Here is a 72,089-nt window from a genome sequence, read left to right on the forward strand (position 1 = left end):
CCCCCCTGACTGCTGGGACCCACCAGCTACATCTTCACAGGCAAGGAAGTGCCTGACAGTCGGGACCCACCTGGTCGAAGCGTACGTAGCGTTGTCATTCTGGTCGCGAACGTGTACGTACATATATACTAGTGGATGTAGAGGCGCGCACGTGTCGTAGTAGAGGCGGCCAGGGTGCAAGAAAGAAAATACGGCCACGTATGTGTACATACGGGCGGGGTCTCGAACGCCTACTCGCGCATTTGTATGGCGAGGGCTCGTGTACATGGCTGGGTCGGAACGGAGAAACAGCGTCGTCGTCGTGTTCATGGGGAGGCAACGGAATGCGTGGTCGTGTTCATCGGGAGGGCTTGGACGGAAGAGGCGATGGAAACGAGGCCTGGCATACCGCACAACGGAGGAAACGGACCTCCTACGGTCGAAACGGGGGTCCTGTTGATCGGGAGGGGTGTGGCGTACCGCAAAATGGAGGAAATGGACCTCCTACGGTCGAAACGGGGGTCCTGTTGATCGGGAGGGGTGTGGCGTACCACAAAACGGAGGAAACGGACTTGTGTTGGAGCGCTACGGTCGAAACGGGGGTCCTGTTCATCGGGAGGGGTGTGGCGTACCGCAAAACGGGACTCCATGGGATGCCGTTCATCTCCACCGTCGACCCCCTCCAGCCTCCACGGGCTACTGTTCATCCACCGTCGACCTCCTCTAGCCTCCATGGGCTCCTGTTCATCCAGCCTCCACCGCGCGCTACTCCACCGGCTACTGTTCAACCACCCCTCCACCATCTACTGTTCATTCAGCCCTCCACACCACGGGGTCCTGTTCAACCACCCCTCCACGGGCACCCCTCCATCGTCTACTGTTCATCCTGCCCTCCACACCACGGGGTCCTGTTCATCCACCCCTCCACGGGCACCCCTCCACCGTCTACTGTTCATCCAGCCCTCCACCACACCACGGTGTCCTATTCATCCAGAGGCAACGCCACCGCTCACTGTTCATCCAACCCCCCCCCCCCCCCCCCCGCAATGCTCACTGTTCATCCCATCGATCAGCTTCAGTTAGCAGCAGTAGCCAAGGAATCGCTCGATCGGGTTCAGTTAACAACCATCGATCGATCGCTCGGGTTCAGTAACGCGTAGCCTGCAGTGCAATCGCTCGGGTTCAGTTAGAGCCCAATGCCTCGCTCGGGTTCAGTTAGAGCCAACGCCTCGCACACACGTGCGTATGTGTATGAGAGAAACGCGCATCGCTCGGCCCCCGACCTCCCACCGTAACCGGGAACTCCCCAAAATTTTCCTCCCCCTTGCTTCTACCACGGTTTTTTCCGTCATGGATGGCCCAAAGAATGTCATGCAGCTGCGTCTCCGGCCCGCCCAGGACGAAAAGCCCATTTTCTGTCATGATTTTTTGTCATAGAAGTAGGATCCCACCACATCTATGATGATACCGGGTTTTGTCACAATTATCGTAATAGAAGTGTCATATGTATGACAGAAAAAAATTTCGTTCGGCCAAAAATGTCACGGATGTGTCTTTTTTTTGTAGTGTACATAACACTTCACCATTATTTGGGCCTAGAGGAAGGCATTGGGAAGTAATAAGTAGAGGATCGGTTGCTAGAGTGACAGAAGCTTAAACCCTAGTTTCTGCGTTGCTTCGTAAGGGGCTGATTTGGATCCATATGTTTCATGCTATGGTTAGGTTTACCTTAATACTTTTGTTGTAGTTGCGGATTCTTGCAATAGAGGTTAATCATAAGTGGGATGCTTGTCCAAGTAAGAACAACACCCAAGCACCGGTCCACCTACATATCAAATTATCAAAGTATTGAACGCGAATCATATGAATGCAATGAAAACTAGCTTGACGATATTCCCATGTGTCCTCGGGAGCGCTTTTACTTATATAAGAGTTTGTTCCGGCTTGTCCTTTGCTACAAAAAGGATTGGGCCACCTTGCTGCACTTTATTTACTTTTGTTACTTGTTGCTCGTTACAATTTATCTTATCACAAAACTATCTGTTACCACTTATTTCAATACTTGCAGAGAATACCTTGCTGAAAACCGCTTATCATTTCCTTCTACTCCTCATTGGGTTCGACACTCTTACTTATCAAAAGGACTACGATAGATCCCCTATACTTGTGGGTCATCAGCTTGCTTTCAACCTCCGCGGCCACCATGGCGACACCGACTGCTTTCCTGCATCCTTGTGATGAAGCAAGGGCGGTCATGGGCAGTGGCGGAGACAGGGGGACCAGCAGGGGCCCTGCCCCCCTAACATCACTGATTTGGTACTAATATAACAATGAACAGTGCAGAATTTAGAGAATAATACATGCATTAGTGTAGTTTGGCCCCTGCAATGCAAAGTTTGTGTCATTTGGCCCCCCTAATCTTTAATTCCTGGCTCCTCCACTGGTCGTGGGATGCGTTGTCTGGTGAGGTAGAATGGGACTGCACTGTCCAGTGAGGTGCAGCAAGCTCGCGGTGGCCCGCGAAGTAGAGGAGGGGCATTATGGCTAGCTAGAGGGACTTGCGTGGGTTCAGCCATGGACGGCACACACAGTGCATGCAAGCTATTTGATGAAATGGCTCAATGAGCCAATGTGAGAAGGAAGAAGACAGGAGAGAGAAATAATTCCAAGACTGGCCAAAACCATGCTGAGTCAGCAGTGATAGCGGGTATGTCTAGACAAGGGACTGAACTTGCCGGTTTCAAGAATTGAGGGTGCAATTTGTCCGGTTTTGAAGTTGAGGGACTAAATTTAGACTTCGTTAAGAGTTGAGAGATGAAAATATACTTTTCTACATTTTTGACGGGGGACGACGTTGACCATCAGAGCCGCTCGATGACCACCGTGGTGGCCACAATGGTGGCATTCGTAGATGCGATCCCTCGGACAAGACAACCGGAAGATCGCGGCGGCCCTAATGAGCCGACACATCACATCGGAGGAGCCGTCAACTACGTCACCGTCGCAGAGGCCCCGCAGGTGACCCCATCGGCGCTGGCGGCAGGGCTGGCCGCCGACAACGTGATCTGCGCGTTCTACTTCACCATGTGCATTTCATTTGCATACATGTTCGTCTCATGCATCCAAGCGTTTTCCCCGTTGTCTGTTTTGCAATCCGGCGCTCCTATGTCATCCGGTGTCCCTTTCTACCTCTTTTCGTGTGCGGGTGTTAAACGTTTTCGGATTGGACCGAGACTTGTCATGTGGCCTTGGTTTACTACCGGTAGACCGCCTGTCAAGTTTTGTGCCATTTGGACTTCGTTTAATACTCCAACGGTTAACCGAGGAACCGAAAAGGCCTCGTGTGTGTTGTAGCCCAACGCCCCTCCAAAGTGGCCCAAAAACCCACCTAAACCCCTTCCATCATCTAGGTCGTTCGATCACGATCGCGTGGCTGCAAACCGCACCTCATTTGGACTCTCCTAGCTCCCTCTACCTATAAATATGTGTCCCTCCCAGAATTTTCACGCAGATGAACCCTATCTTCTTCCTTCCCTCCGCGCCGCCAGACATGTCCGCCCGCCGGCGGACGCGTCCATCCCGCCGCCACCTCACTCCGGCGAATGAGGCGCCGACACGTCACCGCTGCACCGCCCCTCAGCGAACCGGAGCCCGCCACCTATCCCACCAGATCGCCTCCGCCGCCGCGGGCCCGCGCGGCCCAGCGCCGGCCCTCGGAGCCCATCCGGTCTGCCGCCACCAACCGCGCTCGACCCCGCCGCCCGCAAGCTTCGGCCGGAGCGCGCCGCCGCCCCTGCAATGCTGGCCACCGGCGTCGCCCCGCGCCGCCCGAGGCCATTCGCCGGCCACCGCCGCCATCAGCGCCGCCACCGCACCACGCCGCCCTCTCCGGCGAGCTCCCGGATCCGGCCTCTCTTCTTCCCCGACGACGCCCCGCGACGAACTCCGACCACCGCGACCTCCCGTCGCCGGCGAACCTCGAAGTCCGCGCCCGGCGAGATCCCGATCGGATCTCAGATCTGGAAAACCCTAATCACCTCAGTTGACTTTCTCCTCTCTCTCCATAATTTTTATGCGATCTTCATCATGCCATAACTCTGCATCCATGGCTCCGATTCGTGCGTGTAGCATATCGAAATGTTCATCTCAAAGAGTACTCCATTTCATCTCATTGCATCATTTTCATTTAAGCTCATCTTGATGCCCGAAATGCTGTTGGAAGAGGGCTATGTGATGTTAGTTTCAGATCTGTTATCAACAAATGCACTTTTGTCATTTTTGCCATGATTAATGTGTGCATGCTATGATCTTGAGTTCTACATGTGTTTTGAAGTATGTCATGCCATCTTTACAGGGGTGTATGCCATGTATTTTTGTGATCTCTGTGGTGACTAGCACAAGCATGAAAGTAGCTTTCTTAATGTTGCTGATTTCAGGGACTTAGAAATATTCTAAGTCCTTGTCCTGTTATTATTTTTATGCTATGTGTTCATGTTGCTACCGAGTGATGCGTGCCTCTTTTGGGCATGATCAGTAAGGATGTTTTGTAGATATTGTGGTGATCTATCCATCCATGTCTTTGTTTGCAATTAAGGAGCACCCTAGCTTGAGTCAATCGAGCTCTACTTTTGCTATAAAATGTTCCTGGTAGATTATTAACATGTTTAGCAATTTTGCCGAGCTTATTGTTGTTGATCCGTGCATGCTATGTTGTTGTTCTTGCCATGTCTACTTGATGGGTGTATGCTTCGTTTGTCATGCAATGCCTTGTGGTGAGTGCATCGAGCTCGTAAACATGCCTACTTGATATCTGTTTTGAATGCTCCAGTTTTTCACCAAGTCTGAATCTGTTTTCGTTAATTGCTATGTTCACATGGTTGCCATTGTATTTTCTGATCCCTTTTGGCTTATGGTCAGTAAGGGACTTTTGTTGTATGCTTTGAGTAGCTTCATGCCATGCCTTGCCTTGCCAGGATATGTTCCTGTAGCATGTAGTTATCGTGCTCTAAACATTGCTTCCTGATGTTAAATTCCTGACATGCTGTAAATTTCACCAAGTCTGAAACCTCATATCTTTTGCACTTTTGCCATGCTTGTTTGAGCTTGCTATTGAGTGAATTAGCCGTAGCTCAATGTTCATCTTTTGTCAAGCATCTTGAGTGGATGCCTGTCATGTATTTTGCTGCTATGTTTGAGTGTAGTAGCTTATTTATCTTGATGCATTTAGATGGCCACGTGCTGTTAATCGCAGACGGTTGCCATATTCGTTTTGCGTGTCATTTCCAAACCGTGCATCCGATTCCGGCGATCTTTATATCGGTTTCGACCCAAATAAACTCCTCTTTCCAGTGGCACTCTTGGTTTTCCAAGTTGAGGCCAGGTTCAATCATTCCTTTCCAAATCATGCATATGCATCACATATCGCATCCCGCATATCATGCCATGTTTTGCATCATGTTGCTTGTGCATTTCACGTTGTTGATTGTGTCTCCCTTTGCTTGTTGTTCTTGCTTGGGTAGAGTCGGGAGATGAGTTCGTGTTCGAGGAGCCCGTTGAGTACGTGTACGAGGTTCAAGCCTTCGTCTTCTTGGAGAACTTTGTAGGCAAGATGACCATACCCTCGAAATCACTTCTATCTTTGCTTACTAGATGCTCGCTCTTTTGCTATGCCTATGCTGTGATACCTAACATTTTCTTATCATGCCTCCCATATTGCCATGTCTAACCTTTAACCCACCTTGTCCTAGCAAACCATTGTTTGGCTATGTTACCGCTTTGCTCAGCCCCTCTTATAGCGTTGTTAGTTGCAGGTGAAGATTGGAGTTTGTTCCATGTTGGAACATGGATTGTTGTTGGGACATCACAATATCTCTTATTATATTAATGCATCTATATACTTGGTAAAGGGTGGAAGGCTCAGCCTTATGCCTGGTGTTTTGTTCCACTCTTGCCGCCCTAGTTTTCGTCATATCGGTGTTATGTTCCCGGATTTTGCGTTCCTTACACGGTTGGGTTATAATGGGAACCCCTTGACAGTTCGCCTTGAATAAAACTCTTCGAGCAAGGCCCAACATTGGTTTTACCATTCGCCACCTAGCCTTTTCTTTCCCTTGGGTAGGCCTGCCCAAGGGTCATCTTTATTTAAACCCCTGGGCCAGTGCTCCTCTAAGTGTTGGTCCAAACTGAGCGATGTCCGGAGCTACCAGGGGCAACTCTGGGCTGGCCCACCCGACGTCTGGCTCATCCGGTGTGCCCTGAGAACGAGATATGTGCAGCTCCTATCGGGATTTGTCGGCACATCTGGGTGGCTTTGCTGGTCTTGTTTTACCATTGTCGAAATGTCTTGTAACCGGGATGCCGAGTCTGATCGGATTGTCTTGGGAGAAGGAATATCCTTCGTTGACCGTGAGAGCTTGTGATGGGCTAAGTTGGGACACCCCTGCAGGGATTTGAACTTTCGAAAGCCGTGCCCGCAGTTATGGGCAGATGGGAATTTGTTAATGTCCGGTTGTATAAAACCTGAATCTTATCTTAATTAAAATGCATCAACCGCATGTGTAACCATCATGGTCTCTTTCCGGCGGAGTCCGGGAATTGAACACGGTGTTGGAGTTATGCTTGACGTAGGTTGTTCTAGGATCACTTCTTGATCATAGTTCATCGAGCGTGCCTTTGCCTCCTCTTCTCGCTCTCATTTGCGTATGTTAGCCACCATATATGTTAGTGCTTGCTGCAGCTCCACCTCTCATACCTTTCCCTACCTATAAGCTTAAATAGTCTTGATCGCGAGGGTGTGAGATTGCTGAGTCCCCGTGACTCACAGATTACTTCCAAAACCAGTTTGCAGGTGCTCGATGATACCGTACAGGTGACGCAACCGAGCTCAAGGAAGAGCTCGATGAAGATCTTGTCCATTGTGTTGTTTCCGTTTCCAGTTGATCAATAGTGGAGCCCAGTTGGGGCGATCGGGGATCTGTAGCATTAGGGGTGGTCTTTTTTTATTTTGGTTCCGTAGTCAGACCTTGATTGTATCTGGATGTTGTAATGCTTTATTCATGTAATTGTGTGAAGTGGCGATTGTAAGCCAACTTTGTATCCCTTTCCCTTATGTATTACATGGGTTGTGTGAAGATTACCTCACTTGCGACATTGCTTTCAATGCGGTTATGCCTCTAAGTCATGCTTCGACACGTGGGAGACATAGCTGCATCGAGGGCATTACAAGTGGGTAATCAGAGCCTTCCCCGACTTAGGAGCCCCCTGCTTGATCGAATCGCTGGCGTTGTTGAGTCTAGAAAAATGTTTTGAGTCTTTTAGGATTATATATATCGGAGAGTAGGATTCTTTTTACTCCTCAGTCCCTTCGTCGCTCTGGTGAGGCATCCTGACGTAGAGTTTTGACTCTTCTCTCCACAAATTTCATGGAATTTTTTTTAGGATCACGCGGGTATCTTGGAATCGTTCTGATGGTTTTGTGACGAGAACATTGTTCTTGGTGCCTCCTGACATTTAGGGGTTGTGGCAGTGTCCCGGAGAGTTGAGCTCCGAGGTGTTGTCGTCACAATTTTATTGTTGCAGTTCTGGAATACCTGAGTTTCGCCGACATCGAAAATCTCTTTTATGCAGTTGTTGGTGAGATAACCTCGACGCCACCCAGTACTGGGGCGGGAGTTTGGAAGTATTGCCATAACTCGTATAATGGATGCTTTTCGAAGGTTGAGGTAAATGATTTCCAAAGGTTTCTTGGTTATGTGTTGAAGGATGGATACAACTGGATGTAGGATTTGCTAGTTTTGGGTGAGATATTATGCTTCCCCTGTATCCCCAACACCTGATTGCATAACCGGAAAGTTTCAGGAGTTTATAAGTGGGAATTCAAGTAGTTCTTAGGATATCTTTCCGACAGATGTATGATATGAAATTGGGGTTCGACGTCTAGTGGTCCGCCTATCCACGGTTGGTTTTACAGTGGTCTTGTTGTGTCTTAAAGAGTCCTTGGCTATGCTGACTCGGGGACGCTTCGTATGTCATGTGCACTGCCTTGTACATGATGGTGCTGTACGATCGAGCCCATGTGGGCCCCACCACGAAAACTTCGGACGAAATCTCTGTCATATGTTTGTTCTGGCTTATTCTGCAAGCTAATCCTTTGTTTTGTTTTGAATTGTGGTATTCGAGTTGCTTCGAAGACAAGTGTTGATTCCATACCTTTCCTAAGAGGCGTTCTCATACTCCTATGTGAATACTAATCCTCTTCGATCATCGAGATTGTCATGCCAATCCTTTTCAACCGGCGTGTTTCTCTTCAAGTGGATCCGATCATTTCAGCATCAGCAAGATCATTTATCAATTCTTCTCAATGGTGTTTGCTTCATTCGTCCCAAGTTACCTTTGTTTTTCTCGCCCTCCCACCCTTTTCCCTCAAGGACTCAGATGTCTTAATCAAGTATCCTTTTTATTGATGGGAAGTCTCTCCATTCTTTTCTTTCAATGTTCGTATCCGGGGATTCTCATGAATATTCTAATGGAGCTTCAAGCTCATCATTCTTCGTTTCTTTTATCTTCTCCGGTGGATTTAATTCAAGCTTTGTTGATCATATCCTTCTTCCTCGTTTCAAATACCTGCTCATGCCGGTGCACCTCACATTCAGTCACTACTCATTATTCAATTTTTCCGGAGTGCTGAAGATTTCTCAGAAGATTTGTGTCTCCGTTATCATTCCGTCCAAGATATTTTGAGGATGTTACCTCATTCAAGCCATTTATTTCAACTGGCGCAATCTCTCTTTTAAATTGTTCAACGGTGTTTCTTTTGAGTGGGCCCTAACCCACAGGTCTTTCCCAGGATCATACCTGACTCTTCTAATTATACTGGAGCTAGCCTAAATTCTTTCAAAGTTTGACGTAAGAATGAATTATCATCAGTCGTATGTCTTTCTCCAAGATCCTTCATATGCTTTCATCGTTGGTTCAACCTTTCTAATATTCATTCCGGAGTGCCTCAACAATTCATGGTGGTGTTTCTCATCGTCATTCTCAGATTTTGAAGACCGAAGAAGACTTTACCTCCATATCTTGCTCCATTATCTTCAAGATTAGTGATGCTAGCTTGATGCCATCCTCTCATAATTGTTTTCGATTATGACAATTCTTTTCATCCTTTCGAAGCAATTCAGGAGTCTTTTCAGTTTGATCATCTGGAGCCCATCATCTCAGATTTATACACTCCAGCTTTCAGCTCTCGTTCTCCAAATCTTACCGGTGCATCGATCAAATATCCTATAATTAGTTCATGATCTCTTCGTTCTCTTGTATCTAAACTCTCTCTTGTATCTTCATTCATTTGCTAATCCTTCCGGTGTTTCTTCATCTTTTACTTGTTCATTTTCAATTCTTACGGTGGTTCGTTCAAGAGTTCACTTCCTTGGTTATCATATCAATTTATTCGTTCTTCCAAATCCTAACGGTGGTTCATGGAAGACATTCTCAAGTTTATGTTATATATCTCTTAATCTTTTCTACGAGAATAAGTAATATGTCAAATCCATTGATTGTCATCAATTTAATTGGTGAAGGATAAGCATAACATAATTCCTATTCTTGTTTCACCCAAATGATTAATTCCTTATTCCGGAGTCTCATCAAATTCTCGGTTTCATTTCTTTAATCCTTTCTTTTCCCGGAGTTCCAAGATCTCTCAACTATATCACCATGAAGGTTCATCTAAATCTTTGCAAGGATTCACATTGTGTTCTCAACTTCTCTTTCTTTTCGTTATCCTTTTGTTACCGGAGTTTCTTCATGTAGGCTCTACATGTTGGTTCATCAAGAATTTAATTCCTTCTCGAAGTGTTCATCAACAATTTTTTCAGAGAAGCTCAAGCATCCTTCATCTTGCAATCCGGAGCGCAATTCTTTTTTACCTCATATTTTGAGATGGTGTTATGTCACTCTTGACAATTTGAGTTTCTGTTTCATGATTCCCATGTTTGTCAAGATTGAGATATTTTAAATCCATCAACCTCTTCGGTGGAGTTATCTTGGGTTATATTTCACCTAAAGCCTTCCCTAAGGATTATTTCTATTTATGGTGCTCATAAAAGACCCAAGTTCTTCTTTTATCCTTCCGGTGAATAAGTTTCTCGTCTCCTTCTTGATATCAAGCCAAAATATTGTTTCGTCAGTGACAGGATTTCACCTCATAATTTTGAGATGTCTTACATAAGCCCACATCAAGCTTATTCTTTTCGTTGTTGGTTTTCAAACAACTTCATTTGACCCTTCTCCTAAAGAGGCCTTTTCAAGCTCATTTGATGCAGAAGATGCTGTTTTCTCCTCCGTTCCTTTTTATTCCATTCTTTCATCTGTTCTGGAGGCATTGTGTTGTTGCTCTCATCAACCCATCATCTTGTTTATCAAGTTCATAGTCTTTACCTTCCATTCCCAACCGGGGTGTTGTGTCCTCTGCTCTATTTATTTCCATCTTATCAAGTTTCATATCACTTTTCAAACGGAGTGCTGTCCGAATTTGTTCTTCCTTGTTCCTCTTCCCTACCGGAGTGTTTTCAACTTTGTTCTTCTTCGTTGCATTCTTTCTTTCTATTTGTTCAACCTCTCAAGGTTCTTTGGTCTCACTCATTGGTCAGAGAAGCAACTTAGTTTATCCTCTTATCTTTCTCTTCCGTTTTCCCTCCGGTGCCATTCTAGATCTCGGGACGAGATCCTCTCGTAGTGGTGGAGTGTTGTAATGCCTCGAGACCGATGTGCCAGGTGTCTTCGAGTTTTTCGCTGTTGTTTCCTTGTCATTGCTGGCGTGTCATGCATTTCATATCATGTCATCATGTGCATTTCATTTGCATACATGTTCATCTCATGCATCGGAGCATTTTCCCCGTTGTCCATTTTGCAATCCGGCGCTCCTATGTCATCCGGTGTCCCTTTCTACCTCTTTTTGTGTGCGGGTGTTAAACGTTTTCATATTGGACCGAGACTTGTCATGCGGCCTTGGTTTACTAACGGTAGACCACATGTCAAGTTTCGTGCCATTTGGACTTCGTTTGATACTCCAATGGTTAACCGAGGAACCGAAAAGGCCTCGTGTGTGTTGCAGCCCAACGCCCCTCCAAAGTGGCCCAAAAACCCACCTAAACCCCTTCCATCATTTAGGTCGTTCGATCATGATCGCGTGGCTGCAAACCGCACCTCATTTGGACTCTCCTAGCTCCCTCTACCTATAAATATGTGTCCCTCCCGGAATTTTCGCGCAGATGAACCCAATCTTCTTCCTTCCCTCCGCGCCGCCGGACATGTCCGCCCGCCGGCGGACGCGTCCATCCCGCCGCCACCTCACTCCGGCGAATGAGGCGCCGACACGTCACCGCCGCACCGCCCCTCAGCGAACCGGAGCCCGCCACCTATCCCGCCGGATCGCCTCCGCCGCCGCGGGCCCGCGCGGCCCAGCGCCGGCCCTTGGAGCCCATCCGGTCCGCCGCCACCAACCGTGCTTGACCCCACCGCCCGCAAGCTTCGGCCGGAGCGCGCCGCCGCCTCCACTCATCTCCGGCGCCGCCGCCCCTGCAACGCCGGCCACCGGCGTCGCCCCGCGCCGCCCGAGGCCATTTGCCGGCCACCGCCGCCATCAGCGCCGCCACTGCACCACGCCGCCCTCTCCGGCGAGCTCCCGGATCCGGCCTCTCTTCTTCCCCGATGACGCCCCGCGACGAACTCCGGCCATCACGAGCTCCCGTCGCCGGCGAACCTCGAAGTCCGCGCCTGGCGAGATCCCAATCGGATCTCAGATCTGGAAAACCCTAATCACCTCGGTTGACTTTCTCCTCTCTCCATAATTTTTATGCGACCTTCATCATGCCATAACTCTGCATCCATGGCTCCGATTCGTGCGTGTAGAATATCGAAATGTTCGTCTCGAAGAGTACTCCATTTCATCTCATTGCATCATTTTCATTTGAGCTCATCTTGATGCCCGAAATGCTGTTGGAAGAGGGCTATGTGATGTTAGTTTCAGATCTGTTATCAGCAAATGCACTTTTGTCATTTTTGCCATGATTAATGTGTGCATGCTATGATCTTGAGTTCTACATGTGTTTTGAAGTATGCCATGCCATCTTTATAGCGGTGTATGCCATGTATTTTTGTGATCTCTGTGGTGACTAGCACAAGCATGCAAAGTAGCTTACTTAATGTTGCTGATTTCAGGGACTTAGAAATATTCTAAGTCCTTGTCCTGTTATTATTTTTATGCCATGTGTTCATGTTGCTACCGAATGATCCGTGCCTCTTTTGGGCATGATCAGTAAGGATGTTTTGTAGATATTGTGGTGCTCTATCCATCCATGTCTTTGTTTGCAATTAAGGAGCACCCTAGCTTGAGTCAATCGAGCTCTACTTTTGCTATAAAATATTCCTGGCAGATTGTTAACATGTTTAACAATTTTGCCGAGCTTATTGTTGTTGATTCGTGCATGCTATGTTGTTATTCTTGCCATGTCTAGCTTCTATGACATGTCTACTTGATGGGTGTATGCTTAGTTTGTCATGCAATGCCTCGTGGTGAGTGCATCGAGCTCGTAAACATGCCTACTTGATATCTGTTTTGCATGCTCCAGTTTTTCACTAAGTCTGAATCTGTTTTCGTTAATTGCTATGTTCACATGGTTGCCATTGTATTTTCTGATCCCTTTTGGCTTATGGTCAGTAAGGGATTTTTGTTTTATGCTTTGAGTAGCTTCATGCCATGCCTTGCCTTGCCAGGATATGTTCCTGTAGCATGTAGTTATCATGCTCTAAACATTGCTTCCTGATATTAAATTCCTGACATGCTGTTAATTTCACTAAGTCTGAAAACCTGATATCTTTTGTACTTTAGCCATGCTTGTTTGAGCTTGCTATTGAGTGAATTAGCCATAGCTCAATGTTCATCTTTTGTCAAGCATCTTGAGTGGATGCCTGTCATGTATTTTGCTGCTATGTTTGAGTGTAGTAGCTTATTTATCTTGATGCATTTAGATGGCCACGTGCTGTTAATCGCAGACGGTTGCCATATTCGTTTTGCATGTCATTTCCAAACCGTGCATCCGATTCCGGCGATCTTTATATCGGTTTCGACCCAAATAAACTCCTCTTTCCAGTGGCACTCTTGGTTTTCCAAGTTGAGGCCAGGTTCAATCATTCCTTTCCAAATCATGCATATGCATCACATATCGCATCCCGCATATCATGCCATGTTTTGCATCATGTTGCTTGTGCATTTCACGTTGTTGATTGTGTCTCCCTTTGCTTGTTGTTCTTGCTTGGGTAGAGTCGGGAGATGAGTTCGTGTTCGAGGAGCCCGTTGAGTACGTGTACGAGGTTCAAGCCTTCGTCTTCTTGGAGAACTTTGTAGGCAAGATGACCATACCCTCGAAATCACTTCTATCTTTGCTTACTAGATGCTCGCTCTTTTGCTATGCCTATGCTGTGATACCTAACATTTTCTTATCATGCCTCCCATATTGCCATGTCTAACCTTTAACCCACCTTGTCCTAGCAAACCATTGTTTGGCTATGTTACCGCTTTGCTCAGCCCCTCTTATAGCGTTGTTAGTTGCAGGTGAAGATTGGAGTTTGTTCCATGTTGGAACATGGATTGTTGTTGGGACATCACAATATCTCTTATTATATTAATGCATCTATATACTTGGTAAAGGGTGGAAGGCTCAGCCTTATGCCTGGTGTTTTGTTCCACTCTTGCCGCCCTAGTTTTCGTCATATCGGTGTTATGTTCCCGGATTTTGCGTTCCTTACACGGTTGGGTTATAATGGGAACCCCTTGACAGTTCGCCTTGAATAAAACTCTTCGAGCAAGGCCCAACATTGGTTTTACCATTCTCCACCTAGCCTTTTCTTTCCCTTGGGTAGGCCTGCCCAAGGGTCATCTTTATTTAAACCCCTGGGCCAGTGCTCCTCTAAGTGTTGGTCCAAACTGAGCGATGTCCGGAGCTACCAGGGGCAACTCTGGGCTGGCCCACCCGACGTCTGGCTCATCCGGTGTGCCCTGAGAACGAGATATGTGCAGCTCCTATCGGGATTTGTCGGCACATCTGGGTGGCTTTGCTGGTCTTGTTTTACCATTGTCGAAATGTCTTGTAACCGGGATGCCGAGTCTGATCGGATTGTCTTGGGAGAAGGAATATCCTTCGTTGACCGTGAGAGCTTGTGATGGGCTAAGTTGGGACACCCCTGCAGGGATTTGAACTTTCGAAAGCCGTGCCCGCAGTTATGGGCAGATGGGAATTTGTTAATGTCCGGTTGTATAAAACCTGAATCTTATCTTAATTAAAATGCATCAACCGCATGTGTAACCATCATGGTCTCTTTCCGGCGGAGTCCGGGAATTGAACACGGTGTTGGAGTTATGCTTGACGTAGGTTGTTCTAGGATCACTTCTTGATCATAGTTCATTGACCGTGCCTTTGCCTCCTCTTCTCGCTCTCATTTGCGTATGTTAGCCACCATATATGCTAGTGCTTGCTGCAGCTCCACCTCTCATACCTTTCCGTACCTATAAGCTTAAATAGTATTGATCGCGAGGGTGTGAGATTGTTGAGTCCCCGTGACTCACAGATTACTTCCAAAACCAGTTTGCAGGTGCTCGATGATACCGTACAGGTGACGCAACCGAGCTCAAGGAGGAGCTCGATGAAGATCTTGTCCATTGTGTTGTTTCCGTTTCCAGTTGATCAATAGTGGAGCCCAGTTGGGGCGATCGGGGATCTGTAGCATTAGGGGTGGTCTTCTTTTATTTTGGTTCCGTAGTCGGACCTTGATTGTATCTGGATGTTGTAATGCTTTATTCATGTAATTGTGTGAAGTGGCGATTGTAAGCCAACTTTGTATCTCTTTCCCTTATGTATTACATGGGTTGTGTGAAGATTACCTCACTTGTGACATTGCTTTCAATGCGGTTATGCCTCTAAGTCGTGCTTCGACACGTGAGAGATATAGCCGCATCGAGGGCGTTACACTCAGCCCTCAGGAGCAACCTTGTGTATGTCTAACAGGAAAGGTGATCTCACATAGTATATGGTGCGATTTCTGATTCAATTCAATCTCCTGCCAAAGCGAGCACGAAGCATGATCTCGCCTTTTAAATGGGATTTGGTTTTTCAATGGAAGGGGGAAATCCAGTAGGAGGGGGTGGTGGGAGGTGAGACAAAAAAATTGGACAAAAATAAACCGTACCGGGCTGCCAACTCCCCCTTTAGGAATAGAGACTATGAACCAGAGATTGATTTTCTAGTGTCTTTTTTTATCGCTCACTATAGAATCATTTAGTTTGTGAAGTTGCTTTGGTGACTGATGCTTTATTTTGTTCCACGTGTATTTGAATCTCTGACTTGGAAGTTTTGTTCCCATGACACTCATGGTTACGTGCAATGAAATGGATGGATGATGGTGAGCGACCAACGATATACGCCTCGCCGGTCTATAGAATGTTGGGGGGGGGGGGCTTGGAAGCAGGCGGTGGAGGCGCCTATATGTGTGTGTGAGGAGGTGGCCTTATTAGTTGAAGGCAGGGGAGAACTGACTCGACTTGTCTTGTTTGTTGCAATTTATTGCATGTGCAGTAGTTGCTTGAAAGAGAAGTAGTGTGGTGTATGTAATGTCCCCCCTAGATGAAGTAATGTAGACAGATGGGCTTTAGTAAAAACTGGAGCACACACAAACCTTGCTTTTCTTCATCGAAACGGTTGTGCACATGAAACAGTGTGCACGATGGCCCTATATAGCGGTGAGTGGCTGTCTATTGCCATTCATGGATAGCTTGATTGGTTTGTCGTCCAGAATTCGTGGGCACAATGTCATCCCTGGTGTTATAGGATGGAGTAATAATCAGGAAATATAGTGTATAATATGGTTAGTGTCCCACGTAAATATGAAAAAGAAACGACCTGCCGTTATTTTGGAGAAAGCTTAACAAATTAGAGATGGAGATAGAGAGATCACCTCCCCACAATTAACGAATCAGAGATAGATACCACGCGACATATGTGATAAGCAATCTAAACAATTTTAAAAAATAAACAAATATTGCTAATCCAGAGTACTCAAATACTATTTAACTTTTGATAGTCTGAAATACTAAAAGAATTAAACAAGTATTGCTAATCCAGAGTACTCAAATGCCATCATTTTCCCTAATTCATGCAGTAATATTTTTACAGAACATTTCTCGAATCACATTGAGCTGGAGAAGAAGATATTCATCCCCGTTACAACACACGGGCAATTGCCCAGTAAGCTAAACAACGTCAACCCTATAGGTTCGAATTATGCATCATGGTACTAGTGGATGACAAGTGGAGTAATAATACCAAGAGTTAATTTGGGAAAAGTAGTGCCATGCACCACAGCTTAGTGATGCTATCTTATTTAGGAGATATAAATTACTTGGAAGATCTTAACCAGCCCTTGATCTTAAATAGACCGAATTGTGATGAACTCCCTTGAGCCGCCGAACAAGACATTGACAAAGAATTACTCTGCTCAGAACCGAGAGCACAAGAATGAATGAACTAAAAAAACGCCGGAATCATGAAGAAAAAGAAGAGGAAAAGTAGAAAAGATGCCTGCGCTTCTGCAAGGAGAACAACCGAATTACCTCAAACACACCCCTCCTTGCTTGTCCAATCAACCCCACACTACTCGTAAAGGAGATAAGATTTCAAGAAGAAACCAGCAACGAAGGTCAGGCCATGGCTCCCCGCAAGACCTAGCGCCGCCTGCTAGTCCTAGAACTCCTCCGTCCTGCCCCGACGGTGGTGAGAAGCACTGGGCGGGTCATACGGACGACAAGGCCCAAGGCCCAGTATGCCGGTTCGTATGATGATAGGCCGGTTTAAGATGAAAGGTATAAGGACTATTCTCCTACAAAGGAAGCAAGACTAGGACTCCATTTGTAATAGAGTAATCATAATCCTACTAGGACTAGTCATGTAACTCGCCTCTTCAACATATATAAGGAGGGGCAGGGCACTCCAAGAGGGACAGAAAATAATCGCTAAGGCTAGACACAAGGGGGGCCGGCTTGTGCGGCGACTCCCTCATGAGCATAATGAGACCTAGTCACAAACAGCATGTAGGGCTATTACCAGATGATGTTTCCCGGGGCCCGAAGCTGTCTAAATCCTTGTCTTATGTGTTGACCTGCCTCGCGTCTCTCGTCCCGCTCAATCCCTCTCAAGCTACCACATATATTTTTTTACAAAAGAGAGCATACTCTCCGATTTCCATTAAAAGAAATCACCATGTCTTACAGGGCAAAGCAAAATAAAACTACAAATGCAACATAAACTCCACCCCCCAAACACAGTCTTTCACCACCCCTACTGAGGGGGGGGGAGGAAAGCCACCCCCCCCCATTTATCCTCGAGGCAGCAACCTACAGGGATGAACCAAAGCATAGGCTCAAAACAAGAACCCAGCCCTGGTAGGGAAACATGTCTTCTAGAGGCATACATCATTATTAAAGTTTTAACATCAAAGATCAAAGGCAGACTGAAAAAAAAACAAGGAGAGCAAGCTTTTTGCAGCAGAAGCAGTTGTTCTTCGCAGCATCAGAATTTTGTCTCGAAGCAGGTTAGTATTGATCACCCCATAATTCTTCCAGTCTTCAGGAACCGTCCATGAGCTTCTTTGAACATTTCTTCCGCCACCTCACTCACTTGTTTCACTCCAGCCTCCATCATCTTACTTCTTACGGGGTTTGTCTGCAAAACATTCGAATCATTCAAATTTCTAAGAAGCAGGTTAACAGGTATACAAGGGTCATTCACCCTGTTATTATAAAAAAATAATGCTATTTCTCAGTTTCTAAATGGTCAAGCAAATTGCTGATATGCCTATCATGACCAAACCCTTCTCATCTTTACCGAAAGTCTTTACCCAGGTTCTCATTATTGTATCAAGATTTTCTAGAATGTTTCTCAAATTAAAAGCACATTTCAGACTGTTCCATAACAATCTAGCAACTGAACAAGAGAGGAAGAGGTGATTAATATTTTCTCTATGTCCACAAAAAGGACATCTATCATCCCCCTTCCACCCCATATGGAGCAAGTTGTCTTTGGTAAGTATGCTATTCTTAAGAGCCAGGCACATGAACACCTTGATTCTGGGTGGCATTTTAATTTTCCACATGTAGAGGTGTGGGTATTTGATCCCATTCTCAACCAAGTGTCTGTAGAAGGATTTTATAGTATATACCCCTTTTTTGGTCAATGTCCACTTCACCTCATCTTTATCATCATTTAAAGTCACCGAACTGCAGGCTTCTTTAATATGTTCCCAGAGCTCTCTAGCATCTCCTATCAAAGTTCTTCTGAAACGAACATTATCTAAACTGTTTTCTAACACCTACTTAATTGTTTTCTTTTTATCAAAACAAAGCTCATATAGTCTAGGGAAGTTTTTACTGAGTGGAGCAGATCCAATCCACCACTCTTCCCAAAAGCGTACTTTATCCCCTTTTCCAACTGTAAACTTACATAAAGAGGCAAAACGGTCTCTATGTTTCAATATCTCCCTCCAGAATTGGGAATCTCCTTGTTTGGCAAGTACACTGCCCAGGTTTTTATTCTTAATATATTTCTTCCAGATGATATCTTGCCACAACCCCTCAGTTGTGTATAATTTCCACCACCATTTACACATCAAAGATTTGTTCATGTGTGTGAGATTTTGAATTCCCAACCCACCCATATCCTTTGTCCTGCACACCTCAGGCCACTTAACTAAATGGTATTTCTTTTTTTGGTCGTTCACCTGCCATAATAGTCTGGCTCTAAAGAAATCCATGCGTTTTTCTACCCCAATGGGGATCCCATAAAAGGACACCATAAAATAAGGTATGCCTGTCAAAGATGACTGAATCAGTGTAACCCTCCTGCACTAGCAAGCATTCTACCTTGCTAGGTTTCACATTTTGTCTCCATCTTGTTCTCGAGAGGTTTGCAATGTTTATTGCAAATTCTATTTTTATCTATATGCAGTCCTAGATATTTCATAGGTAAGGCACCCACTGGACATGTATTTTTTTGCATATTCATCTTTTTTATCAATGGCTTCCCCAAATAGGAAGATCTCACTTTTGTGAGTTGATCTTCATCCCAGACATTTGTTCAAAAAGGCACAAAATATATTTCAAGTTGTGTGCACTTTCCATATCATCTTGTAATAATAAGATAGTATCATCTGCATATTGTAACATATTAACCCCATTTGGAATATATTCATTTAGAACCCCTTTCACCAGACCATTTTTTCTAGCATTATCCAACATAATTGCTAGAGCATCAGCAGCCAGATCAAAGTTAAGAGGGGACAGGGAATCCCCCTGCCTCAATCCTTTGTGAGTTGGGAAATATTTTCCTAAATTCCCATTAACTTTGACACAAACTTTTCCCCCTCTAATAGTTTCCATTACCCAATCTATCCAAATATCTGGGAATGCTTTCAACCTCAACATTTGAAAGAGGAAGGACCATTTTATTTTTTCATGTGCCTTTTCAAGATCAATTTTCAAAAGCATATCACTTTGTTTTTTCTTTTTAATGTTGTTCAAAGCTTCATGAAGGATCAATACCCCTTCCATGATATATCTGCCTTTAACAAAAGCAGTCTAGACAGGGGAAATAACATCAGCAACTACCAAATTCAACTTGTTCATTAACACCTTTGTAATGATTTTAAAGCAGACATTCAGCAAGCAAATTAGTCTGAATTTTTGTATTTTATTAGCATCCTTTCCTTTTGGGACTAGAGTTATAATCCCATAATTTAATCTACTTATATCAATTTTCCTATTAGCAAAGTCATCAAGTAAAGCTTTGAGATCATGTTTCACCAGTTTCCCAATAGTGCTGATAAAATTCAGCTGTGAACCCATCTGGTCCAGGTGATTTATTGTGTGCCATTTTAAAAAAAACCTTCTTGATTTCCTCTAAAGAAAATTCTTCAATCAGAATTTTTTTATATCCCTCCTTAATCTTAGCTGGGTTATCAATACTTAATGAGACAGAAGAATTATCAGGTGGGCCAAATAGGTTTTTGTAGAAAGAGGTGATATAATCTATAAGATTTTCCCCCCTCTATCACCCCCCTCATCATGTTCTAATCTGTTAATTCTATTTCTTCTAAGCCTCCCATTTGCCTTGGCATGGAAAATTTTGGTATTGCTATCTCCCTCCAGAATCTCATCAATTTTGGCTCTTTGCCTCCACTTAGTCTCCTCCTGTTTAAGGAGTCTATCAAGTTGGGCCCTCAATTCTATCTGTTCTTTTCTATCAGCAGATGTAAGGCCATTTACCTCACAATGTTTATCAATAATATCCAATTTCATTAGAATATCCTTTTCTAGCTCCATATACCAGGCATTCATATTTCTATTCCAACCTTTAAGTTTAGGTCTTAGATTTTTAAATTTCCCTAGCAATCTATCTATACTGTCCCCCTTAATATTTGGATCATTCCAGACCTTCTGGACAATTTCATTAATCCCTTCCCCCAGGAACCAAGCATTTTCAAATCTGAAAATTGGATCAGTTTTTTCAAAGTCCCCAGAATCCAGGAAAAGAGGAGTCTGGTCAGATTTTTCTCTAGTTAAAGTTGTAACTTAGGTTAAGGGATAAGCCTCTTCCCACTCATTGCTACAGAGAATTCTATCCAGCTTTTCAAAGTAGGAATGGGCAGGTTATTCCCCCATGTGAATTGTCTCCCATTCATATCAAGCTCTCTCACCCCAGCTTGTTCTAAGATGGCATTGAACAAAAAAACTCCAATGTCCAAGTGACCCTGGTTTGTTTTTCTCACTAGCTTTCCTAATAATATTAAAGTCCCCTCCAATCAAGATGGGATTGACACAATTCTGAAAAACCCTGGACAACTCAATAAGAAATATAGCTTTTCTTTCTGGTTGTGCATCTCCATAGATCACCAGTAGGTCCCAAATTAGCCTACTTTTAGCATCTTGGACTGTCATTTTTATATGATAGTCCCCCTCATCTTGTGAGATCACATCTAATGTGGTATAATTAACCCCCAATAGGAGACCACCAGATTTCCCCCTAGCTGGAGTGAAATGCCAGTGAAAATCCCTTCCTGCATAAATTTGCTGCAAGTCATTCCTAGAAAATTGTTGTCTCACGGTCTCTTGTAAACCCAAGAAATCAATCTTCATATCCATAATCATTTCCTTAAGGAATCTTTTTTTGATATTCCCCCAAATCCTCTCATATTACAAAAAATACCTCTCATCTTTTCTTCTTCTTTTTCTTGATAAAAGATTCTAGGGTCTTAATAGCAGAGGCAGTTTTAACTCCAGAAACTCTGGTAGTTTTACCCCATTTCCCCTTTTTTTAATGAGAAAAACCCTCTAAGGAGTTCTTAGTCTTCTTCCTCTTCCTCTTCTCTCTCATTTTCCCCTTGATTTAATAGATCTTCTAGAGTATGTTCTCCAGTATCAATAATATCAAGGTCCTCAGGCAGAGAGGTTTGTTTTTGATTATTGCTATAATCCACTAACCACATATCAATTCTAGCCTGTTCAGCCATTTTTATTAACTCCAAATTATGGTTAATAATGTCAGGTTTGTTTCCCAAATTAACTCCCACCCCCTTAGCAATCTTTTGCAGGAGACTATTAGTTTTAGAGATGATATCAGAGGGTGTGGACTCACCATAGTTATTCTTCTAAGCCACTCTCTCTTCTGCCAGCTCAGTGATCGTACGGTCTTCTTTGCCTTTCAATCTGGTGCATCTCCTTAGTTCTTCTTACTCTAGGGATTCCAATTCTCCTTTCTCAGCCTTTTTGACTTTTGTTCCAAAGGAATAAGTTTCCTGGTTTGTAGTATAGTCCACTGGCTCCATATAGCCCAGGCCCACAGCCCGATCAATCAGCTCGAGGTCTGTCATTTCCTCCCCCTCCACCTTCTTATCTTCTTATGCTGCTCCCTCCTCAATGTCCTCTTTTTCATCTTCATTTTCAGTGTTTTTCCCCTGACTGTGACCCCCTCACCTCTTTATTTACTTTCAGATTAATTTGCAACAGTTCATGTTGTCTCTGAACCTCCTTTCTAGAGTTTTTCTTATGATATCCATTTCTTTTCTCCTCTTTTCCTCCAACATAAGTTGCGCAGTCTGCCTGGCTGCTAATTCCTCTGCCTTTTGTAATCTCACCCTCAAACTTTCTTCTTCACCCAGAGTGTCTCTAACAGTGACTGTCTCTGTCTTTTCTTTGGCTATCTCATTTTTCTGACACTTGTCCTCTTTTTTGAGCACCACTTGTTCATACTGTTTCAACCCCAAGTTCCCCAGACTGACATTTGTTTTCCCAGACTCAGATTGTTTGCTCTTTTTCTGCATCTCATTCTCTCTCTGTGTTTCAGAACTCTCCAGGTCAAGATAATCAAATATTTTCCTTTTATTCCCCTCGTCAAACTTGTACCACCCCTGTTCTGCAACAGAATCAAACTCAAAGCCAATGTCATAAAGCAGCAGGTCTTTTGTAGTTATTTCAGTGCCAGTAGGGATTTTATGTAGGTCTCTCATTCCCACCTCCACCCTGATTTCTTCCCTGGAATATATGTGTTCTATATCCACTTCAACCACTGGCCCCAGCTGAACCAATTTCACATGCACCCAGGTAATGTCTCAGAGTATCAGGAACCCCCCACATCTTAATCCAAACTGAGTGAAGTTTCCCTTTTGCTTTATCATCAGGACTCCAGAAATCGACCTCCACCATAGCTCCTGTGCCAAGCAGAGTAAACTTGCCAAAGTTTTGAGCTCCACCAGCTTGGCCTTACTAGGGAATCTCATAGGAAAAGATTTTGGACTCTGAAATTTGACTCTCCAAGTCCATCCCTAGTCAAACATCTTGCTGAAGCCATAGGCCACAGTGGTGTCATTTAACTGTCCTTCATGCACAGTAACCAAAGCCATGAGATTTATGTGTTCAGCAGCTACAATATTTTTAATGTTCTGAACCAGAAGGCATCCCAATCCCCTGGCCCCATAACCAACATACTTGGCAATTGGTTTAGTCTGTTTCAGCATAGTACACTCTTCAGTACTGTGAGATGGCCTCTGGCACACCACACAGAAAACCTTGTTTTTGCATTCACTCTTCATGTGTCCCTGTTCTTTGCAGCTACCACATAGATGCGCTGGCCTCACGACTAAGTCCTTTCAACGAGGACATCTGCCGTGACAATTTCACGACAACGGCCTTCTTGAGGCCCCTGCAGCGCTGCTTGCCGCACTTGTGCGCTTGCTGCTCCAACAGCCACCACCCGAGCACGGCCCCGGTCCCGGCCCCCGCGAGCGGCGCGGCCGAGGCCGGATGGAGCAGCGCGCGTGCCTCGAGCAGCAGCAGCCTGACGTGCGGGCCCACGAGGAAGCCCAGCGCAACGAGGACGGCGAGCAGCACGAGCGCGTCCACCGCGGCCATCGACGAGTGGTCGCAGAAGGGCTCAACCGGATTCAATGTGTCCCGCAGGTTAATTTGACAGAAAGACGGGGGAATCTGTAAAATGTGCGGCAACGACCGGCCTGATCCAGCTGGCGCCACTTGGCTGCTTCTGATTGGCCCAGGACTAAACATGCACATCAGAGACAAGTTCTATGACTGCATAGTTAGCTTTTACAAGTTTTAGGACCAAACCATCACATGCATGACAAATTGAAGGACCTGCGATGTTATTATCTCAAAAAATAAATCAGAGTAGATGATGTAAAAAAGGAAAACCAGAAAATCTCAAAAAGAAAAAAGAAAAATCAAACCCGAAGGACATCGAACGATCCAGAGCCTTACCGAAGCAGCTAAGGCAGCCCCTATTTACGGCTTTGCCCTCATTGACCTCCCTCCTATCCCCTTCCACTCCGCCGCAACCCCTTCCTCAACATTCTTGCTCGTCGTTTCCTCCGCCTCTCTCTCCTCAGGCAGGCGCTCTCCCTCCCCTCCTGGTCCTGGTGCCGCGACTCTTCTGAACCCTAAACCGCAGATCCCCGCACGGCAGGAGCGGGATTTCCTCCAGCAATCATGAGGTGATAGCCGCTCGCGATCCTTCTCTGTGCGTTCTCTTGTTCTAATTGATTGACGAGATTCATGTGCGGTCGCGTGGTTGATTTTGTGGTAGGTCGCCATGCCGCCGGCTGACCGGGCTGGGCTGGGCTGGGCTGGGCTGGGCTGGGATTGATTGACGGGGCGCTGCTATTTTAGTTTGGTTATTACAGTATTGGATTCTGCGTATGGTCTTCTTGTCTGTCTGTCTGTCATATACAGTAGTACTAGTTTGTTTAGTCAGTTAGATTGGATTGGATCATGGCTCTGGAAGGTGGGACTTTGCAGTCTGGACATTGCGCCTTGTAAGTTACTGCTGTATTTCTTGGTTAGGCGGCACAAGCGTGCGTGTTATTGCGGTTTGTGATGTCCTAGGTTTTTTGTTCAGAGGGCCGCCCTGTCTTGGCGTTCCAGAGCATGATTGGTTGATTACCATTTGTTTGGCCAACCTCACAGACTATTGGATGGAAAATCAAGTGGCAAGGTTTTGTTTGGATGTTGCGCCTTGTGTGTGCCCCAATTCTTTGGTTGTTTGTTTGTGTGTGATCTTTAGAGATCATTTTTGTGGTGTGATCTCTAGCGACATCAACAATTCTTTGCTGGTTTGGTTGCTTCAGACTCTAGGTTATCAATTATTTGTATTGTTTCTAATTGGTTATCAATTATTTGGAGGTCTCTTATTGAATCCTATCTGTTCTCGCACCAAGAAATTGGTTATCAATTACTCCCTCTGTCCCAAAAAGTTTTTTACTCAAATGGATGTATCGCGAGTACTACACATACATGATCACTAGTTTGAGAAGTAGCCTGTTAGCATATGGATCAAGGATAGGACAAAATATGTATATACTGGAAGCAAGACTATTTTCTCTCTCGGATAAGCTGTATATGTAACACTGTGAGTTGTGATTACCATGACTATATGGCCAATACAGATAATTAAGCATCAAGACAGTTTGGCCGAGTGGTCTAAGGCGCCAGATTTAGGCTCTGGTCCGAAAGGGCGTGGGTTCAAATCCCACAGCTGTCAAACTTTTTTTTCAATGTACCTTTTATTTTTCTCCATTCTGTAAATCCACTAATCTTGTAGAAGTGCACTAATCATTACTAAATTAGATTAATTATGTCCATTGCACCTTGGAGTTGGGACCTGGGAGTCTGGACATTGCGCCTTGTAAGTTGCTGTATTTCTTGGTTAGTAGGCACAAGCATGCGTGTTATTGCGATTTGTGATATCCTAGGTTTTTGCTAAAAGGGCTGCCCTGTTTTGGTGTTCCAGAGCATGATTGGTGGCTGATTACCATTTGTTTGGCCAACCTCACGAAAAGTTGCCATTTTTTGGCCAACAAATTGTCTGGCCATTTCTTATTTGTTGATAATGATTTTCATGATTGTAGAAATGAGATTTGATTGAAATCGTGACGGGGATTGTTTTGAGTGCAGTCGCCACCCGAGCACTAAGTGGGCGCAGAGGCTGGACAAGGTTTACTTGACGATTGAGCTGCCCGACGCAAAGGATGTGAAGCTCAACCTGAGGCCTGATGGCCATTTCAACTTCTCAGCAAAGGCCCCTGCTGATGACATGCAGTATGAGCTTGACCTTGAGCTCTTTGATGCTGTCAGTGTTGAGGTTGGTGTCTGCAATTACTGGCAAATGTCATCTTCTTGGGGGTGCACTTTTTACATGCTGACTGCTGTTATTTATGTGTTTACATTACATGCAGGAGAGCCAAGCGGCTGTTGCCCCGAGGACTATATGCTACCTTGTCAAGAAAGCTGAGGGCAAGTGGTGGCCTAGGCTGCTCAAGAAGGAAGGTAGGCCACCTGTGTTCCTGAAGGTTGACTGGGATAAATGGCAAGATGAGGATGATGAAGATGCCGGATGTAAGTAATGTGGTTCAAACATGTGTTTGTTTGGGTCCTATACCATACTTCACTGTTCGGGGTGAACTGACCTCAGGTTATCTGTCTCGCAGTTGGTGACTTTGGTGATATGGACTTCTCGGTATAGGCCTGGTACAATATTTCTTCGCTTACCAAGTAAATGTTAGCAAGGCTTCTCATTCTTCTTTGTGATTGCAGAAGCTGGACATGGGAGGTGGTGATGACGACGATGATGATGAGATTGAGGAGGAGGAGGATGAAGACAATGTGGTTGACAGTGCTAACAAAGGTAGCTTATGATGTTTATCTTGCACCTCATGATTTGTTTGGGAGCATGTGGCTGTTCAAGGCTTCATATTTCCGTCCTGCTATTTGATTAGTGCCATGCTGATAATGTTCAGAACGAGGATACTAGTAAGACATTTTGCTGAATCCTACTCTTAATTATTTAGCCTTTTAGTGGTGAACCCTCAGTTTTTCTGCAAGTCCAATTTGAGAGTAGCATAGACATATCTTCAGTGTTGCTTCCATAATCTGCCCATCACATAAACATGTCTGTGGAATTGTCGAACTCTGTCCAGTGTTGTTGAATGCAAGTCGAGGCAACTGCCTTAAACCATCTGTTCCAAGAACAGTACAGAAAGACTTTGGCTGGCCTTCTCTTTTGTGAATTATTACAAAATTTTGATTTGGTCTATTTATTGCAACCTAGCATAAATAACTTGACCATTTCGAAAAAATACAAAGAACTTCTGGAGTCTGGTCTCGACTCTTGGATGTTGAAAATGGATTTTATGGGTAGTACTGTGTGCTGAACTACTAACCATGTTGCTGTAAATGCAGGTGATGTAGATGCTGAGGCAGAGCCGGGGAGCAAAGGAGGGGTGGCGTTGCTGTAAATGCAGCTGATGATCATGGGATCTGTTTCTAGTGGCGAGGTAGAATTTTGGTGTGCGCCTGAATTTCGGTAGTACGTAGAGGTGGTGTTGGTAGCTTTTGGCCTGGGGCTATCTGTAGTGTTCAACGTTATTCTGCACCTTTTGTTTAATTTTAGACCTGCTATGGTACTGTAATTACATGAGATTGTGGTGTCACGTATCTCAGATAATATAAGATTGCTTACTGTTGATGAAAACATGAAATAGCTTAAATGTAGGCGATATGTAGAACTGACAGGATTTTACTAGAGATATAACATTTTGTAGTCGGCATCGATTGCAGTACCCGGTTCATCATCGCACGTCAAAGGACAATGAAATTAAATACAGATACAGATGCGAAAAGTGGTACTCCTATAGGTGAGGATGGCAAAAAAATCCATGAAGACAGTCTTTGACCGTCCATTAAAAAATCTATGGGTGAAAAATTATCAACATGCTTAAACCCGCTGGATATTCATACCCACCGGATATTTTTTGAGTCCTACCCATCGGATATTTATTAGGTCCTCTCAAGACATAAATAAGACCTAAAATTATGTTAATATAAGCTCTTTTGTTCTTCACCTTGTTGTAGGCTAGACTTCATTTATAAAAGTTAGACTTCATTTATAAAAGTTCTGACGGACATGACAGTAATCCAAAGACAATATCGAGCAAGCTCCTGTATGGTGGTGGCGTCGAGGGCATCAGGTCCGGCCTTGTGCGCGAGCAGCTTGACCCCCTGCACAAGTCACAGTAGTCTAGAGATTGGGATGGCGGCTGCCACCGAGCTTGTGCTGCAGCAAGAAAACACTTCCAGCTGTAGGTTTTTCAAGCAAGATCCAAAGCCATGAAAGCAAGCTGCTAAATAATTACATTATTTGCTAAGATAGAAGCTTATAAAAAAAGGGCTTACAATTAAGCAGCAGCAGGAACCAGTACCACGAATATGTTTTGATTAGTACAGAGTGAGCAGAATATGTAAATTCTTTTACGTTGGAGACGTGTCAACTGCTGAGTACGTCGCGGTCGCCGCCGGCACACCTCAACACCATGCCGCCAAGTATCACCAGCCAATACAACTTGAAGTTTTTGAAAGATCTGTCGTGCGTAGCATCTGTTGATCAGGCATGCCAAAGAGTAGCACCTGTTGGTCAGGCATGATTTAACATCTCCACCGAAGCTTCATTCAAGACGAAGCCGCTGCACCTCCTACCTCTGACTTCCAGCGCTGCTCCACAAACGATGTCCCATAGAGATAAACGGCACCGCAATGCTGCCATCGTCCGATATGGAAAACCAGATCCTAGGGTTTCCTCCGGGGCAGCATGAGTGGGTCGACAGTCGACAGTAGTTACAGAACGATGCCTTCATCAAGGTAACGCCACAGAATGCCGCCATCGTCCGTCGTCGGCTCAGTTTTTATCGGCAACTATGTCTCTCTGACTCCCAGCCGAAAGTAGATTACATATCTCGAGATCCGATCACCCAGCCTCAGACGGACAACCTCCAACATAGGAGATGACCACCATCGCAATAATCCTCGTGCACTACTAGGGAAAACCTTATACACAACATTTTAGCAATAGCGCTGGACAAAACAAGGCGCTACTGCTACTTAGTAGTAGCGTTTTTAAATAGACCGCGCTACTGCTACTACTTTAGCAGTAGCGCGTTCCGCGAAACCGTGTTGCTTCTATATTTGTAGTGGGAGTAGATGGCTAGCTTCACTTAGCAGTAGCGCGTACCACTGACCAGCGTTACTGCTACGGCATGTAGCAGTAGCGCGTTATTCTGAAACGCGTTACTACTTACTTACCTTATCCTGGAGCGGTTCACCCTCTCACACTCACTCCCTCTCACTCGCTCTCGCCCACGCCGAACCCGTACGTCGCCCGCCACCGTCGCGCTGCTCCTCGCCGAGGTACTCCCTCCTCCCCTCCCTCCTCCGGCCGCCCTCCTCCCACCGCCCCTCTCCCTCATCCTCCTCTGGCCGCCCCTCCCTCCTTCTCCTCCTCCGGCCGCCCCCTCCCCTTCCACCCCGCCCCCTCCCTCCTCCTCCGGCCGCCCCCTCCACCCTGCCCCCTCCCTCCTCCTCCTCCGGCCGCCCCCTCCCCCTCCCCCCGCCCCCTCCCTCATCTGATCCCACCAGCCTCCTCCCCCTCCTCCTCTCTCCTTCCCCCTCCCTCCATCTCTTTTTTCTGTTTTTCACTGTAGTTTTTTACTATTGTATAATGTAGTTTTTTTTACTGTTTTTAGTAAGTGTTTAAAATAATTAGTAAGTAAAGTAATAAACTAGTTGAACTAGTTTAGTTTTAGTAAGAACTAGTTGAATTAATAGAACTAATGTATTTTTAGTAAGAAAATTAATATAACTAGTTGAACTAGTTTATTTTTAGAAAGAACTACTTTATTTCTATTTATAGTAAGTTTATATTTAGTAAGAACTAGTTGAATTAATAGAACTAGTTGAACATGTCACATTTGTTGTTATTTTTTTAGTTTAAGCAATTATTCCCGCATCGATGTCGACGATGCCTATCCCGCATCCTCGTCGTCGATACCCGTCGTTCGCTAGGGTTTTAGTTGTATTAGTGATGTTATATGTATAATACTATTCGGGATGTATTAGTGATAACTTATAGGATTTTTGTTTTTGCAGAAATCAAGGAGCCCCTCCATCATCCCCGCCGTCGTCCCCGTCACCGACCCCCTCCGACCTCGAGGTGAGACCAGCCAAATCTCCATGTCAATATGAGTCCTATAAGATATGATGTAGATAAAAACATGTATATCTTGTGTTGCTCAAATAGGATATGTGGTTGCCCAAGTGGCCGGTCATGTTCAGGTTACACCTTCGAGTGGCCTATGTTTTGCCGGAGTGTTGATTAATTTCCGTTCCGGCAAATTTCAGGCGATCGATATGTCCTGTTTTAGCAAAGGTCATGCCGGAATTTTCCGTGAATTTTGACATGACTTGTGCTAGAATATGTAGGAAATATCGAGTGGCCTGGATTTTCTAAAAAGATAATTAAACGATATTTCGGGTTGACTTTAAGTCTGTCGAGGCCGAAGAATCCCGACTGTTGTCGTGGGGTGTAATGCACTCGGGGACAAGAAAAGACTCGACAGATCGATGGTCAACCCGTGATAAATAATAATGATCTAATTTAGGTTTTTTAGTACATATATTTAATTGTACAAGTTTAATATTTGAATTATGAACATAGAAAATGTCGTACTCGGGCGACAAAAGTCTCCCGGGGGAGTGCGACTGGTGCCACGATGACCGGGGTTCCTACGACAGGCCTCACCTGGACGAAGGTCGGCGCTTCAGCATTAAGCTCGAGGAGGCCTTCGATTGTGATACTGTAAGCTACGACGCAAAGTGTTTTTTTATAATTAAGCTCGACTTCTACTACTTCAACGTGTAATTTTCGTCTTTTACAATTCGACCAGATTATCCCATGCCATGCAAGACGCTATATCTTGGAGAGGATGGGTTTTGAAGATCATGAGAGGAATGAAACAAAGAAAATTAACCAAAGGACCCATCATGGTATGGATTTTGAGGTAAATCTATACAATTCTGAGAGCGTATCCCATTTTGGTTGCCCGGGTTGAGAAGCACTTTGCAAGATGTATGATTTTTAAGAGGGTATGTGATGTCTACTACACAACCTTCTTCTTGTAGACGTTGTTGGGCCTCCAAGTGCAGAGGTTTGTAGGACAGTAGCAAATTTCCCTCAAGTGGATGACCTAAGGTTTATCAATCCGTAGGAGGCGTAGGATGAAGATGGTCTCTCTCAAGCAACCCTGCAACCAAATAACAAAGAGTCTCTTGTGTCCCCAACACACCTAATGCAATGGTAAATTGTATAGGTGCACTAGTTCGGCGAAGAGATGGTGATACAAGTGGTATATGGATAGTAGATAAAAGTATTTGTAATCTAAAATTATAAAAACAGCAAGGTAACTAATGACAAACGTGAGTGTAAACGGTATTGCAATGCGTTGAAACAAGGCCTAGGGTTCATACTTTCGCTAGTGTAAGTTCCCTCAACAATACTAACATAATTGGATCACATAACTACCCCTCAACATGCAACAAAGAGTCACTCCAAAGTCACTAATAGCGGAGAGCAAACGAATAGATTATGTTAGGGTACGAAACCACCTCAAAGTTATTCTTTCCAATCAATCCGTTGGGCTATTCCTATAGGTGTCACAAACAGCCCTAGAGTTTGTATTAGAATAACACCTTAAGACAAAAATCAACCAAAACCCTAATGTCACCTAGATACTCCAATGTCACCTCAAGTATCCATGGGTATGATTATACGATATGCGTCACACAATCTCAGATTCATCTATTCAACCAACACAAAGGACCTCAAAGAGTGCCCCAAAGTTTCTACCGGAGAATCACGACGAAAACGTGTGCCAACCCCTATGCATAGGTTCATGGGCGAAACCCGCAAGTTGATCACCAAAACATACATCAAGTGAATCACGTGATATCCCATTGTCACCGCAGATATCCACGGCAAGACATACATCAAGTGTTCTCAAATCTTTAAAGACTCAATCCGATAAGATTACTTCAAAGGGGAAACTCAATTCATTACAAGAGAGTCGAGGGGGAGGAGAAACATAAGATCCAACTATAATAGCAAAGCTCGCGATACATCAAGATCGTATCATCTCAAGAACACGAGAGAGAGAGAGATCAAACACATAGCTACTGGTACATACCCTCAGCCCTGAGGGAGAACTACTCCCTCCTCGTCATGGAGAGCACCGGGATGATGAAGATGGCCACCGGAGAAGGATTGCCCCCTTCGGTAGGGTGCCGGAACGGGTCTAGATTGGTTTTCGGTGGCTACGGAGGCTTCTGGCGGCGGAACTCCTGATCTATCGTGTCCACGGATGTTTTTAGGGTATATGGAGATATATAAGCGGAAGAAATATGTCAGGGGGTCCACGAGGGGCCCACGAGGGTGGAGGGCGCGCCCTAGGGGGGTGGGCGCGCCCCCTGCCTCATGGCCGCCTCATAGGTCCCCCGGCATGCACTCCAAGTCTTCTGGGCTTCTTTCCTTTCAAAAATGAGTTCCGTGAAGTTTCAGGTCAATTAGACTCCATTTGATTTTCCTTTTCTTTGAAACCCTAAAATAGGGTAAAAACAGAAACTGGCACTGGGCTCTGGGTTAATAGGTTAGTCCCAAAAATGATATAAAAGTGTATAATAAATCCCATAAACATTCAAAACAGTAGATAATATAGCATGGAGCAATCAAAAATTATAGATACGTTGGAGATGTATCAACATCCCCAAGCTTATTTCTTGCTCGTCCTCGAGTAGGTAAATGATAAAAACAGAATTTTTGATGCTGAGTGCTACTTGGCATAATTTCAATGTAATTCTTCTTAATTGTGGCATGAATATTCAGATCCATAAGATTCAAGACAAAAGTTTATATTGACATAAAAATAATAATACTTCAAGCATACTAACAAAGCAATCATGTCTTCTCAAAATAACATGACCAAAGAAAGCTATTTTTTTAATAATATTTTTTTTATTAATTTGCACAAATATTACACTCAAAAAATAATTTTCGAAAATAATACATCGTCGGCCCGCAGCAGGCCGAGTGGACCTAGTCGGCCCACAGCAGGCCGACTGAGACCCTATCGGCTAGCTGCTGGCCGATTGGCCTGTCGGTCACCAGTTCAGGTCCAGTCGGCCAGTAGTGGGCCGACAGAGCCTAATTGGCCTGCTGTGGGCCGACAGCGACTAATTGGCCAGCTGCTGGCCGACAGGGACTAATTGGCCTGCTGTGGGCCGACTGATGCATGCCACCATTTTTTTCCCAAACGCTCCCTGGATTTTTTTATAAACTATGACATATTTCGTGCAACCCTTTGCCCGTAATATTTTCCCGCCATATGTTCGCGCCAACTCTTTCCCATCATATGTTCGCGCCAACTCTTTCCCGCCACCCGTTTCCCGCCATATGTTCGCGCTAGCTCTTTCCCGCCACCCGTTTCCCGCCAATCATTTCCCGCCATACCGCAGTCGTTCTTTCCCGCCATTTTCTCATCCCTACCTATAAAACCCCCTTCAGACAGAGGAGGATAAGCATTCCAGTGTAGTGTAGTTGAGATGTCCCATTGTCCTTTTGATCGTAGTTTTCACCCTGAGATGAGCAGGACTCTTCTGAGGCTAGCTACCGATTTCAGGATGGACAATAGGATAGTTTCATGGGACGAACTCACGGTAGTGACACCACCATAATGAATGAGTTGGTTCACGAATTACGTATGTCTGGGTGGCCTGAAAGGACCTATGAGGAGGTACGTATAGAACTTCTTAGGTTGCATGCAAGGTGGAAGAAGGTAGTGGAGCCGGAGAGTGAAACTTTTAGAAGGACTGCAGAAAAGCATCCATTTTTATGGACTGATGAGAGCGAGGACGAAGATGATATCTTCATGCCGCCGCTTCCGGGTTCTGCATCGTCAAAGAGCAAGAGTTTTGCATCGTCCAAGGGCAAGAGTACTGCATCCTCGAAGGGCAAGAGTTCTGCATCGTCCAAGGGTAAGAGTTCTGCATCCTCGAAGGGCAAGAGTTCTGCATCGACGGAGGATGACGATGATGACTTCATGTAGTTTTTATGATGTATGTTGTAAGTTTAGTCGTATGTACCGTTAATTTAGATGTAGTTCTATCTAGTTGTTTATACTGTCTTGTTGTACGAGCATTATGTTCTATCTAAATATGATGTTGTAGTTCGGATAACAGAGTACTAAAATAGAGTAGGCATATGTCTCATACATAAGTACATAGTCATTTGTCTCATACATAGAATAGACATAAGTCTCATACATAAGTAGACGGTCATGTCTCTACTGATAGATGGAAGCGTCAGTGACGGCGTCTGGCCTGGCGGGGAGGCGGATCTGGAAGCGGCGACCATCCGAACCTGTTAGGTGGCCTAATGTTACGAGGAGGAATTTCAGACTCTCCCTGGTCATGCTGTGTATCCTGTGTGGGTCCTGGTGGAGGAGTCGAATACATGTTCATCCACTGGGTGTGCTGCGACATCTGAGCATGTATGTTCTCCTCGGGATGTTGATCACTCCCCCACGTATCATGTGATGCTGACATAGACGCATGATATCTGTAGTCTCCTGCACGATGGAACATTCAGTCATGAAGAACGAGGTCGCCTCAATTAATATTGAAAACAATAAAAATGAAGACACTTACCTGCTGGTTGTGACATCTGCTCTGGCTCAAACACGAAGCTCGACGAGGGACCGTGCTGCTGTGGCTGTGGAGAAAACACGAAGCTCGACGAGGGACCGTGTTGCTGTGGCTGTGGAGAAAACACGAAGCTCGATGTGGGACCATATTGCTGTGGTTGCTGCCACGTTGAACTGCCAGGTTGGTCAGGACGGGGTGGCCTGGTTGTCGGCTGATGTGCTAGACGTGGACGTGGTTGATGTCGGTGCATGGAGTGACGCGGCTGCTGCTGCTGGTGCTGAACAACGTCAGTTCTCCGGGTGCACGTGATAGCCTCGTACACAGTCCATATCTTGTTCTAAATTCGTTCCAAGAAGGGCTGTAGCACTGGACGGTGTTGAAGAAGAGGTCCAGACGACAGTGGTCATCCAAAGGTGGTCACGTCCTGGTAGAGTTCGTGTGTCAAGGTAGCCTGCAAATTTCCATGACGATTAATAATGTATGTCTCTTGCACGTCAAAGTATGTGACAACATTACTTAAAGAAAATATATCTTACCGCGTACTGCCTAGAGCCCGAAGTGTCATAGCTCGGGTACATATCCGACAGAGTAGGATCCGGTATCTCCTCTAGGTGGGAGTGCTCAACGATGCGTAATCGTGTTCCGGTCATGTAGCTGTTGTGTTTCGTAGTAATTTCAAAAAATTTCCTACGCACACGCAAGATCATGGTGATGCATAGCAACGAGAGGGGGAGAGTGTGATCTACATACCCTTGTAGATCGACAACGGAAGCATTAACTTGGTTGATATAGTCGTACGTCTTCACGGCCCGACCGATCAAGCACCGAAACTACGGCACCTCCGAGTTCTAGCACACGTTCGGCTCGATGACGATCCCCGGACTCCGATCCAGCAAAGTGTCGGGGAAGAGTTCCGTCAGCACGACGGCGTGGTGACGATCTTGATGTACTACTGTCGCAGGGCTTCGCCTAAGCACCGCTACAATATTATCGAGGACTATGGTGGAAGGGGGCACCGCACATGGCTAAGAATATGATCAAGTGGATCAACTTGTGTCTCTAGGGGGTGCACCTGCCTCCATATATAAAGGTTCAAGGGAGGGGGGCCGGCCGGCCAGGAGGAGTCCTACTCCCTCTGGGAGTAGGACTCCCCCCTTTCCTAGTTGGAATAGGATTCGTGGAGGGGGGGGCAAGAGGAGAGAGAGGAGGAAGGGGGGCCGACCCCCTCTCCTTGTCCAATTCGGACCAAGGGGGGGAGGGGCGCGCGGCCCATCTCTGGCCACCTCTCCTCTCTTCCACTAAGGCCCACTAAGGCCCATATACCTCCCGGGGGGTTCCGGTAACCTCCCGGTACTCCGGTAAAATCCCGATTTCACCCGGAACACTTCCGATATCCAAACATAGGCTTCCAATATATCAATCTTTATGTCTCGACCATTTCGAGACTCCTCGTCATGTCCGTGATCACATCCGGGACTCTGAACAACCTTCGGTACATCAAAATGCATAAACTCATAATATAACTGTCATCGTAACCTTAAGCGTGCGGACCCTACGGGTTCGAGAACAATGTAGACATGACCGAGACACGTCTCCGGTCAATAACCAATAGCGGAACCTAGATGCTCATATTGGCTCCTACATATTCTACGAAGATCTTTTATCGGTCAGACCGCATAACAACATACGTTGTTCCCTTTGTCATCGGTATGTTACTTGCCCGAGATTCGATCGTCGGTATCCCATACCTAGTTCAATCTCGTTACCGGCAAGTCTCTTTACTCGTTCTGTAATACATCATCCCGCAACTAACTCATTAATTGCAATGCTTGCAAGGCTTAAGTGATGTGCGTTACCGAGAGGGCCCAGAGATACCTCTCCGACAATCGGAGTGACAAATCCTAATCTCGAAATACGCCAACCCAACATGTACCTTTGGAGACACCTGTAGAGCTCCTTTATAATCACCCAGTTACGTTGTGACGTTTGGTAGCACACAAAGTGTTCCTCTGGCAAACGGGAGTTGCATAATCTCATAGTCATAGGAACATGTATAAGTCATGAAGAAAGCAATAGCAACATACTAAACGATCGGGTGCTAAGCTAATGGAATGGGTCATGTCAATCAGATCATTCAACTAATGATGTGATCCCGTTAATCAAATAACAACTCTTTGTCCATGGTTAGGAAACATAACCATCTTTGATTGACGAGCTAGTCAAGTAGAGGCATACTAGTGACACTCTGTTTGTCTATGTATTCACACATGTATTATATTTCCGGTTAATACAATTCTAGCATGAATAATAAACTTTTATCATGATATAAGGAAATAAATAATAACTTTATTATTGCCTCTAGGGCATATTTCCTTCAGTAGCGCCGCAAATAGAGATTGAATTTATCGAGATCAAAATTGTGATTCTCATGCCATAGATGTGTGTTTGCTGTCTCCCATTCTATAACATACGGCTCTAGTCTAACTAGCCAGTCAGCAGTTGTCCTGGTCATGCCCTTCCTTGTCGTCCTAAAATTGTGGTGTGTGTTCAACAATTACCTAAAGCTTCGAATGGAGTACTATGAAAGATAACGCAACATTGAAAACTTAGTTAATACCCGTGGATGTGTGCTGGCACTGGGTTCTCTATAGGGGGAGGCAGCTCTAACTACAGAAGACCAAATTGCCTCATAACCCTCTGTTGTGCCATCTCCTTGACGAAGACATCAAAGATGGTTTTTTATTTTGTCATCCAGTAATCTCGGTCCCTTGTGCATAGCACAGACAGACCACCAGGGTATCTCGCTTCTATGGCTGCTTCCGTGTAGGGCTGCCAGATGACCCCGGTGTACGCATCGAACTGCTCGTTCAATGCTGTGTATGCCTTCCTGGTATGATCACTAGCAAAGCGTCTCTGTAGAAAACAAAAGTTAGTAGCCGCTAGCATCGAACTATCTCTTGTGCAGAAAAAAGTTACGTTAAACTATAACACGGTGCATACCTCGCGACGTGTCCAACACAGACCGAAAGTAGGCATGTCGATGCCGCCAGCATCAAACATGGCGTCTATAGGCTCACGAACACGTACATCTGGTCGCCCTATAGAGAACCTCTCCCACGACCATAGCTGTAGGAATAGAGGGCATCCAAGAAGGGCTGGCTTTCTCGATGTAAGCTGGCAACCGTTGCACATACCTCGGTATGTAGCCGCTAAGACCGCCAAACCCCAAATCCTCTGTCTGATCTGATCCGCCGTCTGAGCGCTCGCTATCTCGAGTGCCATAGGGATGTAGAGCGCGTTAATAGTGGTGACATGGTTCTCTATGAACATCACCTTGCCGAAAAGCCACATTAAGTAGGCCTCCAGGCTCCGAGTGATCTGTTTCGCAGTCAACGGCGCCCGGAAGTTTTGGATCTGCATTAAGCAAATAGAAAGTTTTAGTTAGCCGCAGTTATTTTCTGTAAAACCATATGCACGATAACTTGAAGATAAGATGTTGGGGAAATTACCCGGAAATTGGGCAACCACTCATACTTAGGTCCGTGATGCTCCCATACCGGATCCGGAGCATCCGGAAAAACACCATGAAAACGTTGTGTAAGGGCTAGCTCCCAACCAGCCGGTGCTTCCAACGGTCCTATGGCATGACCTGCCAACGGTAGTCCGAGCAAAAGTGACACATCCTCCAGAGTAGGAGCCATCTCTCCCCATCGGAAGTGAAACGTGTGGGTCTCTGGCCTCCAACGGTCCACTAAGCAGCTCAGCAAGGACCCGTCGATGGCGATGCATTTCTCACCCGGGATAGACTCAACCAGACGCGCGAAAGGTTAAAGGCCGGCCCATTTCAACCTTCATCAGAGAACATTTCAGTTAGTGTCTCCCATTAATATGCATGTCAGTGTGCAAATTAATAAAACACGTACCGCTGAAGCCATCCTGGGTGTATCATCCAGTTTTCTTTAGGAGTGCGAGTGACCAGAGGCTCAAGCTTGCGCTCATACCATATCGCACCACGATGACCCCTATCAATGTCCCCATTCAGCAACCACATTCCCGACATTCCTGCACATAAAAAAATTCAGAACATAGTGCCACACTTAATACAAATTCAGAACATAGTGCCACACTTAATAAAAATTCAGAATATAGTGCCACACTTAATAAAAATTCAAAACATGGTGCCACACTTAATACAAATTTAGAACATAGTGCCACACTTAATACAAATTCAGAACATAGTGCCACACTTAATACAAATTCAGAACATAGTGCCACACTTAATACAAATTCAGAACATACTACTGCTAGCTTAGCTTCTTCCTCTCGCCCTTACTCCTCTACTGCCTCTTCCTCCTCTTCTTCCCCGGTTGCCTCGTCCACGCCCAGTGACGAAAGTGGGACAATTAGTGTCCCTATGGCCAAATTCATTGCACAGAATGCATTGCCTAGTCGGACCTCCTGCTTCAGATTCATCCATATCATTCCGGATGCGCCGACAGTGCCGTCTGCCTCTACTTGTACGCATATGCTCTGGGTTTGGAATGTAACGCCTTTCAGCGGGGTTGACGCTGTTGAAATTACTCATTGATCGAAAACCCATCAGCTCACCTGTCCAGGTATTGAGGACAGACTCTTTCAGAAAAAATGGAGACAAAAACGATATTGCGTCCATTCCAAGTTGCCCGCAAGCAGCAAGTACATGTGAGCAAAGTAGGTGAAGAAATTTCGGTTTGTTGCATGTGTACTCACACGTTGGCCAGGCTTCATTACCAATTTTCACCTCATGCGTCCTCAACTCATTTGCACATCCGAATTTGTTGTTGGCTAAGCGGACCTCAAACCTTCTTTCTTGATTACCGATGGCGACTACAGTGTGTGATCTAGCTTTTGCATCTTGTTGTCCATGTACTTCGTGACTCTTTCACAGTACCGTGTATTCGGGTTGTTGAAGATATGTTGCTCTGCTTTTTGACGTCTATCTCTGAAATACTTGACGGTGCCATAGAAAATACCCTCAACGATGGCTGTAAGTGGCAATGCTCGGTTTCCTCTGAGGACAAAGTTGTATGTTTCTGCGAGGTTTGTTGTCATGACACCGTATCGTGCTCCATGTGTGTCATGTAGCAAAGACCACCTCTCTAGAGGCTCATGCTCTATCCACTGCTCGAAGGTTTTAATCGACCTCCCAAGCCTTCTCCTAGTACCAGGTGGGTCAAAGCCTGGCAGGTGACATAGCCCAACAGGCTCCTCCTCCACGGCCGCTGTTCCTGTTGCCAACTGTGCAGCTACTGCTTCAACATGTGCCCTCACCGCTGCATCTCTTGCAGCTTTCCTGTCCCTCATGTGTCTCTGCGTGCACACATTAAGTCTGTCGCATATCAAATTGTACTTCCATAGTTGGTTCTGCTTGCAGAGTTTTTTGAACAGATTCATCAGGTTCTTATTTCTAAACTGCGAGAAGAAATTAGCCCCCAGATGGCGCATGCACCAACGGCTCTGCAAGTCCTGCCATGGAACTTGTTCCTCAGGGCCTGGGTTTGTCAGTGTCCTTATCGCACTGAGTATACATGCATGCCTGTCATGAAGGATGCACACATTGGGCTTCTCCTTCACAACTGATATTTTCAACTGCCTGAAGAACCATGTCCAACTTTTAATGTTCTCACTCTCCACAAAAGCAAATGCGAGTGGGACAACTTGATTTTGGCCGTCTTGACCTATGGCTGTCAGGATCTGACCCTTGTACTTGCCTGTGAGAAAAGTACCGTCAACACATATCACCGGTCGGCAATGCCTGAAAGCTTAGATGCATACACCAAAAGAGAAGAAGAGACGATGCAGCACCCTCACAGTTGGGAACTCTGGCATGAACATGTCTTGGATATCGATATAGGTGCCTAGATTCCGCTGCTGCAGGGTGTGGAGGAGCTGGACAACAGAGTCATATGCATCAAAATAAGAACCAAATCTCCTCTAAAGCGCCGCATGCTTAGCCCTCCAAGCCTTGCCATAAGAAATTCTGTACTTGAACCTGGCGAAGACTTTTGTCTGGACTGCCTTCACTTCCATAGCTTTGCCCTGCACTATCTCATCGTAAAACAACCGAGCAATAAGCGTGGATGAAAGGTTGGCATGATCCTGAGGGATGTAGGGAATAAGACAAGTGTGATTAACTAAGTCACTTATCACCCAACTTGTGCCATACTTAGGGAGAAAGCCGTGCACCCTGGCGGGCCAATCTGCGTTCTTGCATACCATTGTCAGGAATTTCTGACTAGACACCTGAGCTGTGAAAACCCTTTGCGTGGACATTGCCCAGTTAATTATTGCATCTTTCAGGGCTTGCTTGTTCGGATACATAGCACCCGTCGCAATATTGTTCTGGTGATATTGCCAGGCTGAATCATGTCCATCATTCACGGTCATTGCAGATGAGAAGTCATGATTCCACGATGCAGGATTCGGGACCTCCTCTGCATTTTCTTCTTCATCTGACTCGTCAGAATCATCGGCATGACCCCTTTCAACATCGGTGTCTTCTTCTTCCATCTGGTCCTGCATTTGCCCATCTACCTCGTCAGCGTCCACCTCGCCATTGTAATCACCATCAGCATTTCCTCCTTCTACCTGACTACTCTGCCCTGGTTCATAACCATAAGCATTTCCTCCTTCTACCTGACTGCTCTGTCCTTGTTCGTAACAATCATCTCCAGCATTTGACATAGATAACTGCCTCCCTACACTGCTATGACCAGGATCGTAGCCACCCTCTCCTTCATGTGTAGTGACCTCCTTCACGACGGGAAGAACTAAAGCAATAGGATTGCATCCCCTTCGTTCACAACCTTGTAACCACCGCACCCATTCGGAGTTTCGCTCTATCGGCCTCAAATAAAAGTAAATTATTGAACTTGACCGTGTCCACAATGCATGAACACCGACGGTGTGTGTTTCAGTATCAAGACCTAAACTTGCCGCAATCCATTCTTTCAACTGACTGACAGACCATGTTTGAGGTGCGCTCATTGGCACATCTATATGAGTAAATTCACTCAGATCTGCTCCCATCTCAGTTGTTTGGACAGTACCAGGACCATAGCAAAATCTGAAGTTCACTACATTAGACATCTCGGCTCACCTATTTTTTTTCAACAACGAAATACAGGTATTAAGCAACAATTTAATATACCCCCACTAAGAAATATTAGACATGTCTATATATTAGATAGCTATATATATTACAGAATATTAAAGGAGCAACTAATACAAGTATTAAGCAACAACTTAAAATGCTCACCAAGAACACCTAAATATTTACGTTTACTACCGGAGCAACTCCAATTACTGACACACCTAAATATATTTACGTTTACTACCGGAGCAAATAACAATAATCGCACACCGGAACCGGGAAATAAAATGCTCACCACGACCACCTAAATATATTTACGTTACTACCGGAGCAAATAACAATAATTGCACACCGGTACCGGGAAATAAAATGCTCACCACGACTACCTAAATATATTTACGTTTACTACCGGAGCAAATAACAATAATCGCACACCGGAACCGGGAAATAAAATGCTCACCACGACCACCTAAATATATTTACGTTACTACCAGAGCAAATAACAATAATTGCACACCGGTACCGGGAAATAAAATGCTCACCACGACTACCTAAATATATTTACATTACTACCGGAGCAAATAACAATAATTGCACGCAACTTCGAAAATAAAAATGTTTGTTGAAATATACCCTTGTAGCGTGCGTGCGAACGACGAACGGCGGCCTTCAATCACCGGAAACTCCACCAAACTACCGGAGCTTCACCTCCACCACAGTGCCCCAGCTTCACCACCACCACCTCCACCTCCACCACCGCCACAACCTCCACCAATGCGCTGAAAAAATGCTCCAACAAAATGCTCACCACGACCACCACAAGCTACCCCATCAGTAGATCGAGGTCTCTTTTGGCTCCCCTAACTATGTAGAACCCATTCACGGTGCCAAATCCGCGAAAAAATGGGGCATTTTGGTGTATTAATTGGAGCTAGTTCGTGTAAGAGAGAGGAGGAAGGAAGAACAGAGAGAAACTTGCGGTGGGAGAAAGGGAAAGAAGGAGGAGAAAGAGGCGTGTGCTGCGGGGCCGGCTCCCTGTCGGCCAACAGCTGGCTGACTGGGTCGCCCGTGACCCAGCCCGCGCCGACAGCCAGCGCCCGACGTGGCCTGGCCAATAGTCGGCCTCCGCGTGGCCGAGAAGCCACCTGTCGGCTCGCAGTTGGCCGATAAGGCCTAGTCGGCCTGCTGCTAGCTGACTAGGACCAGTCGGCCAGCTGCTGGCCGACGGTGTATTATTTTTGAAAATAATTTTTTGGGTGTAATATTTGTGCAAATTACTAAAAAAATGTATCATTTTAAAAAAATTAGCCCAAAGAAAGCTATCCCTACAAAATCATATAGTCTGGCTATGCTCCATCTTCACCACACAACATATTTAAATCATGCACAACCCCGATGACAAGCCAAGCAATTGTTTCATACTTTTGATGTTCTCAAACTTTTCAATCTTCACGCAATACATGAGCGTGAGCCATGGACATAGCACTATAGGTGGAATAGAGTGGTGGTTGTGGAGAAGACAAAAAGGAGAAGATAGTCTCACATCAACTAGGCGTATCAACGGGCTATGGAGATGCCCATCAATAGATATCAATGTGAGTGAGTAGGGATTGCCATGCAACGGATGCACTAGAGCTATAAGTATATGAAAGCTCAAAAAGAAACTAAGTGGGTGTGCATCCAACTTGCTTGCTCATGAAGACCTAGGGCAATTTGAGGAAGCCCATCATTGGAATATACAATCCAAGTTCTATAATGAAAGATTCCCACTAGTATATGAAAGTGATAACATGAGAGACTCTCTACTATGAAGATCATGGTGCTACTTTGAAGCACAAGTGTGGTAAAAGTATAGTAGCATTGCCCCTTCTCTCTTTTTCTCTCATTTTATTTTTTTATTTGGGACTTTCTCTTTTTTTATGGCCTCTTTTTTTTCTATTTTTTTATTTGGGCTTCTTTGGCCTCTTTTATTATTTTTTATTATTTTTCGTCCGGAGTCTCATCCCGACTTGTGGGGGAATCATAGTCTCCATCATCCTTTCCTCACTGGGACAATGCTCTAATAATGATGATCATCACACTTTTATTTTTCTTACAACTCAACAATTACAACTCGATACTTAGAACAAAATATGACTCTATATGAATGCCTCCGGCGGTGTACCGGGATGTGCAATGACTCATCAGTGACATGTATGAAAGAATTATGAACGGTGGCTTTGCCACAAATACGATGTCAACTACATGATCATGCTAAGCAATATGACAATGATGGAGCGTGTCATAGTAAACGGAACGGTGGAAAGTTGCATGGCAATATATCTCGGAATGTCTATGGAAATGCCATAATAGGTAGGTATGGTGGCTGTTTTGAGGAAGATATATGGTGGGTGTATGATACCGGCGAAAGGTGTGCGGTATTAGAGAGGCTAGCAGTGGTGGAAGGATGAGAGTGCGTACAATCCATGGACTCAACATTAGTCATGAAGAACTTACATACTTATTGCAAAAATCTATTAGTTATTGAAACAAAGTACTACACGCATGCTCCTAGGGGGATAGATTGGTAGGAAAATACCATCGCTCGTCCCCGACCGCCACTCATAAGGAAGACAATCAATAAATAAATCATGCTCCGACTTCATCACATAATGGTTCACCATATGTGCATGCTACAGGAATCACAAACTTCAACACAAGTATTTCTCAAATTCACAACTACTCAACTAGCATGACTCTAATATCACCATCTCCATATCTCAAAACAATTATCAAGTATCAAACTTCTCATAGTATTCAACACACTCATAAGATAATTTTATTATTCTTTTTGTATACCTAGCATATTAGGATTTTAAGCAAATTACCATGCTATTTAAGACTCTCAAAATAATATAAGTGAAGCATGAGAGTTCATCTATTTCTTCAAAATAAAACTACCACCATGCTCTAAAAGGTATAAGTGAAGCACTAGAGCAAATGACAAACTACTTCGAAAGATATATGTGAAGATCAATGAGTAGTCGAATAATTATGCAACTATCTGAAGACTCTCTAACATTTAATAATTTCAGATCTCGATATTCTATTCAAACAGCAAGCAAAGCAAAATAAAATGACATTCTAAGAATGGCAAACATCATCTCAAGAAGCAAAAACTTAGGATCGACCGAAACTAACCGATAGTTGTTGAAGAAGAAAGGTGGGATGCCAACCGGGGCATCCCCAAGCTTAGATGCTTGAGACTTCCTGAAATATTATCTTGGGATGCCTTGGGCATCCCCAATCTTGAGCTTTAGTGTCTCCTTAATTCCTCTCATATCACGGTCTCCCTAAATCTCAAAAGCTTCATCCACACAAAACTCAACAAGGACTCGTGAGATAAGTTAGTATAAACCATTGCAAAAACCTTATCATACTCTACTGTAGCAAATCACTAAAATTATTATTCAACATTGCATACTAAAGGCCTATGCATATTTAATAGTCCTATCCTCAAATATAATCATTAAAGAAGCAAACATATGCAAACAATGCAAACATAACAGCAATCTGCCTAAACAGGATAGTCTGTAAAGAATGCAGCAACATCTATACTTCCCTAGATCCAAAAATTATGAAAGAAAATTCCCACTGTAGTAAATTTATAAGATCTTAATATGCAAAAAAATTCAACATTTTATCACATTCTGAATTTTCTAGGGAATTATTACAACAGCGGTAAACTTTCTGTTTTCAAACAGCAACATGAAGACTTGTAAAATAGGCATAGTAAAGGCTATCAATGCCACTTTTATTGAAATAAAAGATGAAAAACATTGTTCTAAATAACAGCAAGCAAATCCTAACAAAATAAATTGACGCTCGAAGAAAAACACATATCATGTGGTGAATAAAAATATAGCTTCAAGTAAAGTTACCGATGAACGAAGATGAAAGAGGGGATGCCTTCCGGGGCATCCCCAAGCTTAGGCTCTTGCCTATCCTTGAATATTACCTTGGGGTGCCTTGTGCATCCCCAAGCTTAGGCTCTTGCCACTCCTTATTCCATAGTCCATCGAATCCTTACCCAAAACTTGAAAACTTCACAACACAAAACTTAACAGAAAACTCATAAGCTCCGTTAGTATAAAAAAGTAAATCACCACTTCAAGGTATGTAATGAACTCATTATTTATTTATATTGCTGTTAAACTTACTGTATTCCAACTTCTCTATGGTTTATAAGCTATTTTACTAGCCATAGATTCATCAAAATAAGTAAACAACACATGAAAAGCAGAATCTGTCAAAAACAGAACAGTCTGTAGTAATCTGAATCAAACGTATACTTCTGGAACTCATAAAATTATCAAATAAATTGTTGGACCTGAGGAATTTATCTATTAATCATCTGCAAAAATAATTAACTAAATAGCACTTTCCAAATAATAATGACAGCAATTCTCGTGAGCGCTAAAGTTTCTGTTTTTTACAGCATGATCAACAAGACTTTCTCCAAGTCTTCCCAAAGGTTCTACTTGGCACAAACACTAATTAAAAGCATGAAACCACATCTAAAAAGAGGCTAGATGAATTATTTATTACTAAACAGGAACAAAAAGCAAGGAACTAAAATAAAATTGGGTTGCCTTCCAACAAGCGCTATCGTGTAATGCCCCTAGCTAGGCATGATGATTTCAACGATGCTCACATAAAAGATAAGAATTGAAACATAAAGATAGCATCATGAATAATATGACTAGCACATTTAAGCGTAACCCACTTCCTATGCATAGGGATTTTGTGAGCAAACAACTTATGGGAACAAGAATCAACTTGCATAGGAAGGTAAAACAAGCATAACTTCAAAATTTTAAGCATATAGAGAGGAAACTTGATATTATTGCAATTCCTACAAGCATATGTTCCTCCCTCATAATAATTTTCAGTAGCATCATGAATGAATTCAACAATATAACCAGCACCTAAAGCATTCTTTTCATGATCTACAAGCATAGAAATTTTATTACTCTCCATATAAGAAAAATTCTTCTCAATCGGAATAGTGGGAGTATCATAAGAGACTCGAATACTATAAACTGTTTCCACATTAAAAGAGTAATGTTCAGAGAAGGGGTAATCATAATCATTACAAGATTTATAAATATAATCACTACATTTTATAGCATAAGTATCATCACAATAATCATCATAGGTAGGAGGCATGCTATCATCATTATAAATTTGCATATCAAAATTTGGGAGACTAAAAATATCATCTTCATCAAACGTAGCATCCCCAAGCTTGGGACAAACATTAATTGCAGCAAATATATTCTCAAAAACATCATCTTCATCAAACATAGCATCCCCAAGCTTGGGCCTTTTCATATCATAAGCATAATCACTCTCATCATTAATAGTATGGATAGCACCAATAGTATAGAAATTATCATATTCTTCCAAACAAGTGCCAAAAAGATTTTCAAGATCATAAGAAGTATCATTATCTTCCACAATTATATTTTCATGAGGCACAATAGTAATAGGAGCAGCATTATTTGAGAGAGATATCTTTTTACCTCTCTTCCTTTTTCTTTTCTTCTTCTTCACCACATCATGTGTGGGTTCAATCCTCTTTTTGGAGCTCCATATTAATGAGATTGGTTGAATAGGAGGCTCCTCCTCGTTACCTGATTCATCATAAGAAATAATAGGAGGGTATTGGGAAGCCTCTTCCCTGTCATTAGTATTCTCTTCATCTTCTATTTGTTTTGTTATCTTTATGTAGTTGGCAATATAAGGATTTTCAATACAATTCACCGCACAATACATATAAATTTTCTCTAGATCAAAATCAAGAAATCTATCAAGATTAAACTTTGGAATACCCTCAGTTATACGTTTCATTTCCTCATACCCCAAAAGAAGACTAAGCTCATTATGATGCTCAAGGGTAATCAAATTATCACAATTTTTTGATACAATTTGGTCATGAAACAATTTGCATTGGAGATTTAAATGACCATGTTCATTGCAAAGTTCACAAGGGGCACGAAAAATATTGAATTTTTCAGCACAATCATCAAGACTTTCTTGCAACAATTCAGTTTCTAAGTACTTATGCCTCTTGCAATATCTATCTTCCCTATTTGGTGTGTACTTACAAACCCAATGTACTCCACAAAAATTGACAGGTTTATATAAGACATTTTCATCATAACTAGTGCAATCATCATTAGTATCATGGATATTCAAAGAATTTGTACTAACAACATTGCAATCATGCTCATCATTCAAATATTTAGTGCCAAACATTTTATAGATTTCTTCTTCTAGCACTTGAGCACAATTATCCTTTCCATCATACTCACGAAAGATATTAAAAAGGTGAAGCATATGAGACAAACTCAATTCCATTTTTTATAGTTTTCTTTTATAAACTAAACTAGTGATAAAACAAGAAACTAAAAGACTCGATTGCAAGATCTAAAGATATACCTTCAAGCGCTAACCTCCCCGTCAACGGCGCCAGAAAAGAGCTTGATGTCTACTACACAACCTTCTTCTTATAGACGTTGTTGGGCCTCCAAGTGTAGAGGTTTATAGGACAGTAGCAAATTTCCCTCAAGTGGATGACCTAAGGTTTATCAATCCGTAGGAGGCGTAGGATGAAGATGGTCTCTCTCAAGAAACCCTGCAACCAAATAACAAAGAGTCTCTTGTGTCTTCAACACACCCAATACAATGGTAAATTGTATAGGTGCACTAGTTCGGCGAAGAGATGGTGATACAAGTGGTATATGGATAGTAGATAAAAGTATTTGTAATCTGAAATTATGAAAACAGCAAGGTAACTAATGGCAAAAGTGAGCGTAAACAATATTGCAATGCGTTGAAACAAGGCCTAGGGTTCATACTTTCGCTAGTGTAAGTTCCCTCAACAATACTAACATAATTGGATCACATAACTATCCCTCAACATGCAACAAAGAGTCACTCCAAAGTCATTAATAGCGGAGAACGAACGAAGAGATTATGGTAGGGTACGAAACCACCTCAAAGTTATTCTTTCCAATCAATCCGTTGGGCTATTCCTATAGGTGTCACAAACAGCCCTAGAGTTCGTACTAGAATAACACCTTAAGACACAAATCAACCAAAACCCTAATGTCACCTAGATACTCCAATGTCATCTCAAGTATTCGTGGGTATGATTATACGATATGCGTCACAAAATCTCAGATTCATCTATTCAACCAACACAAAGGACCTCAAAGAGTGCCCCAAAGTTTCTACCAGAGAATCACGACGAAAACGTGTGCCAACCCCTATGCATAGGTTCATGGGCGAAACCCGCAAGTTGATCACCAAAACATACATCAGGTGAATCACGTGATATCCCATTGTCACCGCAGATATCCACGGCAAGACATACATCAAGTGTTCTCAAATCTTTAAAGACTCAATCCGATAAGATTACTTCAAAGGGGAAACTCAATTCATTACAAGAGAGTAGATGGGGAGGAGAAACATAAGATCCAACTATAATAGCAAAGCTCACGATACATCAAGATCGTATCATCTCAAGAACACGAGAGAGAGAGAGAGATCAAACACATAGCTACTGGTACATACCCTCAGCCCCGAGGGAGAACTACTCCCTGCTTGTCATGGAGAGCACCGGGATGATGAAGATGGCCACCGGAGAAGGATTGCCCCCTCCGGCAGGGTGCGTGAACGGGTCTAGATTGGTTTTCGATGGCTACGGAGGCTTCTGGCGGCGGAACTCCCGATCTATCATGTCCATGGATGTTTTTAGGGTATATGGAGATATATAAGCGGAAGAAGTACGTCAGGGGGGCCACGAGGGGCCCACGAGGGTGGAGGGCGCGCCCCCTGCCTCGTGGCCTCCTCGTAGGTCCCCCGACGTGCACTCCAAGTCTTCTGGGCTTCTTTCCTTCCAAAAATGAGTTCTGTGAAGTTTCAGGTCAATTGGACTCCGTTTGATTTTCCCTTTCTTCGAAACCCTAAAACAAGGTAAAAACAGAAACTGACATTGGGCTCTGGGTTAATAGGTTAGTCCCAAAAATGATATAAAAGTGTATAATAAAGCTCATAAACATTCAAAACAGTAGATAATATAGCATGGAGCAATCAAAAATTATAGATACGTTGGAGACGTATCAGTATGTTTGTCACCATGGATCTTGGTGATCATGACATCGACCAAGACAATTTCGACATTTGGGTCCTTGTTGATACGCTTCCAATTTTACCGCTATGTGAGTTTCTCAAACATAGTTATTAACTAATTTATATTGTTCATTTCAAAATAGTTGACAACTTATTTCCATTGACAACTTATTTTCATTATTCAAACAATGTGCGGAACATGGTAGACAGAACCTACTACACCGATGGCTCTGAGTTAACTAATTAGGAGAAAAATCATCTGATCGCATTTTGTACTGATCTTGAGAATTACAATATCTATAATAAAACTCCTTCACATTATGGTCAATACGTGCCACTAGTGCACGTGTTGAACTACGGTAACATGCATGGAGATGCTATGGTAAGATTTTTTACTATTACAATATCCGTGCATTTTTGGCATAAATTCTTTTAAAACTTAACTACATTGCTAACTACGAAGTTATTACTATGTTTTTCAACAAAAAATCCCGGATGATTGTGTGCTTCACCTGATGTATCAGAATGGTCGCCTTCATGTTTTGAACATATAGTCAGGTCGTCCTACGAATCTCACCTGTCCATACCGGATTTCTAAAACCGATGAACACATGATAATCAAAGGATGGAAAAAAAATGTATGGACAGTCGTAAGGAGGTTCTTGGAAGCAACATTGTGCGAAAGACAAGAATTGGAGACAGGATAATCTCCATTCTCCATAATGAAGAGTCAGGGGCTATCTTGTTTTATGCTATTTTAGCTAAGAGAATATAGTATGTCTTAAGAAAATGTAGTAGGTCCTAGGAGGTATAATGTTTATTATGTGGTACAATGTGTTAGAGTTGATGATGAGGAGCAGTTGTGATTATGACTAGTGACCAACTTGCTATGTGATGTCTCATTGATGAAAACGATGATCATGAGGAGGTGTTATATGACAATGATGTATTATGATGATAAGTTGTTAATGATATGATATGATGATGATGATATTTTTTATATCATTGGGTGAAAGAATCGTGGATTAGTTTTAAGTGGATGTCCATCCACTTGAAACTAGTCTACGGTTCTTTCATCCCGTGATGTAATATAACTCATTATGATGTAAAAACAATCTCTAAATTGCTGCTGTATGAAAACTTGTATAAAGGTGTATGAATACAACATGAAATAAAAAAAATACGAAATAATAGTAGTAGCGTGGGTTGGTAGAAGCGCTACTATTAATTACCAGTAGCGATGCTTGGGGAAAGCGCTACTACTAAGTCGATATAGCAGTAGCGTGGGTTGACCCACGCTACTGCTAACCTTTGGCTATAGCGCCGTACCGGTAGTGCTCCCACCCGCGCTACTGATAGGCCTAAAACCCACGCTGTTGTTAGGCTTTTCCCTAGTAGTGGTGATGCAAGCAGACCCAGAGTGCTTCAGCGAGCCATCGCCAAATCCGATGAGATGCGGCAGTTTGAGGATGTAACGGCAACCACCCGCCTAGACCCGAAGGTCCTAGATCGAGCCCGGGACGCACCCCGGCCACCACTGCGGTCATCTCCTACTAATCCCGTCGGCTGCAGCTAAGCCCCCCCCCCCCCCCGGTCGCGCCCCGGCCGCCGCTGCCCGCCATCCCCGTCGCAAGGAGATCCAAATCAGACCGCCGCCGCCTCAGATCTCGGGACGCCAGAGGAGGTCCGCCGCCACCGCGCCACAGGGCCTTCACCCAGCGACGTTGCCGGCGGCGACGGAAGGAGGGAGATGTGCAGGGAGTCGAGGGGAGGTTGGATGGTGGCCGCCCGGTGCGGCCCGGCAGCGACCGCAATGGGTCTGGTGGGAGGGTGAGGTCGGATGATCTGGGAGCTGTGTGTCAACTCACATGTTGTGCTTAAAGAAATGTTCACCCCCTAGGCATAATGTGCTTTACTCGACGGCCTGAACTCCATCCCCCTGGCATCTCAAAAAACTTCAGACCTCAAAGGTTTGGGAAGAGTATTATATAGCAAGCTGACCATATGCGCATATGTAGTTAACCTTCATTTTATCTTATTGTGCACATTAACATATGTAATTGATGATATTGTGTATCAATGTGTTTCCTTTTAACGTGACAGACATTATTTTTGCACAACGAGATCAAACTGTTGTTCGAAACTATATACGATTTGGTCGTCCTCAACACATGCAATAATAGACTAAACCCTAGAACTCTTAGGGAATCGAGATTTGGTAGCACAATAACTTGCAACAGTTAGGTTTATTCATTGGTTTATATATAGTGACAACGGGCTCCCAACGCGACATGAGTTCGAATCCAACAAGACGCAGTGCAACTCTATAGGCAAAAAGACGACCACTATCTCAATAGGACTCTAATGACTCGGGAAGCATTTTATAGATGGTGATCCCCTTAAACGATCGCTTGGGTATTGCCCGGTGGCGCAGTGGGGGAGGGCTAAGGGGTGGTGGCGCTAGGTCAACGGATCACCCTGGAGACGCCTTGGGTAGGATGACCCGAGGTTGGTTCTGTATTGTAAGGCTCTCTTCTTCTGGCTACTTGATCAGCTTGTTTTTTTCTCTGGCTTGTCGGACAACGTCAAACTCCCCACCCAGGACTTTATAAGAGCATGGTTAATAGTACAACCAACTGATGGCTATATGATATTGACATGTTATCTATAGCTAAGGTTATAGCTGGCACGTACAATAGTTAGCTGACACGTACAATAGCTGGCACGTGTTGCGGGCTCTTATTCTGTAGCCGAATCCTCTTCTCCTTCTCTTCTCTTCCCTTCATGTCAGCAGAAAATAGTAATATTTTAACTCTTATAACCCGCTTACATATGCTTATTGTATTTACTCTAAATCAAATCACCTAGCTGGCTGGCCGCCAGCTATGCTCCGAGAGCGCGGTGCAATCACCGTCAACTCTATCGTACGCGAGCTCTAGGGGCAGCTATCAAGTTGCCAATCTTTTTTTTTCTCAAAAAGGAAAAGAGAATAAAAGACAACATCTTGAAACGTGCCGATACCCAAACACTCGCAGTTTTGGGTGTCCGTCCTTAACGGGAGTCGCCTGAGCTCTCTAGGTCCCTACCTGTCCCAGCCCACCAGGTTATCCCTGAAAGAGCATCGATCGGGATATCATGGTTCCATCGCCGGTGTGCTCTTCGTGACAGGATTTAAGAACATCTCCACTCCCCCCCCCCCCCCCCCCCCCCCCCACATGCCCTTCAGGACTCTTTTTTAGCGCCGGTATCGAAAAACTGGCCCAATCGCGTCTTCAGGACCTTATTTCTCGCCAGTTTGGATCGAAATAATATTCGGCGAACCCGAGTCGAACCCAAGCCCCCGAGGGCCGCCTGGGGGCACCGGTCGAAACAAAAAGGTGCGTGGGTCCGCTCTGTCGGCGAGAGACGGCCCTTTTTCCGCCGATCCCCTGCTTTTCCCCTTCATTTCCCCTCCATTCCCCCCTTCTGCCCCTCTTCTCCCGCCATTCTCCTCCCTCTCCCCACCATCCGGCCGCCATGCCGCCGAAGAAGTATTCGGTCCCTCGGGCCGCTACCATTGCCGTTGCCACCCAGCCGAAGGAGAGGAAGTCGAGGGCGCCGCCGGCAAAACCATCGGGCCTGTCGAACGCCGACTGGAAGGCAGGGGTTCAGCGCCGGAAGGCTGTCACCACCGACCGGTGAAGCAGGCTCAACGCCAAGAGGGCCCGGGATAGGGCTGCGGCGACGGAGCAGGCAGAGGCGTCTTGCGCGGGGATGATAAATCCACCCAACGGCCACAACCCGCAAGTTGCCTGGAGCCAGCAGAGCGTCGGGTCGCCAGCCAGCTTCTCGCTGTCGCCACAGCCCTAGGAATGCGCACCCTCGCCTGGCTACGCCGATGGCGACGCGCACGGTGGATTCAACCCCAACATCATCTTTCCGCATGGCCAGCGCGCCTCACCCTCCGGTTTGAACCCCGACCAGCGCACGCCCTTGCCAGCGTTCGCCGGCGTCCAGTACCCCCGTACACCTACTTGCCGCCGGCGTATGCCGCCTCTGCGCCGTGGCGCCCTGCACTTCTCGCAAGCCTCGTTGTCGCATTTCGGCAACCCCCACACCGTTTGATGCATTGCCTACACGTCCTTTCTTTTGAACGCCGAACTTTTGAGTATGATTGATCGCCGAACCGTGGCATGATGATCATCGAACTTTGTGGCAGCCGTTGATCGCCAAACTTGTGGCCTTTTTTTGGGTAGCGAGAAATGTCAAGTTTAAATTTATACGCGTCTTAGAGCCGAAATCTGGGGGCGTGGCTGGGAACTGGATCGCCCCTAGGGCCAAAAGAGCGCCGGCCGATGGGCCAAACCACAATCGCCGGGTGCGCTGGGATCCGAACGAGTGGAGATGCTCTAACCCAACCAACGAAAGGAATTGTACGTGCACATCAGCACATGCATTAATGTGTGACTAGCTAGATGTTAGATACACATACCCACACTGCTTCCCCTCGATGCTAGCTAGCTACGTATGTATCTCTCAATCTAATCACTAGCCATCTATTTCGCTTCCCCTAATATGACTAGCCGTCATCCACTGCAGCCTTTCTCCATTTGAGATAATCAAATTCTAAACCTATATCTCTACTCCTAATGGAGCAGTTCGTACATCGTTCGTTCGTTCGTACTCCACCAGCCCCCCTCGATAGCCTTTCCCTCCCACCGATTTTTCCGAAAGCCGATGGCCCATGCATACGAGAAAAAACCAGAGAAGAAAACCACCCAACGCTGCCTCAGAAAAATAAAAATGACCCAGCGCACGCCCCATCCCTCGTCACACAATCCCTAGCCTCCTCACCTCTCTTTGCCCGATGGGGCTTCCGTGTGGCGGTGGCGTCCACCGCTGGCAGCGCCGCCTGGATCTCCTCGCACCAGCACCTGCCCCATCGCCCGCGACCTATCCACTCCGACGCGCGGTAAGCGCGCCGCGGCCGCCAGGCTCGGCGTCGCCTTGTCGCCAAGGTTCTGATCCATTGTGCCAGACGAGAGACAGATAGAGTTAGGGAGCGGCCGAGCTCGCCGCGGAGGAAGAGAGATGACCGTTGTCCCTTGGTCTAGGCCTGCCCAGAAGCACACATCACGGACGACGATTGTTGGTCCCACGATCTCCATTGAGGCCCAGCGCGTATCCTAGAATATGTGTGCCTCGGGTAGGAAGTGCAATTCGGTATGATCCTAGATCCCTCCCTCTCCCTCCCTCTCCCACTCTCTCCCTCTCTCTCCTCGCACTTCAAATGGCTTCCTGCTTAGTAGATGGAAAGGGGGGTTTAGGTTGGGAGGAAGAAGCTGTATAGATCGAAGGGAAAGCAGAACAAAAGGGAGGGGGGACAAAAGACATTTGTTTGAATGTCTTCCTCTTTTTGACAGTTTCGGAGTCATTGACACACCAAGAATGGTGTTAATATCTCCGTTTTGGTGATGTAAGGGATGTAGAGCATCCACATGACCATGGTCGACAATGGCCTGAAGCCAAATTTGTTTTTGTTCACAGACAGATGGCTATGCACTGAACTGGTAAATAATACGTCCGGGCCGTCTTTTATCTTTCATGGTGTTTCTTTGCTATCATGAGTTTGAACTAAAAGTTTGCATGGGTACTGTCTTTTTCCTCAGCCGTGAGTGTGAGGTGGCAAGATAATTTCAAAATTCAGAATCTTGGTTGGCTGCTCGCGGCGGAGCATGTGGCCGGTGCTTGCGGTAGTGGCAGAGCAGCGTCGGCGAGAGTGGCGCAAGCAGTGGCCAGAGCTGCATGGGCCGCTGTAAGCATGCCATCCAGCGCAACACTTCAAGTATGACAATGTCCACTCTACACCAAGGTACATGGGCACTTGTGCAAATATCTAGCATCTTCATCAACTAGGACTAAGTTATGTGTTTTCTTCTGCCTATGTCATGCGGTAATAATTTGTTCTTCCTATTGTCTGCAGATATTAGTCAGTTGGGAGATGAGGTGGTTTGTCAGATAAGAAACAGAATAAAGACAAGAAGGACCGTTAATTGGACCATGTCATTGTGAACTTGGAGCACAGAATTTTACAGGAGATGGTCGTCGTAAAACTGGGTGCTTAAGATCTAGGGAAGTATAACATTTTTTCCGAAAGCTTAGTAAAACAAATTTACTTTGTGGGTCTAATTTAATTTTTCTATGTTCATAGTTTCTTGCGTCAATAGATAGACCAAGCCGAGCAGGGCATGAACTTCCTACTCATGCTTTAGTTCATTTTCTTTGAGTATTTGTGTTCTTAATTTTGGTTTTCACTGGTTTGTGCGCTATCCTTTCAAGCTAGATTTGAATTTGTTGTCATAGAAACAAATTTTTTATCGCCTTTAATAGTATATAGAGATAATCCAGTTATGTATGCAAAATTATGCAAGATCCTTACCGAGGATAATTTTTTTCTGATTCCCTTAGCAGCCTCTGCATCCTTCTGCCTTAGCCTGATCAATTTTTCCCACTATGCCGTTTTTTTGCCAACATAATGGAACGAATGTGTCAAGTATGCATCCGTTTAAAATTTGGTGTCAATCAGTTTTTGGAGGATCGCATCAATGTTCCTCATATTTCTAATATTACGATATTAAAAATCACCTTTTCCCTACGATGTTTATCTTTTCGGTCTTTTAGCTAATGACAATGTTTCTTGGTGTGCCAGTGCCCAGTTGTGTATATTCTTGGACCTTTTACATTCGATATTAACAATCCAAAACTTAACACGTTTCTAGCCTTCTAGCGGAACTTCCATTTAATGTTATCAATTTTCTTGCAGCAAACTTCAAAGTTCTTGATACTTTTCTTGCACTTATTTTCCACAGGCTCACATATATTAGTGTTGTGCAGTTTAGATCTCAATATGATGTCGATTTCTTTTACGGGTAAGGCAAGAGCTCCGCCTGCTGCTACGATGATCGTCCGCTGCCCTACGCTGGCCGAGGCTGCACATCATCGCCTACCCCACCATGCTACACCTTGGGATTGCTGGCTGCCGAAGTCGACGCCATCAGTCGCCCCTCAACACTTTTTTCAAATCATGGAAAATCTCTTGGTTTCTTTACCGGGTTGTAATTTGTTTCTATGCTTTATGTTTTATTGCGTCATCCCTCCAAGACTTTGTTCTCTAACTACAGTTGCATTAGCATGAGGCTCTTCTGTAATATGCAACATACAAATTGTTCTAGATGTCCCCACACTTCCTATTTCCAATGCATAGAACCCAAACATATGCTTTTCGCATGTCTCGGGTATGGAATTAATCACTACTGCAAGCTTTGTCTACACTTCATAAGTTATATGGAGCAAGTTGATGGCCCCCTCGATAGCCTTCCCCTCCCACCGATTTTTCCGAAAGCCGATGGCCCATGCATACGAGAAAAAACCAGAGAAGAAAACCACCCAACGCTGCCTCAGAAAAATAAAAACGACCCAACGCACGCCCCATCCCTCGTCACACAATCCCTAGCCTCCTCACCTCTCTTTGCCTGATGGGGCTTCCAGCGGCGTCCACCACCGGCAGCGCCGCCTGGATCTCCTCGCACCAGCACCTGCCCCATCGCCCGCGACCTATCCACTCCGACGCGCGGTAAGCGCGCCGCGGCCGCCAGGCTCGGCGCCGCCTTGTCGCTGAGGTTCTGATCCGTTGTGCCAGACGAGAGACGGATAGAGTTAGGGAGCGGCCGAGCTCGCCGTGGAGGAAGAGAGATGACCGTTGTCCCTTGGTCTAGGCCTGCCCAGAAGCACACATCACGGACGACGATTGTTGGTCCCACGATCTCCATTGAGGCCCAGCGTGTATCCTAGAATATGTGTGCCTCGGGTAGGAAGTGCAATTCGGTATGATCCTAGATCTCTCCTGCTCCCTCCCTCTCCCACTCTCTCCCTCTCTCTCCTCGCACTTCAAATGGCTCCTGCTTAGTAGATGAAAAGGGGGGTTTAGGTTGGGAGGAAGAAGCTGTATAGATCGAAGGGAAAGCAGAACAAAAGGGAGGGGGGACAAAAGACATTTGTTTGAATGTCTTCCTCTTTTTGACAGTTTCGGAGTCATTGACACACCAAGAATGGTGTTAATATCTCCGTTTTGGTGATGTAAGGGATGTAGAGCATCCACATGACCATGGTCGACAATGGCCTGAAGCCAAATTTGTTTTTGTTCACAGACAGATGGCTGTGCACTGAACTGGTAAATAATACGTCCGGGCCGTCTTTTATCTTTCATGGTGTTTCTTTGCTATCATGAGTTTGAACTAAAAGTTTGCATGGGTACTGTCTTTTTCCCCAGCCGTGAGTGTGAGGTGGCAAGATAATTTCAAAATTCAGAATCTTGGTTGGCTGCTCGCGGCGGAGCATGTGGCCGGTGCTTGCGGTAGTGGCAGAGCAGCGTCGGCGAGAGTGGCGCAAGTAGTGGCGAGAGCTGCATGGGCCGCTGTAAGCATGCCATCCAGCGCAACACTTCAAGTATGACAATGTCCACTCTACACCAAGGTACATGGGCACTTGTGCAAATATCTAGCATCTTCATCAACTAGGACTAAGTTATGTGTTTTCTTCTGCCTATGTCATGCGGTAATAATTTGTTCTTCCTATTGTTTGCAGATATTAGTCAGTTGGGAGATGAGGTGGTTTGTCAGATAAGAAACAGAATAAGGACAAGAAGGACCGTTAATTGGACCATGTCATTGTGAACTTGGAGCACAGAATTTTACAGGAGATGGTCGTCGTAAAACTGGGTGCTTAAGATCTAGGGAAGTATAACATTTTTTCCAAAAGCTTAGTAAAACAAATTCACTTTGTGGGTCTAATTTAATTTTTCTATGTTCATAGTTTCTTGCGTCAATAGATAGACCAAGCCGAGCAGGGCATGAACTTCCTACTCATGCTTTAGTTCATTTTCTTTGAGTATTTGTGTTCTTAATTTTGGTTTTCACTGGTTTGTGCGCTATCCTTTCAAGCTAGATTTGAATTTGTTGTCATAGAAACAAATTTTTTATCGCCTTTAATAGTATATAGAGATAATCCAGTTATGTATGCAAAATTATGCAAGATCCTTACCGAGGATAATTTTTTTCTGATTCCCTTAGCAGCCTCTGCATCCTTCTGCCTTAGCCTGATCAATTTTTCCCACTATGCCGTTTTTTTGCCAACATAATGGAACGAATGTGTCAAGTATGCATCCGTTTAAAATTTGGTGTCAATCAGTTTTTGGAGGATCACATCAATGTTCCTCATATTTCTAATATTAGGATATTAAAAATCACCTTTTTCCTACGATGTTTATCTTTTCGGTCTTTTAGCTAATGACAATGTTTCTTGGTGTGCCAGTGCCCACTTGTGTATATTCTTGGACCTTTTACATTCGATATTAACAATCCAAAACTTAACACGTTTCTAGCCTTCTAGCGGAACTTCCATTTAATGTTATCAATTTTCTTGCAGCAAACTTCAAAGTTCTTGATACTTTTGCTTGCACTTATTTTCCACAGGCTCACATATATTAGTGTTGTGCAGTTTAGATCTCAATATGATGCCGATTTCTTTTACGGGTAAGGCAAGAGCTCCGCCTGCTGCTACGACGATCGGCTGCTGCCCTACGCTGGCCGAGGCTGCACATCATCGCCTACCCCACCATGCTACACCTTGGGATTGCTGGCTGCCGAAGTCGACGCCATCAGTCGCCCCTCAACACTTTTCTCAAATCATGGAAAATCTCTTGGTTTCTTTACCGTGTTGTAATTTGTTTCTATGCTTTAAGTTTTATTGCGTCATCCCTCCAAGACTTTGTTCTCTAACTACAGTTGCATTAGCATGAGGCTCTTCTGTAATATGCAACATACAAATTGTTCTAGATGTCCCCACACTTCCTATTTCCAATGCATAGAACCCAAACATATGCTTTTCGCATGTCTCGGGTATGGAATTAATCACTACTGCAAGCTTTGTCTACACTTCATAAGTTATATGGAGCAAGTTGATCTTTAGCAGAATAACATGTGAAATTCAACTTTTGGATTTGTTGAATTAATATGAATGTAGCATTCTTCCTTCTTGACCAATAGGAGCTCGAGTTCTTTGTCTAATGTGGGTACTGAATATATGTGAGTCCTGTTGTAGCATATGAAAGGAGCCTTGATTGTTGAGGATTTCACAACTTTATTACATCTTTTATCAGGATATATTAAATAACTTGCTGGTACGATCTGGGAGCAGATTGTTGCTTTCGCTGGTGAGCCAATCAAGCAATGGAATAGCTATAAATTTTCATTAATTGCACTACAAGTGATCTGCTGTCATATTGTAAATACAACGTGCCACAGCCACTTCTGCAGATAATATGCTAGCATGTCTTCTGATTAGTTTAGCAAATGGATTGTCAAAGTTTTTTCTGCTATGTTGCTTGATAGTTCCAGCCCATTGGATTTTCACATGCTCGCCTGTGAGATGGATATAGTTGTGCATTTTGTGGTTCTTGCTATTTTGCAGACCTCTTCTTTTGTTTATAGGCTCCATGGAATAACATGTGAAATTACAATGAAGATCAGTATGTGTTTTGATGATATTTCTTCTCAATTTTTAAGCTGAATCTCGACAAAAGCAACCATATATCTGTTACTCTCTGCGCTAATTCTCATCTTGCAAATGATTAATTTCCTGGCAAGTAGTCTGATCAGATAGTTAACTTTTTTTTTTCAAATGGAACATGCACTAGGGCTGCTCCAGGATCTCTTATACAACCCTCAGCTAGAACATTATGGTTACCTCATTTATGTTTTTAAAGGTATGCATCCTTTTTTTGCTTACGATAGATTCATATATAGACAACGACATTAGAAGTGGACCGCTACAACATTAGTGGTGCTTGCTACGATTGTTGGTAATGCACAACATTCAACTGTATTTTACAACATGGCAATGGCTCAGGGGACATCATTGTCCCCTCTGATTGCGGTGGCGTATCGACATGAACACATGTGGAGGGGATCGAGGCGGGCGATTGGTGAGGACTCCTCCAATGTTCGTGGGAGAGTACGGTGTGAAGGAGAGAGGGAGGCAGGATGAATGTGAGGTGGACATTATCCAGTTCTAAAGGAGATTCTAGCGAGCAATGTTCCGCTACGACGGGAAATCGAGCAGGAAGGGGAGGGTCTGAGAGGAAAAAGGAAGGTTACATCGGGGGAGGGGGGGGATTTTATGTTCGGCCCATATGTTGGAGATGACAATGTAGATAGTCTCTGGACAACTATATTTGTTCTCTGCATATAGTCTAGATTTAGGGGAGCATGGACTATCTAGACGGTTCAATTTTGGGAGCCCTTTGCGCGCCCTTTTGATATCCGAACATGCCTAGACGTATGATGAAGAGATGAGTTTTGACCTTAAAGACGATCTTAATAATTTTCTGATTTATTTATATGCATTGTAGCCCGTAGCAACGCAATGACGTTCTACTAGTGTTGTTTAATTACCCGCATGCAATGGGTCCTCCAGCCGTGTAATAATTGCCTTTCCTAGAAACGAGACGAAACAAAGTGGATCATCATCATCATACCATTAAGCGTCGTAGGCCTTTCCTAGAAAGGAAGCAGATCATCATCATCATATCACTAAGCGTTCTAGGGATGCCCACACGGCATCCAGGCTTGCGCCCTCCTCACCGATCAGCAGCCCCGCGGCCTCCTCGTTCTTATCTCCATCCCCAAGAGCAGGGCAAGAAAATTTGGTCATTGGGTTCACTCCATTACTCGTTGTGAGAACTCGGTATTAATATGTGAAGTGTAAAGTCTAATTTTATATCACCTTACAACAAAATTATAGCACCCAAAAATAGTATAATGAAAGAAACATGTTGTGTTGCATTAAAAACTGGCATACCGGTTCGATAAAATTATAAAATCACTTGCTTACATATTATAAATAGAGTAGTATCAAATAACTTTGTAGCTCCAAATGTAGCTTCCCATCTTTCTGGCACATTGAAAAAATGACAAGTTAGTTTGAAAAGTTCAGAATAAGTACTATAAAATGCAAGAATCTTGCATAAGCACTCACATTTAGAGTGTCCCCTTTCAATGTTTCATCGCCTTAAAAAGATTAAACATTCAATCACTGGTTTTTTTCAAAAAGGGGACTCCCCGGCCTCTGCATCAGAGCGATGCATACGGCCACAATTATAAATAAGGGACATTTACATCTATGCCCCTAATTTGCGCCCACTCTCAGATTTACCCATAATTTCAAAGCCTGCTCAAATTTGCCCCTCCGCCGTTAGGTGCACTTACAGAAATACCCTTCTGTGCCGTTACCGTCCAGTCAAAGCAGGTCAAAGGGCTTTGACCATCTTGAAAAAAATAGCAAAAAAATTCTAAAAAATCTGAAAATTTGTGGGATCAAAGATACTCAGGTTCGCAAGGTGCGTGCAAAGTTTCGTGCTGTTCGTACATTCCAAGAGCTCGCGTCAGAGGAAAAACAATAAATATGTAAGCCTGTGAACAGTAAATTCAAAAAAATAGTAAGAAAATTCGAAAAAATATGAAATTTTTTGGCATCAAAGAGACTCGTGTCTGCAAGCTGCGTGCAAATTTTTGTTGTGTTTGGACATTGGAGGGGCTTGTGGAGAAAAAAACAAAATTTGGCTCAGGAAAAAACTTGGGAAAAAAATGACTATTTTGTTTTTTTTGCTAGAGCTCCTCGCATGTCATTTGATCACAAAAACTTGCAAGCACCTTGTGCACCCGAGCCACTTTGATGCCAAAACAATTCATATATTTTTAATTTTTTTGCTATTTTATTTCAAATTTATTGTTCACAAGCGTGCAGATTAACTTTTTTTCCTCGCCACGAGCTCCTGGAATGTCCAAATAGCACGAAAATTTGCACACACCTTGGGCACATGAGTATCTTCGATCTCACAAAATTTTAGATTTTTTAGATTTTTTGCTATTTTTTTCAGGACGGTCAAAGCTGTTTGACCGGACGGTAACAGCGCAAAAGGGCATTTCTATAAGGGCACCTAACGACAGAGGGGCAAATTTGAGCAGGCTTTCGAATTAGGGGTATATCTGATTAGGTGGTTCGAGTTAGGGACAGAAATGCAATTGGCCCTATAAATAAATAAAGTAGTTCAACAAGGTCTTGCAATCTGCTGCAAAAAGTAGGCTGGCTCACAAAGAGCTAGAAAAACAAAAAAGGCCCAAAAGCCACAACCGGCTGGCATAAGATAGATAGATAGGTAAACTAATCGTCTATCCTATTACATGACCGCCATCCAAACCGGTTGAAGATATCCCGCGCTACCATCTCCCGCAGGACAGATCCAGTAACCAAACACTCCCTGGCCTCCGTCGGAGTGAGTAAGGACCACATATGGATTAGCGCAGTAGCCCGGAATAAAACCTGAAAAAAATGAATAGTTGTTGTTCTGTTAAAAGCCAAATCATTTATGCAGTTCCAAATTGCCCATAACAACGCACACGCTCCTATTCGAATTTGTCTAGCTGTTTCGGCCTCTATACTAACAAGCCATGTTCCAAATAACGACCTGACCGAATTCGAAGGAGTAATGTTAAAGGCAATTTGCACCGAGCGCCACAACACTCTCGCCAACGGGCAATCAAAGAAAAGATGTTGGATAGTTTCATCCCGATCACAGAAACTACACCTAGTAGAACCTGTCCAGTTGCGCTTAATCAAATTATCTTTTGTTAGAACGACTTGTTTATGTACAAACCACATAAACACTTTGATTTTTAGAGGAACCTTAACTTTCCAAACATGTTTTGAACTAGGAATAACACTAGAGTTGATGACATCAATGTACATCGACTTGACTGTGAATTCCCCAGATCTAGTAAGCTTCCAACACAACTGATCGGGCTGATGAGTAAGCTGAACCTCCATCAGTCTACTCACCAGATGAATCCAAGCCTCCCACCGGTCCCCAGCAAGCACCCTCCTAAAGTGAATATTAAGGGGAGCGGATTGCAAACTCGTTGCAACCAGAGCATCACGTCGCTGCACAATACGATATAGCGACAGATACTGAAGAGCCAGCGGCGTATCACCAAGCCAAGTATCCTCCTAGAATCGAGTGTTATTGCCATCACCGACAATAAACTTTGTTTTATTAAAGAAAGTAGCTTTGACCCTCATTAGCCCCTTCTAGAAAGGCGAATCAGTTGGCCTAACTATCACCTACGACAAGGTCTTAGAGTACAGATACTTGTTACGAAGAATCTGCGCCCAAGTTGCCTCAGTCTCGACAGATAACTTATATAGCCACTTACTGAGAAGGCATCTGTTCTTGACTTCAAGGTTCTCAACCCCAAGACACCCTTGGTCTTTTGGTCGGCAGATGACATCCCATTTGGCTAAACGGTACTTTCTCTTAAGTTCATCACTCTGCTAGAAGAAACGTGACCGATAGAAGTCCAGCCTTTTCCTAACTCCAACTGGTACTTCAAAAAAGGATAAAAGAAACATAGGCATACTCGTGAGCACCGAATTAATGAGAATCAATCGGCCTCCATACGCCATGAGTTTGCCCTTCCATCAGCTCAGTTTCTTCTCAAATCGATCCTCGATACACTTCCATTCGCTGTTAGTCAACTGCGATGGTGAATGGGGATACCTAGATAAGTGAACGGTAGAGCCCCCAGTTCGCAACCAAACAGTTGCTTGTATGCATCTTGTTCCTCTTTGGCTCTACCAAAACAGAACAACTCGCTTTTATGGAAGTTAATCTTCAGACCGGTCAATTGCTCGAAAAGGCACAGTACCAGCTTCATATTTCTCGCCTTAGCCAAGTCGTTCTCCATAAAGATGATTGTATCATCGGCGTACTGTAGGATGGACACACCACCATCAACTAGATGAGGCACCAAGCCACCTACTTGTCCAGCCTCCTTTGCCCGACCTATCAAGATTGCCAACATATCAATGACAACGTTGAACATAATAGGAGACATTGGATCAACTTGTCTGAGGCCCTTGTGTGTCTGGAAATAATGACATATATCGTCATTCACTTTAATTCCAACACTCCCTTTTTGCGTGAAGGATTCTACTTGGCGTCGCCAAGCTTCATCAAAACCCTTCATGCGTAATGCCTGTTGAAAGAAAGGCCATTTGACTTTATCGTACGCTTTCTCGAAATCCACCTTAAAAACCACTCCATCCAGTTTTTTCGTGTGAATCTCATGGAGCGTTTCATACAGTACCACCACCCCTTCAAGAATGTTCCTGTCCGGCATGAAAGCAGTTTGAGTAGGCTGCACCACAATATGCGCAATTTGTGTGAGCCTATTCGTCCCGACCTTGATAAATTTTTTGAAACTAACATTAAGAAGACATATTGGCCGGAATTGCTCAATCCGCACTGCCTCTGTCTTCTTGGGAAGAAGTGTTATCGTTCCAAAATTCAGCTGAAAAAGGTGAAGCTGGCCAGAGAATAGATCATTGAACAAAGGCAATAGATCTCCTTTAATAATGTGCCAACACTTCTTGTAGAACTCTGCCGGGAAACCATCCGGGCCAAGAGCCTTATTATTCTTCATCTGGGAAATGGCGTCATACACCTCTTTCTCAGACAAAAAAGCAACTAAAATATCATTCTCAACAGCCGTCAGTTGAGGCACATCCTCAATCCTAGACTCATCCAGCGACACACAGTTATTCTCTGGAGGCCCAAACAGCTGCTTGTAATACTCAGTAATATAAAGCTTTAAGTTTTCCTGACCAAGAATCATTCGCTCATCTTGTTCAAGCTGAAAGATCATCTTCTTTATATACTTACCATTGGCGATCATGTGAAAAAATTGTGTGTTCGCGTCCCCCTGGACTACCCTTCGGACCTTAGCCCGAAGCGCCCACTTTAATTCTTCCTCACGAAGGAGCTCTTTCAGCCTCATTTCCGCGTCGATCTTGGCATGAAGCTCCGAGGCTGGCAGGATCATGGTCTCGGCTTTTACATCAAGGGACTGAATAAGCGTAAGGAGTTGTTCCTTCTCAATCTTATAGACCCCACTAAGATGCTTAGCCCGCCCACGTAGGAAATTTCTCTGGTGCCTAATTTTATTCTGCCAGCGCTCAAGTGCAGTTCTACCTCCTGCATCCTTAGCCTATTCTCTGGCTACGAGATCTAAGAAACCTTCTCTCTCAAACCACGCAAGCTCGAAAGAGAAAACATTCTTATTTCCCACATGGGTGGCCTCCTGAGAGTCAAGGAATAACAGCGTGTGATCAGAAATACCACGAGAAAGTGCCTGGACTGTTACACATGGGAATTTCTGTTCCCATTCGACGCTAGCCAGAACCCGATCCAGCTTTTCGAACGTCAGATTTGGCAAGGCGTTAGCCCAGGTAAACTTCCTGCCCGAAAGCTCTATCTCACGCAGATTCAGGCTTTCAATGATTGTGTTAAACATGAACGACCATCTGCCGTCAAAATTATCATTATTCTTCTCATCACGCCTTCTGATGATATTAAAATCACCCCCACCAGGATAGGAAGTTGTTCCGAACCGCAAATCCTAACCAGATCAGCCAAAAAATCTGGTTTAAGCTCGGGTTGTGCGGCTCCATATACCGCCACCAAAGCCCAGTTAAACCCATCGGTCTTCGACCTCACCCTAAACTTAACAGCGAAATCCCCCATGACCATGCTTCGGACTTCTAACGAATCACATCTAACTCCGAGTAAAATCCCACCCGATCTTCCTTGAGGCGGTAGACAATGCCAATCAAAATCAATACCTCCCGAAAGCGTATTGAGAAATTGAGGCGAAAAGTCGGCTCTACCAGTTTCCGATAAAGCGATAAAGTCCAACCTATGCTCAATAGAAGCCTCAGCAAGAAACCTTCTTTTAGCCAAGTCTTTCAGATCTCTGCTATTCCAAAAGATTCCTTTCATATCTCGTCATGGAATTTTTTAGCCGTTCTTATCCGCGCGCTCCTACGCACTGCGGAGTCTAGGTAGATCTTCCGCTTCCATTTGCGTTTAGGAATATTGAAACTCTCCAGCTGGTCCTCACAACCAGTCTCAGAGGCGCGCACCTCTACAAAGTCCACTCGCTCATCCTCCTCCTCAGGTTCAACAGACGGATGAGCAAGATCCACACAAAAGTTATCGAGCACCCTGACCCCCAAAGCATCAATCTCGGAGTTATTCATTGGTTTAACCGCAGCTAAGTTATGAATCATCTCAAGCGCCCGTTCGGCCTCTAAATCCAGCATATCATTAACCGAGTTTGAAATTTCACTATCATTACTACCTAGTGAAATTCCTATCTTATTTTCATTGTTTATAATCTCATCATTTGAAAAATGCAAAATAGAATTATAGGTATTGATTGACATACCAGTAGTAACCTCCACGTCACGAAGCTTGGCCGCCCTCATAGTGCACCGCTGCTGAATGTCGTCCACTTTCGGATGGTCCTGGAGACGGCTACTCATCCGTCGCCCCTCACAGACCGGATCCAGAATACCACCGAAAGCAATCACCTCCTCCCGAGAAGCTCTACTGGAGTGCCCCAAGCCGGGGGAAGGTGGAGCCAGGGCCTCCTACCCGAGCTCCCCATCCACCCCGGCCCAAGGGCCAACTGGCGGCACCGGCGGCGTCGGCGAGCAAGCCCCTCTGGGCTCCACAAGAGAAGAGGACCCCGAGGCCACCTGCCCCAAGTCCTCTCCGAAAAGCGACTCCGGCGCCAGCGTCGCCGGCCCGGTAAAAGGGGAGGAAGGTGCCGGATCTAGCAGCCTCGGCCTCCCTCCCAAAGAATCAATTTGCACCATCAGTAGCTCACCCACCGCAGGCCCTGATGAGGGCACCGAGGCCACCTGCCGCACGGCCCCATCAGCAGCCGGCACCATCGGCTGCACCTGCGAAATCGCGACCGGAGGGGAGGAATCCGAAGTCACCAGCTTCAGACCCTGTCCTGCAAGAACGACCTCCTCCGCCTCAGCCCTGACCGAGATCGACGACTCCCCAAGGAGAGGAATCACTGGCTCCTCAAGCTCCAGAACCGGAAGCGAGTGCTCGAACACCTCATCAGACTCCACCCGATCACTCCACAGTCTCGGGGGTGTAGATGCCGGCTCGAAAGAACCGAATCTGAGAGTAGTCGTAGGCACCGTAGAAGGAGGAGCCGTCCCATCCGCAGACGTGTGAGAGTCAGCACCCTGCGGAGTGGACAACTCACGTCCACTGTCAGCTGCTGGTGCCTCCTTAAGTGCCGAACTATCATCATCCTCGTGCATATCAGTATCAGACCCGTTGGCCGCCTCGGCAAACAGACTCTCATCCTTGAACTCAATGACAAGGTTATATATGTGGCCTCGATATGCCCACTTAACCACCTCATGGACGTACTCGATGTTCAGCACACTAACCAGTAAACGGGCAATCCTGTGGGCTCTGGTAAAGTCCATATCCACGCGCTCTGGTCTGCCCACCATGATACCCAAACTGGCCACTACCCGTGCATCCAGCATCGGCTTGGATGGAGCCCCAGAGAATCGTAGCCAAACCTGAGTCAGAGGCTTGCCCGTAGGATCAATCCTCTTCCACTCGTGAAACTCAAGCACGCCATCAGTACCTGGCACCTTGCACATCCCGAAACTCAGTAGTCTCTGAAGGTCCTCAACTGACGGGAACTCAACCCGAAACAGTTTGTCCTCGACACTAGCAAGCTCCCACCTGAAATCCCCAGGGGGCTAACTCCTTGAGCCTCTGAATAATCTGTGCCTCCGAGGCCTCTCCTCTAGCAATCTTAACTAACCCAGTTGTCAAACCCAAAGTCTCGTCAGGAACCTCCATCTCCGTTGGAGATTCAAAGAACATAAGTTCAGCACATTACACTCCATACATCATGAGTGATGGTGCCTGATCTCTCAGAAACGGACAGTCCCCCGAATCGTGTGCTGGTTTGCCACAAGTGCCACACAGCTCAGCAACACACTCAGCAATAAAATGTCCCTTACCACCACATCGATAACAGAGCATTTTCTCTTTCTTGCGCGCATATTTGGATGCTCTTTCAGACTCAGCCCTAGAAGAAGCCTCCACTGACACAGTCAACCCGGATTCATTCCCGGGAATCTCAGCATTGGCAAGCGCCGAGACCACCTCCAACGCTTGGCCAGTCAAAACCTGCTGCTCAACAGCCCCATCAACCACCATCGGATCAATCACAGACGTAGTATGCGGTCGTGGACGGTACCGGCCACCTCGACCCCCACGCCCACCATGATGACCGCGGAAACCACCCCGCGGCCGGAGACCAGGGCCAGATGCCCCCTCAACAAAACCTCCTGGGGGCCCCATGAACGGGCGCTCCGCCGAGCCATCGCTCTGCCAAGCATAGCCTCGAACGCCGCCAGTCGACGAGGATCCATGGTGCTTACCAGCTCCATACGCATTGACCCCATCATCACCCCACTGACCCTGAGGCGCAACTGTGGCTTGAGTCACTGGAATTGCCTGTTGCTGCACCATCCCGGCTCTGATTTGCGGAGGCCTGGCGATGAGGTGAGGAGGCGGTGCTGGCCTCGGCTGGCCGGTCTGCAACCCCGGAGCAGGGGGCCGCGGCACAACGCCTCCTGGGCCCGCATTGCTGGTTCCTGAAGCACCCGGTGGCGGAGGCCGCTGACCAACCGGAGCTGGCACCGTCGGTCTAGGACCGGGCAACACGCCGCCCCGGCCCACAGCAGTCCCGACCGGAGCCGAGCCCCTACCGGCGGGCTAAGCGAGCACTCCCCCGCGGCCAGCCCCAGGCGCCGGCAATGCAGCGCCGCGGCCACTGCCAGTGGCCGAAGGAAGCATACCAGCCCCCGCGGCTGGCGGCAGCACAGCGTCGTGGCCTCCGCCGCTGCCCTGCTGCGGCACAGTCCCAGGGCGGCCGGCTCCCTGAGGCACCACCGTCTTCTTCCCCGGTGGCAAGGGTCCTCCGCGACCCGCCATCGTACGAAGCGGTGGAATACGCCTGGCCCGACCAGTCCCAGCCGATCGCAAGTTTTGACTGAGGCGACGACGATGAACCCTAACAGGCGACTCGGGAAAGGACAAAGATCGAAGAAACGAGACCGCCTCGCCCTCGATAGCGATCGGTGTCGGTTGGTTCTGGGCCTCATACCCATGCACTCCCGGCCCACTGACCGCATCCACCCCCGATCGAGCTACCTCCAGGAAAAAACTGGTCGGACCCGGGTTAGTCTGGGCCTCATACCCAGCTAACCCCGGCCCAACCCGAGCCGGCCTACCAGCATCCAGGTCCAGCCCCTCTCGGCCTACCAAGATTTTCAAACGACGCTCCCGTTCAGCGGCGATCCCGAGACCCGGATTTTCAGGCGTTACCAGCTCAGGCGCCAGCGGCTCCAATCTGGCCACCGTCCGGCGAGCCTTCCTCTTCCGTTTAACAACGATCCACGATTCCGGCTTGACTAGATCAAAAACGGTAAGATTTGGATGACATACCTTCGGTAGAGGACCTTTCCACGGCCTGACCGCCGCCGACGAAGTTCTCCGGTGAACTATCCGGCGAACCATCTCCTTCTTCTCGCCCGCGTCAAGCCCCATCCTGGCCGGATCATTGATGGGTAAAACATAATCGATAGAAGAGGCCACCTCCTCCTCCGTGTAGCCGACATTGAACCAATCATTGACGTGATTAGAAGGACTCGGCGATGGCGGTGATGGCGGAGCATCGTCCGCCTCCCCATCCACATCGTCCTCGTCCACACCCGCGAGCGCCCAAAACCGGCCTCCAACATGCCGACGATCGCCGGAGAGGAGAGGTAGTGCGCGTGCGGCTTCCCCTTCTGTCGCCCCCCCAGTCGCCCCTCCGACGTGTGAGTCCGTCCTGCGGTCAACAATCGCCGAATCCAAGTCAATGATCTCGATCGTTTCCACCGGATCGGGATCCACCTACACACGTTGATCCACAATCACTTCGTAGACATCAATGCGAAAGCGAAAACCTATCGCGATCCGGACGTCTCTCGCTAGGTAGTCGCCGGCGTGAACATCATTGTCCATATCCATGATCGATGTCCAGCGAGATGCCTGATTATGATGCATGCGTCCTTGGATCCACCTGCCAAGGCGTCGTATGTCAATGAAATGTACAGCCCACCGTTCTGGGATCATCCCCTCCGTCATCGACCCCTCCTGGATCTCATCGCGACGAGAGGATCCGCCGAGATCCGCCTCCAGCGGCGGTGCGTGAAGCGGCGACGCCGAGGAGAGTCGCGGCTGCAGCGGCAACACGTCTGCAAAGGGCGGCGATGGCGACAAGCAAGCGGGATTCACCGGCGGCAGGTCGAGCGCCTCGGACGGGCGCGGGCAAGGACGCATTGTCCTAAGGCTCATGCTAGCCCTCACATTCAATCATTTGCAATGGTAGAAAATATATCTTACTCCACATGGCAAATTAAACACTGGGTTAAATCTCCGTTGAGTATCTCCAATCTTCTTCTGCAGGTAATCAAAATTAGAGGTGGCCTGTAAGGTCCCCTCGTTAAATATTTGCGCCTAATCTCATCTTCCTTCTTTGAATTTCTTGTGTACTCTGAAATTCTTTTTCGATCAGCCAGATCATAAGGCAACTCATCTAAGTTAATTTCTGTTTGAGTAGTAGCCTTCGGAAGACTAGAATTTAATGCACTTAGCCTACGTCTAACGCGTAACCTTGAAGTGCATGTATCATTCTCTCGATCTGGTGACCGAGTTTTCTTCGAAAAATACCGCCCCATAACCTAGATCTATCAAAGTCCATGAAAAATAAATCAAAAAGCTAGGGCAAATAAACACCATAGCACTAGACTATTAGGCTAGATAGAGCATACATAAGAGAGAGGAGATGAGGCAATGTAATCTAATAACCTCAAATTTTAGGGTACAACTGTTGCGGTTGTCGAGCTGACTGTGGCCTGAGAGGCGGCGTCGCGGCGAGGCAGCAGGAACAAGAACAGACAGGAGGAGAGTTGTGAATTGGAAAAAGAAAAGAGGATGAGACATGCGGCAACGTACGTGGCTAATCCCAAATTTTTTATGAATAGTAATTAATAACCCAGTAATTTGGAAACTAGTGACAGGCAGGAGGAAATTTTAAAAATAGGAAGGACGCTAACTACAATGGCGTCCACATCTGGATGCTATCGAGGATAGCGTCCAGGTATGGGCGCTATTAGTATCTGCGTCCAGTCAAGTGCTTCGCCTAACCATCAGATCCGACTGACTCGTAGTCTTTCCTAATGACAGATAGAAGTTATGCGAGGTTTAAAACCCTAGTACAGATGCAGTCTTCGCTCCTGGACCTTGCCGTACGGTAAGCAATCTCTGGCAGCCGGCAACGCCGATCATCATAGTTGTACGGATGCAGTCTTCGCTCCTGGACCTCGCCATACGGTAAGCAATCTCTGGCAGTCGGCAACGCCGATCATCACAGGAGCGACATATGGTCTCATCAGCCGCTCGCCATTAGGATTCTCCAATTGATTTTGTGCTTGGTTCATGTTAGTTGTACTGTTCTATCGAATCTCCTTTATTTTAATCTTCTATGCAATTGATACAATGGTTTACAAGAAGACACTTTA

General features: G+C 45.3%; 2 protein-coding genes, 1 long non-coding RNA gene, 1 other non-coding gene and 2 pseudogenes across 4 annotated transcripts; 3 read left to right on the forward strand and 3 right to left on the reverse strand.

Moving 5' to 3' along the window:
* Positions 1 to 23,859: 23,859 nt before the first annotated feature.
* On the forward strand, positions 23,860 to 27,116 carry LOC125544962 (co-chaperone protein p23-1). Its single transcript, XM_048708771.1, has 6 exons — positions 23,860 to 24,081; positions 25,541 to 25,727; positions 25,822 to 25,981; positions 26,074 to 26,102; positions 26,180 to 26,270; positions 26,825 to 27,116. Exons 1-6 carry the CDS (start codon positions 24,077 to 24,079, stop codon positions 26,878 to 26,880), a joined length of 528 nt encoding a protein of 175 aa, XP_048564728.1. The 5' UTR covers positions 23,860 to 24,076; the 3' UTR covers positions 26,881 to 27,116.
* TRNAL-UAG (transfer RNA leucine (anticodon UAG)) lies at positions 25,048 to 25,127 on the forward strand. The gene has a single exon. It is a non-coding gene; the product is annotated as a tRNA-Leu (tRNA).
* Positions 27,117 to 38,477: 11,361 nt separating the features above from the next.
* Positions 38,478 to 41,296, reverse strand: LOC147989813 (uncharacterized; annotated as a pseudogene).
* A 15,648-nt stretch (positions 41,297 to 56,944) lies between these two features.
* Positions 56,945 to 60,032, forward strand: LOC147989814 (uncharacterized). The gene is made up of 3 exons (XR_015599312.1): positions 56,945 to 57,687; positions 57,787 to 57,989; positions 58,101 to 60,032. It is a non-coding gene; the product is annotated as an uncharacterized LOC147989814 (long non-coding RNA).
* Positions 60,033 to 62,735: 2,703 nt separating this feature from the next.
* LOC147989815 (uncharacterized) lies at positions 62,736 to 70,848 on the reverse strand. The gene is made up of 3 exons (XM_087536232.1): positions 70,621 to 70,848; positions 69,970 to 70,419; positions 62,736 to 62,894 (listed from the first exon to the last, which is right to left on the reverse strand). Exons 1-3 carry the CDS (start codon positions 70,846 to 70,848, stop codon positions 62,736 to 62,738), a joined length of 837 nt encoding a protein of 278 aa, XP_087392358.1.
* On the reverse strand, positions 67,062 to 68,991 carry LOC147989816 (uncharacterized; annotated as a pseudogene).
* Positions 70,849 to 72,089: the final 1,241 nt, after the last annotated feature.

Source organism: Triticum urartu, chromosome 1A, assembly GCF_056163025.1.
Source record: "Triticum urartu cultivar PI428250 chromosome 1A, HENAU_Tu73, whole genome shotgun sequence".
Lineage (NCBI taxonomy): Eukaryota > Viridiplantae > Streptophyta > Magnoliopsida > Poales > Poaceae > Triticum > Triticum urartu.

Excerpts from the sequence above, each read along its gene's own strand:
- LOC125544962 (XM_048708771.1), top strand. Across the intron at positions 25,728-25,821 it reads TTGATGCTGTCAGTGTTGAG|GAGAGCCAAGCGGCTGTTGC; the intron begins GTTGGTGTCTGC and ends CATTACATGCAG. Across the intron at positions 26,271-26,824 it reads GGTTGACAGTGCTAACAAAG|GTGATGTAGATGCTGAGGCA; the intron begins GTAGCTTATGAT and ends CTGTAAATGCAG.
- LOC147989815 (XM_087536232.1), bottom strand. The coding sequence starts at position 70,848 with ATGCGTCCTTGCCCGCGCCCGTCCGAGGCGCTCGACCTGCCGCCGGTG. Across the intron at positions 70,420-70,620 it reads TGATCCCAGAACGGTGGGCT|GTGGATCCCGATCCGGTGGA; the intron begins GTACATTTCATT and ends CAACGTGTGTAG. Across the intron at positions 62,895-69,969 it reads GGAAAGGTCCTCTACCGAAG|GTTTTATTCCGGGCTACTGC; the intron begins GTATGTCATCCA and ends CATTTTTTTCAG.